The 72,089-nt window shown below is 45.1% G+C and overlaps 1 long non-coding RNA gene across 1 annotated transcript; it reads left to right on the top strand.

The window, feature by feature from the left end:
• The first annotated feature begins 33,300 nt into the window (after nucleotides 1-33,300).
• On the top strand, nucleotides 33,301-66,825 carry LOC142851142 (uncharacterized). The gene is made up of 3 exons (XR_012910738.1): nucleotides 33,301-33,385; nucleotides 54,576-54,617; nucleotides 66,443-66,825. It is a non-coding gene; the product is annotated as an uncharacterized LOC142851142 (long non-coding RNA).
• Nucleotides 66,826-72,089: the final 5,264 nt, after the last annotated feature.

Here is a 72,089-nt window from a genome sequence, read left to right as displayed (position 1 = left end):
AGGATAACTGGGTTATATGGGAGGCTAAAGGAAGAAGGTGGGGACTCAGGATCTGTTTGTGTACAATCGTCTTGGCTGTGGAGACCATAAAAGAGTGTTTCTTTTCCCGTTCCTAGGGCAGACATCTTCCACATGGGTACTGTAGCCTTCTCTTTTGAGGAAGAAGGGGGGAGATGGGATGACATTTATTTTTGTTTGGTGCTTTTCAAGTGCTACGGATGGACCCAAGGCCTTGCAGATGCCGGGAAAGTGCCCTAGGACCCAGTTGTACTCCAGCCCTAGAATGCTCTTCCTGCAGCTGCATCTTTAAAAAGTGCCTCCACAGTCCTGTCTTCAGACTGGTGGCCTCTGTAACACTCAGTCCATTTGGAGAGGGCTTTTGGTGATAGCTTGTCCTCTAGGTTAGAGGACATTGTGGCTGGAAACCCCAGGTTCCACATCCAGCATTTGTAAGATCGGCTTGCTGGTCCGCATACTACATTTCTGTATATGTTTGGAGAAATCAATTGCGTGGGTCTCTTTCCTTTTTCTCCCCTAGAGATGTTACAGGCAGTAAAAGTGTCCAAATTTGTGAGAAATTGTAATAATCAAGACTTACCTGTATGGAATGCTATTAACGACAGCGATTCACGCCAGAATGCCTTTCGTCGGAGACACTCGGGGTCTGTTAACAGATTAAAAGTAGTAAAAGACACCGGCCTAGAGATTTTCATTATCTTGTGCTCTGAAGACTCAGATTTCATTGGTTTGATGGGTCTGAAAACACATTTTTATTGCTAGGGGCATAGAAGCCTCGAGCAGTGTTGTTAATAAAGCAAGGTGAGTTATACGCACTTGTCTCATGGAGGGTAAATGTACCATACTCCATTTTAAGAAAAATATAATATAAAAGTCTTACCATGGAAGAAAATCTTTATATGATCTTTTAAGAAAACTTTAAGAAAAATAAAGACGTGACACTATATTAAATTTAAAGCCAGTGACTTATAAGCAGAGAAAAGCAAAGACAGTCTGATTAAGGCTGTCGCAGTGTTCTGACAGGCTTTTATGTCTTGCCTGTTCTCTGGCCTCCTTAGCTCATAAGCTTTTAGGACGCGCAGGAAACTCCATTCCGATGCAGTACAGAGAACACGCGCACCAAGAGGTTCTCAATAAACAGGCATTAAATCCTGAGTCTGGAAGGGACCTTGAGACGCCCTCTCTCCAGTCCGCCTCCTCCTGGGAGTGCTGCGCTTTCACCAGCTCAGAAAAACAGAACTTTCCCTCTCAATCACGAAAGTCCAAAACTTCAAAACATGAGTTCACTTCTCCCATTTGCCTGGTGTTTTTCTTTCTTGGTTTTGTTTTTTAAACGGGTTAACTGTTTTAAGGCATACAGGACAGAGGGACGGCTGGATGCGCACTGCTGCGCAGAGATCCCAGTACTTTTCCACGTTGTTAAACTCACGGTCTGCACCCATTCGGCAACTGCCACCTTCTCACTCTCTTCCTGTCTGAGTTTAGTGGCTTCAGATAAGTGGAGTCACATAGACGTGGTTATTGTGTGACTGGCTCCTTTCCTTTACCACCCTTGTTTTAGCATGTGGCATATGTTTTTCCTTAAGAGTGAGCAATATTGCATCGTATGCATAGCCCATATTCCATGTGTGGATCCTTTCATTCTTCCACAGATGTCTGGTCAAATCTATCTGAGAATAGAGTGGCTACCAGCATGCCTCTTTGAGACTGCTTCCAATTCTTTTGATACACCAGATGTAGGGTTGTGGATGTGGCGGCTAATCACGTGGATGTTTCCTTGACTTACCCAGGATGACCTCCCTCAGGTGGGCCTATGTACAGGCACACCTGTGCTTCATAGTCTTTTTTTTTAATTTATTTATTTATTAAAGATTTCTGTCTCTTCCCCGCCACCGCCTCCCATTTCCCTCCCCCTCTCCCAATTAAGTCCCCCCCCCAGCCCGAAAGGCAATCAGGGTTCCCTGTCCTATGGGAAGTCCAAGGAACTCCCACCACCATCCAGGTCTAGTAAGTTGAGCATCCAAACTGCTTAGGCTCCCACAAAGCCAGTGCGTGCAGTAGGATCAGAAACCCATTGCCATTGTTCTTGAGTTGTCAGTAGTCCTCATTGTCCGCTATGTTCAGAGAGTCCGGTTTTATCCCAGGCTTTTCCAGACCCAGGCCAGCTGGTCTTGGTGAGTTCCCAGTAGAACATCCCCATTGTCTCAGTGTGTGGGTGCACCCCTCGCGGTCCTGAGTTCCTTGCTCATGCTCTCTCTCCTTATGCTCCTGATTTGGACCTTGAGATTTCAGTCCTGTGCTCCAATTTGGGTCTCTGATGCATGAAGGCCCAGCCCACTGTAGGCGGTGCTGTCCACAGCAGGTAGGCCTGGGTTGTGTAAGGAATCTATCTCATGGTGAGTCTGGAAGTGAGTTGGCAGACAATCTTCCTCTGCTGGAACAGCTTCTCTTCCTGAGGGAGTGTGACCTGGAACTGGAAGTCAGAGAAATCCTTTCCTAAGTTGCTTTAGGCTGCATTTATCCAAGTCACAGAAATTGAGCTTGAACAGTAGATCTGATGCTAAGACTGTTTTTAATTCTCGTGAGCAGGCCATTTTGTTTTCCATGGAGCCTACAGGACAGTTTTACATTTCACTGTTTGTGCATGAGTATTCCAGTTTTACCCCGTCCTCTCTGAACTGTGCTATTGATTTGAGTTTCCCTGGCTATGGGCGGCACTGGGCACCTTTCCATACACTGCTTGTTTGTTTGCCTTTTCTGAAATACCCATTTGAGATGTTTGCCAATGTGTTTTGTAATGTTATGTTGCACAGGCTGGGCGGGGGGACTACATGTTGAACTCGTGGGATCAAGCGACTCTCCCTAAGAAACTGGGACTGTAGCACTGGCCCTGTCTAGTACAACTTTGATTGTGGTTTTAGAGGGATTGGATGGAGGTGGGAAAGTGGATCTCTCTGTACAGCCCAGACTGGCTTCCAACTCTCAGTCTGCCTTAGCATGCCTAGTGCTGGGATTACAGGCATGCCAGCAGACCCAGCTCCGTGTAGATTTATGTCGGTTTGTTTATTCTTTTGTTGAATTGTAGGCGTTCTCTGCTCATTGTTTCCTTCAAGGGTTGAAGCTGAGTTGTGGTAATCTCACGTACCTGCTTTTTGCTTTTGTTGCTTGTGCTTTTATTGTCGCAGTGAGCAACAATGGCCAAACGCTTCACCCATGTTCTCTTTTAGGAATATCGTGGCTTTAGGGCTGGATTTTCTCTGCCCTTTGGAGACTGTTTCTTATTTCATAGCCTGGCCTCAACGTATTATCCTCATGAGTGCAGAGGCTACTGGCATGCCATCAGACCTGACTATAATTGACTTAATTTTTGTATCTGGGCTAGGGAGAGGTTAGGTCTCCTTCCCCGGTGGGTTTCCACCACAGGAAGTGCTGGGTGATCTCCTCCGTGTCTAAGCTCATTGGGTGATATGTGTCAAGTTTAGTTTGGGATCGCTGTTCTGCCTCATTGGCCTGTCTGTCTTCAGACTAGTGTCTAACTATTCTGATCCTCGTAGCTTTGTATTGGTCACATGATCTTTTGTCTAAACTCATATGACTGTTTTAGCTTTGTTGTATGTTTTGAAATCGGAAAGTGTGAGGCTCCAGTTTTGAGTCCCTCAAGATCAGGGCTAGGCATTGTGATGCCTGTCTGCAGTCCCAGTGGAGGTAGAGGATTTGTGAGCTTGAGGCCATCCTGGGCAACAGAGAGAGTTCCAGTTCAGCATAGGCGAAATGGATGGTCCTGATTCAAAAAACCAAACAGAATTGTTTTTTTTTTTTTGGGCGGGGGGTTATCTGAGATTACATTTAAGGATTTTCTTTTATTTTTGTGAAAAAGTACCATTGAGTTTTTGGTGGGGGTTACATTGGTCCTGTAGATGCCTTTATATGCCCAGTTTAGCAATCTTTTCTGAGGTTGATGAATATGGAGTATTCATGTACAAGTCTTGTGAGTCTTTGTTCAGTTAATTCTGGTATTCTGAGATGGGTGTGGTTGCATATGTCTGTAATCCCAGCACTTGGGAGAGTGAGCAGGAGGGTTTCCACGTGAAAGCCAACATAGGTTGTTCCTATCTCAAAAACTGTCTATATTTAAGTATGTTTGTATAATTAGATTTTTCTTGATTTCCCCACATTCAGAATGTTAATTGTTAGTGTGTACACAAATGACTAACTTTGTTTCTTGAGACAGGGTTCCTGGACCAGCAGGAACTAGTACCGCTCCCTCCTCTGACTGCCCAGTGCTGGGTTACAGGTATACCACAGCACCAGCTGCTACGTTTTGTGTGTGTTAACTTTGTGTCCTGCAACTTGACTGAATTTAGTGTGTTTTTTTGTTTGTTTCAGTTTTTTTTGGCAGAATTTGTATTAGTCTTAGTAACATTTTTTGAGGAAGTCTTAGATTTTTCCTCTTATAAAGATTCATCATCTGGGAACTAAGATTATTTCTCTTGTCACTCTCTAGTGTGACTGCCTTAAGCTTTGTCAGGCCCAACTGCTCTGTCTAGGGCTTTGACTACTGTCTTAACTGAGTGAGTACTGTGTTAACTGAGTGAGTACTGGGTTAACTGAGTGAGTGCTGTGTTAACTGAGTGAGCGCTGTGTTAATTGAGTACTCTGTTAACCGAGTACCATGCTGAGTACTCCGCTAACTGAGTGCTGTGTTAGCTGAGTAATGTGTTAAGAGCAGTGAAGAGATTGGGTGTCCCAGACTTGTTTCTGACCTCAGGGGAAGCTTTACATTGTCAGAGTGGCTCCTGTGTGTGTCCGTCAGAGGATGAGCTATCTGGAGACCCTGGTCCACACTCCTGGCTTGCAGTCCTGGCTGTGTACTCACAGCCTTCCTGGGAAATGCTCTAGGTCAGAATGCAACCTTGTGGTGCTGTGCTCTGGGAACTCAATGCTTGGCCATGCTGAAGTGCTGTGTCTGTAGGTTTGGTGAGGATCTGTGCATTAAGGGTAAGGCAGGACCTGTGCCCCATGAAACCCTGCTTCCTTTTCATGGTTGAGTCAAGTTGACATCGAAAGACCTAAAGGCCTTTTGTCTTAGTTAGGGTTTCTATTGTGGGAAGAGACACAGAGTAGAACCTGGTCCTTCCTAAACTCAGCTCCAAATGTAAGTCAGGAAGCTTGTAGTCTGATGGTTCTGCTACTCTCGGGTCCCTTCAGTATTTTCGAAGTTAGCTAAGCAGAAAGGAATGGCCAAAGGTAGGGCAGATTAGCACTGGTCAAGCAGGCTGCTGTGTATGGGTGGATAGCCTGCACTGCACAAAGGGGTGGAATGTTCTCTCTTTATTATTGTTGTTGTTGTTATTATTATTTGGCTTTTCAAAACAGGGTCTCTCTGTGTAACAGCTCTGGCTGTCCTATAACCTTAGCTTTGTAGACTAGGCTGGCCTCCAACTCATAGAGATCTGCCTGCCCCTGCCTCCTGAGTGCTGCGATTAAAGGTTTGTGCCACCACCACCCAGCCCAGGAATGCTCTTCTAATGCATATCATAGACATGGAAAATTTTCTAGTGTTGTAACCATCTTACACATGGGTAGGGTAGAGAAGTCCCTTTCCACAGAAGTAATTGTTTTGCCTAGGAGTATATGGCAAGTTCTGGAGACATTTCTACGGTCACAAGTAGGCAGTGTGTGGCTTGAACTATGTGTATGCCTGGCAGCCAGCCCAGTGAAGAAGAAGTCAGCTCAGAGTAGTGCTGGTGTGGAGGCTGGAAAGCCCTTCTAGAGGAGGAAGGATGTCCCCCTGCCCCATTGCCATCTTCTCTGCCTGTCCTTGAGAAATCACTGTTTGCCAATGATTTCTGATTTTGCTAGTAACACTGTAGGTGCCCATAGAGCAGGCCTTCCAGAGTAACCCAGGCTGCCTGCCAGCAGACCCATGCTCTGGCTGGGTTGGGGAGCAGGTGGCACCATGCTGGGTTATGCCTGCTTCCTCTGGGTCCTCATCTTATCAAGCCAAGTGTCTCAGCACCTATAGGCCTCCAGGTGACGCCAGCTTTCCCGGGCCCACAACCCCCCAAATTCCTAGTCCTTGCCTCCCTGGACCCCCTGGACTCCCTGTGGCAGTTGAAAAGAGTCTATTAGGCAACAGGCTAAAGGTTTGCATCTGGGCTGATTGATGACCTGATGACCCCAAACACCCCTCTGGAAAAGCTGAAAGGTATTTAAGGCCATAGAAATTCTAGCTGGGGACAAAGACTCCTTAGGCCTATCTAAATGCCTCTATGCAGCAGCCTCGGCTGGCCTTGTGATCGGCTGCAGACATGGGCAAGAGTTCTGAGATCGAGTAGAGAGCTTAGGCTGGTGACTGGCGCTAGTCCCAGCCTTCCCAAATGCCGGGAGGCAAGCCTTGGAAGTCCCTAAGCCTTACCTGTGACACGCTGTGACATCTGCAGTGCTGCCTTACTGAGGTGACGGTTAAGGCTCCCCCAAAGCGGGCAGTGTGTTCAGGGTAGCTCTCGGCAGGAAGCAGCACCCTGTTGGTGTTGCCTACTGAAGGACTTGTTCCACATTTGTTATCTGGGAGTCAGACAGCTGTGGATTCCCATCCTAAGCCAGGAGAGCCTATATATATATGTGTGTGTGTGTGTGTGTGTGTGTGTGTGTGTGTGTGTGTGTATGTTTCTCTTGTCGTTTTGTTTGCTTGTTTTTACAGTAAATCCCTTTGATAATACAAAGCCAAATCAGGGTCAGGAGCCTGGTGCAGTGTGGTCCTCGCGGGGTGGTGCCGTGGCAGTTGAAAAGAAGCTAGTAGGCAACAGGCCAAAGGTTTGCATCTGGGCTGACCAATGACCTGATGCTTTGGAGTGTAGCACCTCAAAGACCCCTCTGGAAAAGCCAAAAGGTATTCAAGGTCATAGAAACTTCTACCTGGAGACAGCACCGCCTATCCTTGGGAAGTGTCCCTTGCCGTTATACATCTACCTGTCCGCTCCTAGCACATCCATTACCTGATGCTTTCTGGACTTCTGGAGGTTGGAAGCTGGGACCCAGGTGGGTGGGGCCCTCTCATAGGGTCTCTGAGGCCGGCAGATGATGCCCTCTTCAGGAATTTACGTATGGTCTGTCCACTGTGGCCATGAATTTTTGACATCTCCTCCTCTAAGGACACCAATCAGATTGGCTGAGGAGGATCCTAAGGGTCTCTTTTTACCTCAACCAAAAATTCTTCAAAAGCCCCATTTCCAGTCAGTTCCATTCTGAGGCCCCAGGGGTTACGGCTTCCACATAGATTATTTTAGGGGATGACGTTCAGTCCATATACCTGGCAAGGACCTGCTAAGAACATAGTTCTAAGGGTTTATCTGTGATGAGAAATAGAAGTAAAGCCACATCCCAGGTAAGCCCTCCAGCCTCAGGCCATACCTTACACCTGTCTTCATTGTATTTTGCTGCACACACCAGGTTTGACCCTCTCACAGGCTTTTGTTGGCCAATGGGGGATTTGTTAGAACCACGTGTGGTGTGATCAAATCCTAGTGTTTGGTTTTTGTTTTTTTCTGGACAACCCTGATATCAAAAATTTGTCTTGTTGAGAACACTTAAATCTTTGTCTATGTGTGTGTGTGTTTCGAGACAGGGTTTCTCTATGTTACCCTGGCTGTACTGGAACTCATTCTGTAGACCAGGCTGGTCTTGAACTCATGTAGATTCACCTGCCTTTGCCTTTCAAGTGCTGGAATTAAAGGTGTGTTCCACCACACACAGGTTCCAGTGTTGGCTTATACTAACTTATACTAATTATAGCTATTGTGCCTACCATTCTTAACATGGTAAACTGGAGAAGCAGGTAGGGGCAAGATCAACAAGTAGAAGCAGGAGCCTCATCCATGACAAGGACATATCCCTAGGCAGGGATTGCTCAAGTACCATCCTCTAGATGTCAGGAATACCCACCCCCTAGAGTGTGTCAGTCAAGGCACGAACCCCGAGTTTCCTAGCACTACCATGGAACTTTTGCTCCCCGCTGGTCATATTTGAAGACTCTTGCAGGAAGTAATGCTAAATTCAATAAAGTCCTCTATAAATGTGCTCAGGGAGCTTGGAACCCTTCTTCAGCTCGGCCACTCTTTGGGTCTCTCAGGTGGTGGTGAGCATGAGTCTTGGAAGCATGGAACGATGCCCTGTACATGGAGACTGTGTGAGTGCAACCCATGGTGCTGGAGAGGTTCACACTGGCACTTAGTACAGCAGCTGTGGGGAAAAAAAAATAAAAACTGCAGATTGCTGAGGGCATTTTTTTTTAAAAGCAGCCTGCAGACCCTCGTCCATAGGAGCAGTGAGCCTGTTGGCTGGGAGAGATGTAAAACTCAACATCTATGAACAAGGCATTCTCAATGGGGCAGGCTGATGAGACTGTGGCTTGTATTCTGGACAATAAACTCTATTTATGATAGTCTCCGGTCATTAAGTTGCTCTGTTGTAAGAGAAAACTGAGACTATTAACTCCTCTAGACAGAACCAGAGGGGAGAACGCTCATTTCGTTTGTAAGCAGAAGGGAAGGTTCTGCTCAATAAAGATCAATTAGACATCTCCGTTAAAAGGCTGTTTGGGAGCAGGGCCAATCAGAATTCCAGTACGTTCTACCCTTGTGCTGGTGTTCCCTCTGCCTCCTCTTGTCCATCCCTCACTCTGAGGAAGATTTTAAGGGACTCTGGATAGCCTAAGTGCTGGAAGGTGATGGTGGCTCTCCAATCTGTGACTGTATGGCACTTGATGGAGGTGCCTGCCTGCAGTTGGCAAGGCCACTGTTAGGGACAGCACACAATTCATGCACCACTCTGGGTGCAAATGAATAGCACTGTCTTCAAGCAGGGCACAAAGAATGAGCACAGCCACCCCAACAGCGAGCTTGGCGGTGTGAGCTATGATTTCCCAGGATGCAGGAAGGTCCTGCACGATGCACTGGATTCCCCAGGGGTGTGGTAGGATAGAGACCACAGCCCCAAGCCCAGTACACCATCAGCAGCTCTTGCCACTGGAAGGCTTTTCTAGTTCTAAGCACTGTGCTTCTGTTCCTGGCTTACCCTGTGTCCTTCATGTGCAGTTCCATCCTTTCTTGATGCAGAGTCGCTCTGCTTTCCAAGCCCTTGGTGCAGTCTTCTTAGAACTTGTGCTCCATGACTGGGTTTCAAATGTTGGTCTCTCATGACGGGCACTCCTTATTTATCTTTCCTGAGCGAATCCAGGTAGAGTGAGTGTCTGTGACTCTAATCTGTTTGCGTTTAAAACGAGATATTGTTGGATTCCACCCTTCCCAGTAGTTAGTCAGACATCAGAGCCCAAGACTTCTCCGCATCATTTTCTACTTCCATGTCCTGGGTCATCACATACTTAGCAGTTGATCAGATGTTAATTTATTATTTCTATGGCATCGTGGGTAAAAACTGGGCATACCATAGATATGGGTATGGTCCCTGTTGTGCATGTGTGGTGTTGGCCAAGGCTGTGGCTCTCAATGGAAGCTGTGTCTTCTAACCAATATACTCACTCACTCACTCACTCACTCACACACTCATTCACTCCGTCACACAGTCAGTCAGTCATTCACACGTTCAGTCACGCACAGACACTCACTGCTGGAAGAACCCATTCCTGATGGATGCAGAGAAAGGACCCCTTACCTTGACAATGTCCCCTGAGAGTGCTCAGCTCTGAGTCCTTTCAAATTCTGTATTTCATGGCCTCTTTGCTTTAAAACCGGTCATGGATTCTTCCAGTTACTGGAGTTATTAGGGTCAGAGCTTGAGCACCCTGGAAGCTCTGATTAGCAAGGCTTGGCCATCTGTCCTCAAATGAACAGTTAAACAAGTCATATCGAAAAGCAGAGCAAGGGGATTTATTTGCTACAGCAACTCTGAGAAGGAGATTCCCCAGCCCCTTCTTCAGGGCCCTGGCATGAAGCATAGGCTTGACTAGAAGGAGAGAGGAGCGTGTATGGTGGAGCAGTCCTGGTCAAGGTGTGGTCCTGCCTGTCACTGATTGTCACCGGCTCAGCTCCAGTCTCTCCCGGGAGACGATCTGATGAACCGTCAGGACTATGTGGAAACTTCCTGAGAGACAAACCCCTCCTCTGGTTGGCACTAAGCTCCAGCCTTTTCCTTCTCCCAATGTGAGATTCCAGGAGAGAGTCCAAGTTGTTGGGGATTGCTGTTTTAAGAGTTTGACCAGCAAATACAGAGGCCCAACTGTCTATTTGGGATACCTTCATTCCTGCTAGCCCGGTTACTCCCATGTCATCTTTCTTATACTGAGATTCTCTCTCATTGGCCTGTCTCTGACCGCTAGACCAGATTGAAAGAGCCCATCTCATCGAATCACACCTATGTGACTGGATGATTGGGAAGAGGGTGTGACACTGGAGAGGACAGTCTTAGAGCCATCTTGAAATTCTGCTGCCACAGTCAATGTGCTGGGCTTGAAGCTTCGCTTCTGTCTGTGCTTGACCCGCCGGTATCCTCTTCTTCATCATTCGGTGCTGTAATCAGGGGATGCTACAAACCTGGATCTGGCTTTGGAGGTGCTGCTCCCTGTGAAGGGGAGGGTAAAGTCTAACACTGACTTTGTTTCCTGCTGGGAGGGAGGCTTCATGGTGTTTGGGAGAATCTCCTGTAGGTCAGCTGCCTGACAGACACCACCTCCACAGGGTGACAGCAAGCAGCCGTGTCTTTTTTCAAATGGCATTCTCGGTGTTCAGGTAGGAAACCCCAGATGACGGCCAGTCACACCTCTTTATGACTAAAGCATCGGATGGCAGTTTCTCTCACTTGCCCACAAGATGGCTTGGCTGCATGTGAATCATCTGGACGGTGACCTTATGGTCAGCAGCCCAAAGTGCCGTCTGTCTCTCCACCCTGCTGTCACTGGGCTAATGCTTTTCTCCTCTTCTCAGGCAATAAAATCGCCTGGAGGCCTGGGGTTGTAGATCAGTGGCAAAGTTAGCATGCAGCCCTAAGGTCAATCCCTCAAACTGGAAGAAAAATATCACTTGAGTCATTTGTTAAAAAGACAACGTCTGGGGCTAGCAAGATGGCTCAGCAGGTAAAACCGCCCACAGCCAAGTCCAACACCCTGATTTCTATCCCTTTACTCACAGAGTGGAAGGAGAGGGCCAGTTTTCGTCCTCTGACCTCCACATGTGTGTATTGTGGCACAATCATGCCTCTGCCCCCTCATGCCTCCGCCCCCCTCATGCCTCCGCCCCCCTCATGCCTCCGCCCCCCTCATGCCTCCGCCCCCCTCATGCCTCCGGCCCCCTCATGCCTCCGCCCCCCTCATGCCTCCGCCCCCCTCATGCCTCCGGCCCCCTCATGCCTCTGCCCCCTCATGCCTCCGGCCCCCTCATGCCTCTGCCCCCTCATGCCTCTGCCCTCTCATGCCTTCGCCCCCTAACCCAAATATAAAGAAAGACAACTTCTGGTCTGGCCTAGGTCTGAATTCCGGGGAGGGGAGTCTGGTTGTGTGGAGAAGCTTTCCGGGCTCTTCTCAGTTCCACAGAAGCTCGGCTCTCAGGTGTACCTTCCTCCACAGGCGAAAGGGGGAGTCCCTAAGGGAGCCTTGGCTGTCAGGCGTGGACCTTACTCTTAAAGCATCCCCCCATCCCCCGCCCCCTGTTTGTTTCTTTGACCTTGGCTGAGGCTATCTAGACACGGAGCCCTCTTAGGACAGCTGCATGCTCGAGTGGGAACACGCATTGAAGAGGGGCCCTCATGTACGCTAGGGACTCAGCCGTTCAGTGAGATGGGCCTGGTAGGGCTTTGCTGCTGTCTGTAGTACGCAGGCGTCTTCCTCGGGAGGAGAGACTTCCTGTAAACAGCTTTCCATTCTGTGGCATTGAGGACAAAATCTAGCTCTTTTAGAAACCCAGATTTTCCCACAGATCACCAACCATCGCAAGAGGTCATAGCTGATTATCATACAGCCAAGTTTGCAAGGGAATATTTAATTTTATGATTGAGAACCCTGGTACTTAGCAGCAAACCTCCATTCTCCCCCCCATGTCTGAGGTTAATGCTTTTAAAAATCATTGCCTGATGAGCTCATGCAAATTCAACCATCTGTATAGCTGTCGAAGGCAAGTTTTCAGACAAATGGCTATGCCTTTGCCACATAAATCCTCATAAGATACAGGACCCCAGTAATACTTACAGTTTCCAGGGAGTTTCATATTTTACTAAAAGGGGAAAAAATCAATCTTGAATCTTTTAGTCCAGTGACCAAAGAATCACTTGATTGATTTTGTTCCGCTACACAGGTGAGCATGCCATCTATCCCGATCTGATGTTACTGGGTTTGGAGGTGAATTCTTCTGAGAAGTATTAGTTCAAGTGTTCCGTGGACAGTGCTGTAATACTAACCCTCTCTACTGCCACTTCACACACTTACACAAATGCTCTGAGGTAGAGTTTCCTTGGAATGTTTTCTCCAATGTAAATTTTGTTTTTGCTACAATTCTTCTTCTCAACAGCAGAGGGAGGCAAAGCTTTATCTAATAATGCCTAGGATCCAGGCTGTAGGAAGGGCCTCTAATAACGGAATAAATTCCGACAAGTGTGATATAGATCTGTTCGCGTGTGTGCACGCGCGCGCACACACGCACAAACACAAAATCACAATTTGAAAATGAGTTCATTATACTTCCAGTTCTCAAATGTACCAGTTGAGAAACAAGAAAAAGAAATGTGTACAGGCTACGGGGAAGGATTTTCATTTTGATGAAATTTGTTGTTGGGGTTTTGGTGGTACCTTAGATAGACAAGGTGTGTCATGGCCTGGTTGAATTAACATCCAAATCAGACTTTCAGCCCCCTTGACTGAGCTCCAGGCAATGGCCCCACACCTGATGGGATTTTTTCTTCTTCAGTAAGAGAAAGGCCAGAGACACTGAAAGCCAGGGGCAGCATGGATCCTAGCTGGGACTGACTCCAAGACCTTCTGGGCAAGTGTCTTCCCTAACTGCCCATCCTCACAGCTGGAAACAGAGGACTAAGGACTAAAACTTGTGGCCTTTGTGGGAGGTTGCAGAGAGTGGAAGATTCAGAGGCATTCATTCTAAGTAGCCAGCAGCTTTAGCTAGACTCTAGCTGATCTGTACTGTGTGGATTTGAGGTGGGGGCAAAGGAAGAGACACGGAACCTCCGGATGGAAGATGCAACGCCAATGTTTTTGGAGCAGCCACTGGGTGACTGAACTGGGTGGAGCTTGCCTGCCACTGACCTTGGACAAAATTTCTGACCTTCCCCATTCTCTACAGAATGGGGGGCAATGCTTATGTTTCCCCAGAGACTGTTATGAGCACCCAGTGAAATATATTTTTGAAATGGCCAAGAACTCTAAACCATGTATGCGGCAAATAGTGTCTGCACGTGAGTTGAAATGCATTTTGACTGAGACAGGAAGAACCAAGGCAGGCCAGGACTGGAGTGAAGCAGGCGGGGTGCCTGGGGCACAGAAGCAGGCTGCCCCTGCTTTGCCAGCCTTCTCTCCCATGGTCCAAGCCTGGAGGCATTTGTTGCAAACTCCGTTTCTTTTAAAAACTAGAGTTTTGGTTTTTCCCATTTCTGGTCTGCCTGTCTATGTTTATCTATGATTTCTTGTTTCATTTAGTAAGGCAGTTTGGACACTAACCCCCCTCTCTTAGAATCTCCCAGTGCAAGGCTGGTGTGTAGCTAAGGAGCAGAGTGCTTGTCTGGTGTGCACAGTACTCCCGGTTCCATCCCTGGCCCGGGGTGGGGACTGGGGGCGGGGCACAGCCAGCATGCACACCTACCTCTAGTTAGTTCCGTGAAAAGACTGAGTGCTGGTGAGAAAGCTGTCTTCATTAGGGATGGGAGCGGGAGGCTATCAACACCCCAGGGGGCTTCACTTTGAATATATGCGTACCCATATGGTTAACTCACGCCTTCTACTTCTAAGAAGGGAGCACGATATAGCTGATGTATGTTAACTGGCGAATTTGACTTATCAGTGTGCCCCAGGGATCCAGTAACAAAATCGGGATGCTAACCTCACTGCTTTTAATGCCTGCCTATCGTCTGTAATGAATGTGATGGGCTATTTCTTCACTAGTCTTTTCCCCATTTGCTCTTGCAGAACGTCTACAGGTCTCGTCTCTCTACACTTTGCATTATTTCTTCATGTACTTAAAAGCTTAATTGCTGGTCAAACAGAATCGTGCGTGAGCGGGAATTTTGGGTACCGGGTAGGAGGAAATACGTCTCTGCTATTCTTGAACGACCAATGTATGAATACTACTTTGTCCACTTAAAGTTTAAGAGCTGTTAAGTAAAAACTGGAAAAGCTATTTAGAAAACAATCTTCAGTAGAACATAACGGCAGAAGCATTACTGTTGGGGAATAATGAGGTGTCTGCCCCTCACTGTGCCTTGTAACCAACAGGCATTTTTTGTTCTGCTCCTGAGCGACCACACCACGGTGATGTCAGGACTATGCGGGTGTGGCGCCACCCAGTGGCTCTCTAGGGAGGATGGGTTTGTTTCCAGGAAGGTCTGCAAAATCTTTAGGAATCCTGGAGGGGGCAGTTTACTGCAGGCAGAATCCCTGTGCAGGGGAAATCCGAGTCAGTGACATTTCAGTTATTGTTAAAGTGACTCTGTGTGTCGCCACAGGCTGATGCCTGGGGCGACTCAGGTTACTGTTAAACTTTCGAACGAATTTGCATTTTATGTCTTACAGCACCTCCACATATTAGGACAAAATAGTGGCAATATACTGGGAGCAAGCCATTCGCTGTTCTCTGGGCAGTGCTTATATGACTTTGGGGACCTCTGCCATAACTCTGTGGTCCATAAGTTGGGAACCACTGAGATGGGATATTGGAAAGCTGAGTGCAAATGAAATCATTAACTCAATGTCAGGGAGAGCGTGCTCTTTAGCGGAATCCTGGGGTGAATTCTTGCCACACTGAAGACACTTCTGCCATTCCCACTCATGAGCCAGAATGACTCCTCTATGTAAAAGATGGACTTCTCAGACCGCTTATTACCCCTGTTCCCCAGGAAGTCCCACCCTGTAATGAGCCCTGTGTCCAAAGGCGCTCTCATCCCTAGCAGCAAACACTATGCTTATTTCTGCCTCTAAATCTCTGTCTGTTTTCTCATCTCTAGGAAATTCAGCATCTGTTCCTATTTCTGTGCCCTTCCTCAAGCTCCCAGAGTCCTTTCAGCCAACTGGAGGCCCCCAAGGTGACCTTTCCTTCTGTAGACTTTTGGCATCTGCCTCTTGGAGGTCACAAAGCTGTCCAGTTCCTTGTTTGGGGTTTGTTACTGTCTTCTAAGGTAAAACCTAAATTTTCTGACATGGGTCATGCTTAGAACTCCTTAGAGAAAGGTGCCAGATGAGCTGCAGTGTAACCGCATAATACTGGCTGCATAATAGGAAAAAAAAAAAGAGAGGCAGCTTAGTTATGTATGCATCGCCAGGGGTGGTCGTAGTAACTTTCATATACTGGATATTCTACAAGTAATTTCAAAGATTCTCTTATCTATCAGCTCAGTCATCCCTATATATTCGGCTCTCACGTCTATCCACAAACTATGATTTAAAGTGATCTGAAAAATGCCTGAACTGAATATGTACAGTCTTTTCTTGTCAATATTCTTAAATAGGACAGTTCAGGGGCTGTTTGCATAGCATTTGCATGGGGCTGGACATTGAGAATCATCTAGAAGGTTAAGGTAGATGGGAGAGTGTTTGGGAGGTCTGTGTAGACACTACAACTTTTTAATAAGGGATGTAAGCACCCTTTAGATTTTGCTCTTCCTGTGGGTCCTGGAATCAATCCTTTGCGTCGCAAAGGATGGCTGTGTATGATATGTACCACGCACATTCCTACTTGGCAAAGGGAAGAAAAACTTTAGTTCTTAGGCAGTGACAAATAGGCCCATTCTCTGGAGAAATGACCCTCATGTTTGCCGGCAATAGATTTAAAGATGCTGGATTGTGTTTGTTCTCTGTGCTCTTGTCCCCAGAGTTTGCCCTCTCTGTTTCTGCATGCGCCCTATGGACCACCATCCTGTGTTTACAGGAGGTAGACAAGGATTTGGAGAGGGATTTTCCTAATAATGGATAGCATTCCTGCAAGAAGCTTACTAACCAATATGGAAATCAAGCCAGTTGCTCAGACAACCGAGCTAGTGTGTCTGCAGCAGGGGTAGAGGTCCAGGTCTTGCTGATGATGTAGTCCTGTGTTTTTAGCTCTGGGGCGTGTCCTGGGATGTCTGTTAGCTGACTTCTCTTGATGGTGCCCGTACTTGCATTCTGTGTTGGGCTGGCTTTTTCTACGTGAACTTTGTTTCCCCCCGTGGCCTCTGGGTTAAAGGCAGTTATTTAATGTATACAGGCCACTGGGCAAGTAGTAAATAGTAGAAGTTTAGGAGATTTAATATCTTGGGAGGATTTATGCCAATTACTTAACTGCCTGAGTACCGAGTTCTTCATATTAGCTTTATAATAAGATGTGCTGGGTTCCACATTTATCCCAAGAAGACAGGCTTACCCAAATCATCTATATTTCAGCAGGCAGTGCCAAACTTCAGGCCTCAGAAACACATTTTAGATAATTTTTGCCATGCCATATATTTTAAGTATCATTAAAAAGCCATTTTCTTACTTTAAAAATATGTGTGCAATATATTTTATGAAACCTATAACAAGTCTATGAAAAATTGATTATTTTTTCCACAGGAATCCGTTCAAATGATTTTCATTCTGCTCACCCAGTGAAAAATCCACCGAGCATTATGTCTTTTATCTTATTTACTCCCTCTCGTGTGTATAATCACCGTGTTCCCAAGGAAGAGAAACGGGCTTCTCTGTTTGGGTAGCCAAATAATTTCCTGTTGTCGGCAGAGGAGCTGATGCAGATCTAAGCTAGGAAGCCTGGCTTTCCCTTTCAAATGCCTTATTTCCCTATTCTACCTTCTTTCCATCAACTTCATGTGAACTGGGTCAGGGGGACCGAAGTGAGTGACGGGCAGTACCGGTGTGGGTGGAACGTCTGTGTGATGGCTGGCTGGGAGGAGATCACTTGAGGAGCCGAGGTCGACGTGAGCAGCCTCACAGGCCAAGACACTCATGGCTCTGTCCTAGTGAGGGATTAATAGTGAAGGGTGCAAATGACTCCAATTTACTTTCTTTCTGCAGCTCTCTGGTATGTGGGCTGCAAGCTGAACCATGGCCAGGCGTTTGACTTGATGACAGAGGTAGGCCACACGCCTTCTGAGGGAGATTTGAGAGTGTGACTTGTGTCGAAGCTTTTCCCGGAGTCATTCTAGACTCTGGAGGTCAGGCGTTAAGGGAAAGCCCTTGGCAGCCACTGGGGAGAGGGTGGGCATGGAAGAGTCTGGAATTTTGGGCCAACTCCCAACTGGAGTATTTACTTGGAGAGCTGCTACATAAGCTCTCCTCTTTCTTGTAAAAATCATAAGATGTAATCTTTACCATCTTAGTAATTTGAATCGTGTAGTTCCATAAAGCATGTTTACGTCGTGTGGGAAACAGGCTAAGACCTAAGCATACTGACTTCCCATCCCTTTCCACCCTTTGCCGGTCCCCAACCACCTCGATAATTCCCGCTATTCAGAAAGACTTATTTTGAGGGGGGAAATAGGTTTACCAACAAGATGGCTGGGAAAGCCACCCGTCTGTCACCTTCCCTCACCATCCCCGCTGTGACACACTGGGGACTGAGGTGCTGGAAAGCAAAGTAGTGTGGTAGTCTACACACACACGCGCACACACACACACACACACACACACACACACACACACACACATGCGCAAGCAAGGTGGCGGGGCTCGCAATGCGAAAGCTCCTGGCTGTGTGAGGCACTGGTTTAATTCAGGGCCTCGGTTTCCTTGTTCATGAGGGAGATCAGGTATTAATATCTTCTGGGTTATGACCTTGTAAGGACTGTGTGAAGATGGATGGATAAATAGCTTGAACAGGGCTACCACTTACATAAACCCCATTGCTGTTACCATTAACCCTTACAACAAGCAAGCTCCCTAAAGGGAAATTTCCCCTGTCTGCCTGGACCCAGCGCCCTACTGCTGGACCCGTAGGGGTTTCTCACATAAGACTTTAACTTGGGCTGTCTTCTTCCTGATCTTCCTCACCTGGGGCACGCCACTGTTCTGGAGATATTTGAGACCTTGCTGCTCAAGGGAAAAATGGATTACAGTGCGTGTTATGTAACACAAGAAAAATGGTGCCTGTGACACTGAGTCTCCAAAGACCGGCCACTTCTAGGAGGACGTGCTGCATGGTGAGGGCCAACCAAGCCAGGGTCCTGGGGCCGGGGAGCCTGTGTTGTAGCAGCACACGCCTTGACATGAAGACCAAATGATTTTTTTTTTTATTGGCCTCGGTACAGCCCGGGAGGATACAAAGTTTTTCTAAAAGTGCTCAGGTTTGGAAATGGAACACTCTAGACTTAATGCTGGCAGTACCTTTGAAAAATGGGTTATAAAGATAGTTGCTAAAAATGGTGTAGAAATATTGGTGTTCTCAGGTAGAATAAATATATCTTGAAACTCGGAATCTGAAAACTTATCTCCGGTTCTTATTGAAGGAGCTTGCATTTGGCGCATGCGCTCAGAGCTTGCTGAGGATGGTGTAAAGCTTTTTTACACAAGCTTCAGTTAGATGTCTGGAGGAAGGTGGGATCTCACCAGCTGCCACTTGCCTTGGACTTTCTATTCCCGTTCAGTATGAGCAGGTGACATATAGACATGACAAAGTGTCTATAATGGCGTGGGGATGGTTTTGTTGGAGAAGAAAATGGGATGCACCGTTAGACTCAGATGCGCTGAAGCACACCCCTCACAGGTTGGGGTTAGGTTTTCACTGTTCTGGAGAAACATCTGAGCAAAACAAGAGGTGGGGATGGTGGAAGTTAGTTTTTAGTTTCTGGTAATCGCGGTGGGGAGGGCATAGCAGTCATAGTGGCTCTCTGAAGGGCATCCAGGAAGGACAGAGAAGGTCTGCACTGCCGACTTCCTCCTCCTGATTCTGTTTTCCAAGGTCCCAGACTACTGGATGGTACCACTTACAATTGGTTGATTTTCCTTGCAGAAAATGCCTTCACTGATGTAAGCTGTGTTTTTTTTAATATCCTGGGTGATTCTAATCCAAATGAACAAGATTTACCATCATAAGGATTGTGAAAGTCAGAAAAGAATCTAAGTCAGGGCTCTGGTACCATCTCCTCCCTCTCCATGTCATATGTTGCAGCCATTACTATAAAGCATAGCCCCTTTTTCATTGACCCAACAAGCTCATTATTCATAGACAGTCCCTAGTATGGCACTTGTGGATACCATAGCCAGCGAGCCATGGCTGACAGATGATCTCCTGTGCCATCCAGAACTTTGATGGCCTTTAAAGATGCTAGGAGGCTGTAGCCAAATGACTGTTGCTAATGCTGTCTACCATTATTCCCGCCTCTTTGGCACTGAGACCCTTATTTTGTTCAGGTACGTGTAGAAAGCACTTAATCTGAGCGAATCAGAGGCTCTGGCCCTCAGAAATGGATTGTGAAGGCCTGGGCCAATTTTAACAACCACCCTGCTATCCTTTCAAACCTTTCCTACAGCTCTATGCAGTTTGATAATTTCTAGGCAAGAAATTCCCAGATAAGACAGAATCACATGAGAAAGCTTCCCTGCTTGCCCTTCCTTCAGCGCTGAGGCAGTAGGCTGTCTATGATGAGAGCCATTAGTGTATAGCTTTGAGTTTAAAAAAGAAAATCGGTTGTCACCAAAACAAAACTACCTGCTCTAAGAATTCCTGTAGGTGTCTTCATCACATTGCCTGTTAGCTGTGAAAGCTGAAGTGTGTATGGAACGATCGTATGTGTTCTGTGGCAATGTCAGCCTGAGCCTTGGCTTGGCCATAATGAGGCTGAAACACAGATAGTCACCAGATACAACATGCTTGGTGCAGTTGGGTCGGGAGGAGAGAAGGGTGAGGACTGAGTTCTGAGATGCCCTCAAACCTACAGGTCAGGAAGGAGGAGAACCTGGGAGGGAGGGAGTAGCTGAAGGTTAGAGGAAGGATAGGAAGCACTAGCTGGTGAAGGTTTCCCAGGAAGACGGAACATCTCACCATGCCGTGTGTTTCAGATTGCAAAGGCAGCGTTGTGAGATAAGCCGGCCAGAGACAACCATACAGATAGTCTTAGCACTGAAAGAAAAGGCTTTATTGCCAGTCACAAGTGCATGGGGAACTCGCCCAAATCATCCAGCCCCAAGCCTTGCAGCTCTTTGCCTTTTATGGAAACAAGACAAAACAAAGCAAAACCAAAAAACCAAACCATATCCTGGTTGGCACACTTCAGTTAGTATGAAGCAGAACTACAAAAACAAACAAACAAACAAACAAACAAACAAAAAAGCCCCCCCCCCACAACAACAAGGTTAGTCATTTATGGACTTTCCTGGAAGTATTGACTAAGCCCTTGTTTCTGTTTTGGCAGGTTTTGGTGCCTATTTGATAGGATTTAGCATGGTATGAATGTGGTAAGGTCTGGGGGCCTGTTAAAATAGACTCTCCGAGTTTGCTATTGGGAGATCATTTATGAGGTTTGGAAGCCGTTTTTGTAGAGTGGTGGGGGCAGAAGTTGGAGTGAAACAAAGAAGAAATCCATCTGCACAGCCTTTGGTAGTAACACAGGCCATGGACATCATCACAGACCTCCGCTGCAGTTGGACCATGGATCCAGACATGGCCCTTGGTTGCAACTCGGTTTCAGACATCACTGTGGCCTCAGGTGATGCCACTCAAATTAGTATGTCCCTAGCAGCAGCATAAGCCTCAGACATCAAAATAGCCTCAGGTAATTTTTTTTATTTCGAGACAGGGTTTCTCTGAGGTGATTTTATTTTTAATGGCTTTAATTTAGAGTATAAATAAATGTACCACCTAGTCTTTATGCATTCATCCATTGACAGATACTAGGTTGTTTCCAGTTTCTGGCTAGTATGCATAGAGCAATACTGAGGGCCATACTGAGTGGCCTGCGCTGCTACCCAAGGCCATAATGACATCTGGGCTTGAGTTGCAGCAGAGGGCCATGTCTTGGTCCGTGATCCTACGACAGCTGGGATCTGTGTTGATGTCTGTGAGTTTTATTACCAGGGGCCATGGCAGAGCTGACTCCAGTAGCCTGGGCACCATAGAATCCTTGCAGGCTACTGCACTGGGAGAGCTACCTCCATCCCAGGAGAACATGTTTGAGCAATGGACATGCTTGAGCAAGTGTCTCTGGGGTAGGCACAATTTAATGGGATGGGAAAGAGGTTTTCTTGGGCAATTTCTCTAAGTATGAAGCAAAATCAGGAGGCCGGGTGGAAAGAAACTTGTTCAGAGTCGAGTCCAGCAGGATACAGTGCGCTGGCCATCTTGATCAAGTTCCGAAAGCGACGTGGCAGTGCTGTGGCTTGAACATGGAATGTCTCTTCGCATACTCACGGATTTGAACGTTTGGTCCCCAACTGGTGGCATGGTTTGTGTAACCCCTAGGAATTGGGGCCTGGCTTCAGGAGGTGAGTTATTGGGGATCAGGAGATGTGCCCAGCCTTGGTCCTGTCTTGGTTGTCCGCCAAGCTAGATGCAAACAAACTGCATATATTCCCCACCATGGAGCTGCCAGGAAACGTGTCTTTTCTGCCATGATGGACTGGATTCTCTCACTCTGGAGCCCAAATGGATCAGTCCCTTTAAGCTGCTTCCTGCCAGAGATGAGAAAATCAACGCAGATGCCAACATAACAATAGACTCCTTTCTCTGCCTGCCTTCTCCCCCTCCCCCGACCCCAGGTCCACCGTTGGCTATGTGATGCTGCTTGCGAGGGTGCTGCAGCATGCGTTCCCAGTGCTTCCCTTTTCCCAGCTGACCCTTCAGGCTCCTCCACCATCTGGGAACGCCTCTCTCCTCAGCTCTTTCCTGTCTCCTCTGTGGGACTCACCCTGACAGTGACCTCCAGGAGAATCTGTGGATGCCTCTCCTGTGAACTCTTCGAGATCAAGTTTCTTTTATGTCACCGTCTCAGATTTTATGACCTCAGTTGATCCCTCAGTTCCTCACGAGCAGGAGCACATCTTGCTCACCTCTGCCATCCATTTGAAGAGTGATGCTCGGCTGCTTGTGATCATGTGGGGGGTGGGTCCCCTGTGCAACCTTGGTAACTCAGCTGATCTGCCATTCCAGCCTCCTACAACACAGATCTCAGTGAGGGGGAAAAAAGAGCACTTTACTTATCCAATTTAGCAAGATATATATATGTATATATTAGTCTTTATACGGAGCATGTGTCTCACAGCAGTGTCTACTGTCTGAGAAGCATGTGTGTTATACAAATGGGGTAACTGTCTTTGTCTGTTGAACAACAAGGATTTAATTCTGAGCGTGTAAGTTCTTCAAGGAATAGGTCCCACAAAGAGGCTACAAGTTGGCATCTCACAGGACCTGCCCCAGGGCTGTTGAGCAGAGGTTCACCATCTTCCTAGTTGGGATGATGTGGAGATAACATCTGGAGAGGCTCAGTCAGTGCCAGCTTCGGCTTTCCAGCTGCACAACATGAGGAGTGGAGTGTGGCACTCGGCAATTACAGATTGACAAGTTGGTTTAATATCAACTTCCGTGAGGACTTCAGATACAGAGTTGCGGGATTGATTAAGTAATACAGCATTACAGGCCCTCATGGGGTTTGGTCGGGAGGAAGGTTTCACAGGCCATGGGACTTTAGGGTTCAACTTTGGAGCCCATTGAAAAGAGCTGATATTTTTACCTGTAATTGGGCCGGAGGTAGGGCACCTCTGATTATAGCTTCAGACCTTTGAATGTGGCTGGAGATCGGGGAAAAAGCTTTAGAATTAGCAGAAGAGAATGAACACGAAGACAAAAGCCAATAAGTGGTCACGGAGCTGCCAAGAGTGAAGGCACTAACGAGACAGAATTAGTTCTTACTGACAACTCGAAATTGCCTGGGACATTATAAAAATCAATCAGCCTGTTCAAGGCCAGCTCACAGTGACCACTGGATAGCGTGATGGCTGCAATTTGTCTGGACGCAAATTTAGAGAAGCCAGGAGAGACTTACCCTAATATGTAGCTTTTGGCTCGTACTAAGTTTTGAAGAGACGGCTCAAAATGAGCTTCAACACCAGTTAAATTTTCCCAGAAATCTTAAAGCCAGAAGAACCAAAATTAGTTGATTGCTCATTTCTCTAACCCAACCTACTGTCATTTTGCTGTCTTTGCCAAGAATAATATATACATTTTAATGTTTTCTCCTCAGATTTTTTTGTGCCTTATGATTTTATTATCTCCCCAGTGACTTTTAATGCTATCATTATAGCCCTCAGCATTTTGAATTCAAATAAGTATAAGAAAATATTAGCCTACGAAATTTATTATTTAACAGACATGATGGGCACAGAAGGGATTTGAATCTTTTGGGAGAGGCAGATGAGTAAATCTATAATTGAAACAGGGTGAAGATGTAGCAAGCAGGGTGTCTGATTACACACAGTGGCAGCCGACTTGACAAGGCTGTTTTGATTATTAATTGTGTTGTAGTTTTTAAAATCTGGAGGGTCCCCAGAAGGCCAATGCACCAAGGACTAGGTTTCGAGCCTGTGATGTTTTTGGGAGTAAGAGAATCTTGGAGATGTGTGGCTTATTAGGAAGGAGTCAGGTTACTGGAACAGCGCCTTTGGGATGTTTATCTTCTCTCTAACTACTAGGGAGAGAATAGCCTCCACTCTGCCATGATAATCCATGCTATCGTGAATTCAAAACAACACAGACACAGAAAGCGAGCTCAAACTGGTCATTAGGACTTAGCACATGGACAGATCTTTTGGTAATAAAAGGTTCCCATGTGCACACACACAGACACACACACACACACACACACACACACACACAGAGGCAGTCAGACAAATAGACACACCAATGACACGTGCACGCACATAGAAGGGGAGGATAGGAGGGAGAGGGAGCATTCCTAAGTAGAATTGACGGAAGGGCTAAGCAGGGCAAGTCCCAGTGACATGAGCAACCTGCTGTCTAAGAGGTCACAGTGCTGAGCTGAGTCTCGCCATCAAGACCTTGGGTCCTGGGAGCCCTGCGAAGTCTGGGGAAGTTCTCACTTAAATGTTGATCACATGACTGACTGAATGAATGAGTGGAATACTTCAGCATAGGAGGTCTCTGGTTAGATGTGTAGCTTAGATTTCTCTGCCATTTATGGAAAGGATCCAGTATGGACCACGCTTCTCAGATGATTACTTGGCTCACCAAAGGGCATTTGGCACCTGGTACAGTGTGGGGTTTGTTACCTGCATTCCATTGTAGAGGTGTTGCTTTGCCATTTATGGGGTTCAGAGCAACCTTGATTCCCATGGTGAGGAGAAAGACCTTAGAAGCATGTGAGGTGGCCAGCTGACTTAAATGACAAGGCAATATGGGGAGAAAAATGCAGTTTCACTACTGTGCCTGGGTCTCAGCGGATACTCCATAAGAACCCTAATTTACTAGCCAGCAGGAAAAAAAAACAATATTTAGTTTAGTGCAGTTTAGAACTTGCTTGTATTAATGATTATAAAATATCCCTTTAGATCAGTGGTTCTCAAATTGTGGGTCACCTCCCTTTGGTGGGGGTCAAATGGCCTTTCACAGAAGCCACATATCAGGCATTCTGCATATTAGATATTTACATGAAGATTCAGAACATAGCAAAATTACAGTTATGAAGTAGCAACAAAAATAATTTTATGGTTGGTATAGTGTGGTGACACTATGAGGAACTGTATTAGAGGGTCCCAGCAGCAGGAAGGTCGAGAACCACCATCTGGAGAGTAACCGTTCTTCAAGCGGTAATCTCATGATCTTCCGTAGTAGCATCTTGATGCCTGAGCTTGCGGCTGGAGGGGGATCTGGGGACCTTATATAACTTCATGGCATATGCAGATTTCTTGGAAATACTCTGGGGCCACTGCAGGAAGATGAAATCACCGTCTCCTCCCCCTCCCCCATTTTTTTTAAAACCCAGTGTGGCTCAGCAATTATTTTCTTGATATATTTAGGTGCCATGTAAGATTTTAAGAAAGGAGTCGTTTATTAAGACGCCTAAACGAATGATCAGAAACACTACAAAGCCCTTTACCTTGGAACATGACTTAAGGGCGTGGCTGGTGTCCTGCCACACATCAGGCATTTTCAGAGCATCGTGACACCTGTTGCTAGGATTTGTCGCAAGAACTGGGCTGCCCAGTCTTTTAGTCGTGTTCAATTTCCTCATCATTGTGTAGATGTGGAAAAAATCTTCCCAGCATGGCGAATATGTTCTGTACAAATGTATCAATTTCTCCTTAAACTGCCCTCTGAGGGGAACATAATAAATTTCATGGCTTTAATGGCGAGGGAAGGTGCTAACTAGCCACATGGCTCAGAGAACATCATTATAGTAACTGCCTCCTTTGAGGAATAAAGAACTGACCTCGGGGCCTCGAAATTCCCTTTTTATACCAACAAAAAGAGACTTTCATACTTGTTCTGTGAATCAAGCATCCTCAGTAATTCTTTCCTGTATTGCTTAAGTTTCTTGGATAATTTCCCCCTCATCTCCCATTTTACACGATAGTTTAGAGGACTGTTTAATAAGAGAAGGGTTAAACGGGTTTGAAAAATCGTGAGAATTATTAATAATAATCAGTATAAGTAGAGTAATAGTATTTATTAAAACTTAAGATCTAAGTATTGCTTGGAACATTTCTCATTTATTAACTCTAATCCTTGCTACCTTATGAATATATGGAAAGCGGGGGCCGAGGAGGTTAAGTGCCTGCTCTAGATCATACTCGACTGAGTTTGCATCCAACCCAGGGCATCTGCTCCCACAGTCCCAACTCCTAACGAGTACGCTTCATAAGAATTGTCTTTCTTTACTCCAGGCTGTTTTCTGGCCTCTAGCCTGATTGTTCTCTCTGCTTTAATGCTTTCTATGTGATGATCATCCATCTGCTTGCATTAAAAAAAACATCTTGTCATCAGTGTCCCAAAGCAAAGATTTGGAACATGTAGTTCTTTAAAAGCAAGGATTAGGCTGGGATGTAGCTCAGTTGGTGAGTACTTGCCTCTCAACCACCAAGCCCTGAATTTGACATTTTAAACAAATAAACTGGGTGCAATAGCATATTCCTTAATCCAAGGATTTTGGAGGGAGAAGGAGGATCGTGAATTCAAAGTCATCCTTGGCTATATAGTGAGTTTGAGGGCCAGCCTGGGCTGTGTGTTTCAAAATGAAAAGAAAAAAGTAAGGCATTTTATAGCCGCAATGATTTTCAGTTCAGTCTTCTTTTTTTTTAAATTTATTTATTTATTAAGGATTTCTGCCTCCTCCCTGCAACCGCTTCCCATTTCCCTCCCCCTCCCCCGATCAAGTCCCCCTCCCTCATCTGCTCGAAGAGCAATCAGGGTTCCCTGACCTGTGGGAAGCCCAAGGACCGCCCACCTCTATCCAGGTCTCCTAAGGTGAGCATCCAAACTGCCTAGGCTCCCACAAAGCCAGTACGTGCAGTAGGATCAAAAAACCCACTGCGATTGTTCTTGAGATCTCAGTATTCCTCATTGTCTGCTATGTTCAGCTAGTCCGGGTTTATCCCATGCTTTTTCAGACCTAGGCCAGCTGGCCTTGGTGAGTTCCCGATAGAACATCCCCATTGTCTCAGTGTGTGGGTGCACCCGAGCACGAGCACGAGCAAGGAACTCAGTTCAGTCTTCTATTTGTGGTCATTTCTGCTCATTACGTTGTCATGGACTGTTCACCCTAGATTTGTGTGGCTGAGATGGGAGTTAAAGGGGACATTCATTCAGTCATACATTGTTGCAGGAGGTCCTTCCGTTCCTCCAGCCTATAGCCGCTGAGATACCAGCCCATTGGGGCGTGGTCTCTCTCCCTTTAAAAGAGCAGCTACTTCCCTTTTCGTTCTCTTCGCTTCCTGCTCCGTTTCCGGCGACTAGACTCCTTCCTGATTGCGCAGAGGGCTGTTGTCTGGGATGGTTATCTGTAAGTTTTTTCCCCTTTAAATAAATACCACCCTATTAATCATAATTCCAAACTGGTGTGGCATTGTTTGTGACTTACACCTTCAATACATTTTTCAAATATTGAAAGTCTCTGATTGCTATGGTACCACACTAACATTTTGCCAACCAGAAAGACGTTTACCTACCTGTCTGTGATTGTTTTGAATATATTTAGTAAAGAGAGGATGTTTAGTTGTGAAGCACCAGCTGTGTACCATGCAGTATGCTTGGCATTTCACGTGGTATAATTGAGTCTTCTCATTCGGCCAGGAAGCTGTTGTAGCTGCCTCTATTTGGGAGACGGATACTGAACTTCAGAGGAACTCACGGTTGGTTCCTCAGCCAACCCCGAAGGCAGAACTAGCTGTCAAATCCTTGAGTATGTGACAGAGGAGAAAAGTCAATTTTGGTGAGACTTGTTTATTATGATAGATCTCACAGAGTTCACAGGAATGAAGAACTGTGAGCTTTTAATTACTTTCCACAGTTATGTTCTAGAGGGCATTGTTTGAAGGGATGGGAGGCTGGATGCATAGTTCTCTCAATGTCTATAGAAGGGTTGGTTCTAGAGTCCTTTCTATATGCAAAATGCTCAAATGGCTTATATAAGATGACATAGACCTGTGTCTATCAGCCTATATATGTCATTTCACCTGTAGCCTATTTATAATACCCAATGCAATACAAACATCCTATAGCTATCACAATGCATACACGTTGTGCAGTTGTTGTGATTTCAATTGGCAGTTTGTTGAACACTCAGACATACTGGTATAACCGTAGTTGATTATACTTGAGAAGTTAGCCTCCTATTTTTTCTTAGCAATTCACAACTCTGTGGCCTGAGACCCCGGAATGCTACAGAAAGTTTTCTGCCCGTCTCTCTCTTTTTTTAATTTGCTGAGTTCACTTTTTATATTATATTATATTATATTATATTATATTATATTATAATTTATTAAAGATTTCTGCCTCCTCCCCGCCACCGCCTCCCATTTCCCTCCCCCTCCCCTAATCAACGCCCGTCTCTTGATCCTGCTAGAAGTTTCCAAATTCCCTGAGGACTGGAAAGCAACAGAATACTGGCTAAAGAACAAAACTTGAAAAGTTGGAGTAACCTGCCTCTTAACAAACATTCATGGAGCTTGAACTTCCATGGGCTCACTTGGCAGATAAACTCCTTGGAGACCTGATTCCATCGGGAACAGAGCTTCTCAACCTTCCTAATGCTGCAACCCTTTAATACAGTTCCTCACGTTGTGGTGACCCCACTCCCCAACTATAAAATTACTGTAGGGGCTACTTCATGACTATGATTTTGCTACTGTTATGAATCATAATATAAATATCTGATATATAATATATCTGATATGAGACCCCTGTAAAAGGATCATTCGATCCCCAAAGAAGTCTCGACCCCTAGGTTGAGAACCACTTATCTAGAAGGTCATTTGCTGTCTTGAAAAAAATTACTATAATTTTTAATTCACAGACTATAATATTCATCCCTCTAAAGTACATGCTAGTGACCTCAAGTACATTCATGCTAGAGCAGAGCATTTTCCCACCCCCAGAGAAGCCTCACACTTAAAATCTTTCCTATTCTCTTTACCTTGCCATGTTGGCAACCACCAGTCTCTTTTATTTGTTTGTTTCTGGATTTGTCTGCTTGGTTTTTTCATTTAATACAACGAATTGGCAGTTTATTGGTGTTTCGGTATCATCAGCGTTTCACTTTCATGGCTTAGTAATGTTCCATTGTATGATATATCACATCTCATTTAGGGCTTGGGGAAGATATGCAGACAGCTGTTGTCTTTGTGTGTCCTTTGCTTTGCTTGGATGCCAGGTGATTTTGTGTTTGTGTGAGTGTGTGTGTGTGTGTGTGTGTGTGTGTAAAACTTGATTCTCAGGTAGAGCAAGTGGGCCTGGTACAACCCTTCAGAAGATTGGTTCTAGTTCAGGCGTGTGACCAAAACTTCTAATTTCTGGCTGGGGTGCTGGGGTCTTGGGATGCTGGGGTGCCTGCTTTCAGAAAACCTACCTGTGAGCTGGCATGGCATAAAGGAACAGAGGTCTTAGCAGTTCTGCCCAGGACACCCCAGTCCTGTCACATCAGTTGATCTCTCCGTGGTCCTCCCAGCCAGCAGGGGCACTGGTGGTCTTTGGGAAGTGCTGGTGTAGAGATCCCTGCAGAGCGTAGTGACATCTGTCAGTGGTTCCTACAGTTCTGGGCACAGTGATATAAGGAAAGAACATGCCCAGGAATTGATTCCCAGCTCGGTGCCAGGTAAGCGGTCTGAGAGTGAGTGTGCTCCAAGGGAGGGCCTCGTTTGCCCGAGCTGCAGGATGGAATCCACGGAAAATCCAACCCAGGATCTCACCCCGTGAATGAACCACAGTAACACACAGGGAAGACCCGGACTAGCAGCGCTTTCTGTTACAGCACGTATGCTATGTGAGGTCATAGGATCCTGTAGGTGGGATGGGCTTTAGGGAGACACTGATAAAGTTGGGGCATAGTTTCCTTCCCAGCAGCCACTGGGAGACAGTAACCTTCCCAGCAGCCACTTCTTACCTGTGATCACCTTGTGGGATCAACCTGTTTACCTGGAAAAGCTCTTAGGTCTCAAATCTTAAACAAATGGCTAAGGTGCCCATTAACCTATCAGCGTGGACACTGTCCACCAGTCTCTCAGCATCTAGTGCCTGGCATACCCTGCCCCCTACCCTGAACTCTCCAGTGCAAGGACTCGCTTGGGCTTTCCCTTCCTCCACCCTTTCTCTTCTGTATAACACAGCCATTTTGGCTACACTGAATGAATCTCTTGGTCTCCTGGCTCACTCCAGGCCTCTTGGCTCCTGGCTCTCTCCTTCTCTTTCCACCTCTCCTCAGAAGGCCCAGTCCAGTCTGCCAGTCATGTTTAGCCTGGAACATTCCAGCTGCCTCTGCCTGTGCACATTCCTTGTATCTATAATAAAAATCTCAACCCCTTAGGAGCGATCGTGTCCTCCTTTTATTTCTTTCCTTTATTCAAACGAACGGCAGGTGATCTTCAGGAAAGCGCAGATTCTCAAGACCCTCCTTCTCTACCTCCCTGCTTCTAGACTCCTAACTAGATTTAAATCCCCTGCAGTGCCTTAAAGATGAGATCCGCGTGACCTCTGAGGAGCGTGTGGAGCCCCAGGATAATCGCTGAGTTGTCTGGTTTATCCAGAGTTTAGGGAAACACGTGGGATAGCAGCGGGAGGAACGTAAAGGTGGACCAGGACACATTTGCCGGTATGAGCTTGCTGCACTTTGCATAACACCGTCTTCAGTGAAATGTTTGAAAGTTCGGGGTCTCGAAATGTCTGGCCTCTATAGAGAACCCAGATTTTACTTTAAGAAATATTAAATACGATTCTTTTCTAGCAGACACTATAAAACTTGTGTTTATGACGAGGAATTAAAGTCTTTTTATCTCCTGCCTTGTAAGACTTTTATCAAATATTTTAAGATTCACCCCCCAACACGCTAAAACCCTTTGTTCACACAAAGGCCCCATTGATGTCCAGAAGCAGTGACCCCTCCCCCAACTTCCTCCTTCATTTTTTTTTTTTGTGCTGATTCTTTTAAATCTAACCAGTCTCAAAAGACAGTGGGGAAAAGACAGTACATGTGTTGGAATGAAAACCCAGTAAGCTTCCTGTCTCTGAGCGCTTGCCCCTTGGAGCTGGCCTTCTTGATCAAAAGTAAAGCTTCACCTTGTTGAGACACTTTCATTGGAGCGATGGCTTTTTTTTTCGTGTCCCCTAAACTTAATTCTAACAACCCCATATTTGATGTGCTGCTTCTGGGCTATCGGTTATGAGCCAACCAGTTCCTTTTATTTCCACTAAAGGTAGTATCAAACTTGGCAGGCCCCTCCTATGCTATTTCTGAACAAAAAGAGCTGGAAATACAGAGGGGAGGGCCAGCAGGCCCTCTTCCCCCTTTACCCCATGAGTCATGTGTTTTAAGGAAAATGGCGTGACTGCCTTTGGCCTGTTAATCTAGCCTTAGCCTTTCCTGCTAGGAAATGAGAACCACATGGGCTGCTAGTAAGGGTTGCTCTAAAGTTCTCTGTGCCTCCGTGAAATGCTGTTCCAGCTTTCTTCAGGTTTATATCAGAATTTATTGTGCATCAGAAAACCCAAGAGTGCTCTGTGAAGGATATCACAGTGCAGAAACTGCATACAGAAAACCCAAGAGTGCTCTGTGAAGGATATCACAGTGCAGAAACTGCATCAGAAAACCCGAGAGTGCTCTGTGAAGGATATCACAGTGCAGAAACTGCATGCAGAAAACCCGAGAGTGCTCTGTGAAGGATATCACAGTGCAGAAACTGCATACAGAAAACCCGAGAGTGCTCTGTGAAGGATATCACAGTGCAGAAACTGCATCAGAAAACCCGAGAGTGCTCTGTAAAGGATATCACAGTGCAGAAACTGCATCAGAAAACCCGAGAGTGCTCTGTGAAGGATATCACAGTGCAGAAACTGCATACAGTTTTGCACAAATCACTTATTTTTTTCCTTGTATTTAATTTTTTTCAAACAATATATTTTGATCTTACACAATGTCTGGTGACCAAAGTGGGAGGCTTTAGCCTCAAAACATATGCTACCAGTCCAGCAGGTGTGAGAACCAAAGTTACATTTTAAGTTTTAATTACTATACCATAGAGATCCATGAACCCAGTATTGGAAATACAGACTCTCAAGGCCTTACTCCACAAGTGTTGAAACATCCTGCTTTTTAAACAAGGTCTTTCGTCGGGTGGTGGTGGTGCACGCCTTTAATCCCGCCACTCGGGAGGCAATGGCAGGCGGATCTCTGTGACTTCGAGGCCAGCATGGTCTACAAGAGTTAGTTCCAGGACAGGCTCCAAAGCTACAGAAAAACCCTAATTCGAAAACCCAAAACAAACAAACAAACAAAACAAGGGGATGTAGTTCAGCTGGGAGAGTGCTGACTTAGCATATCTGAATCCTTGGGCTTGATGCCAAGCACCACAGAAGACTGGACATGGGGGCCTATGTCTTTAATCCCAGCACTAAGGAGGTGGAGGTAGAAGGGTGAGGAGTTTGAGGCAGAAGCTAGCCTGGGCTACATGAGATTGTCAAAACAAGCAAAGAAGAACAAACGAACAAACAAGCTGCCCTATGGAATTAGGTCATAGATTACTGGGCAAGATGTGGGATGTCAGACGATGCCTCCCTCAAACAGGAAGATTGTGGAGCCAGAGGCAATTAGGAAGCAGTGCAGGAGAACTTTGCCTTCTCTGCACTTTTACAAGCCGGACTTGCAAAGAGCAAAGGTTTCCTGTCTCCATCTCTTCCAGGGACAACACAGGCTAGCCATTGAAGAGAGCTCTAGACCCTCACTGGCATGGAGAGGATGCCAGAGGAACTACTTTTAGCAAACTTAAATAATTACTCTTCATATTGCACTCGCGTCTTTCCAAGTTGACCATGAGACTTGATGTCTTTTGTAAAAACCGTGTCTCTTTTTAAAAATTACCATTCTTTTTGAAGATGTTACATAAAAACTGCTACTCAAATCTCTCTATTCTCTCCTCCCTCCCCCCAAGACAAGGTTTCTCTGAGTAGGCCTGACTGTCCTGAAGCTTGCTCTATAGGTCAGGCTGACCTTGAACTCAGAGTTCCACCTGCCTCTGCCTCCCCAGTGCTGGGATTAAAGGTGTGTACCACTGACGCCTGGCCAAGGCTCCTTTTTTAAGAACTGCCATGCTCAGGGTGTCAGAATACAGAGAATGCATATCTAAAGTATACACATCAGTGGACTTCTGCGTGCTGTTGCACACAGACACACTAAACCTCGATAGTGTGTCCATAGCTCTGTACCCGTGCGGCTCATTGGTCCGACAGCTGTCAAGTGCAGAAATGCTATACACACTTGATTTGGGTCATTCCCGTTTTGTTTAGGAAACTGAAACAGAACCCCAGAGTCAGTCCTGTAGTCATTGGGTCCTCATTCCTCATGGGATGAGAATCTGGAACTCAGGCCTGTTTGTGATTACATTCCCCCCCCCCCCCCAGTTTCCAGAAGGTTCTTAAGAAGAGTTGCCTGGAAAATTGGGAGAAGGAAGCACGCGAGGCAGGAAGGCCTAGCAGAGGAACACTGTCCTGTAGATGCTGAAGCTGACAAGGCTGCCCAGGTAACTCTATGGGTGAGTTCCCTCCTCAGCAGCAGTCAGGGATTCCTGAGAGCTAGCCTGCTTCCTCCCTCTCTGCACAAGACAGGCATTTTCAAGGTCAGGGGTGAGGCCATCGCTGGGGAGCGGTGCTGACCCAGCTTCGAGATAATTGTCCTGAAAGAGTGGTTAGCACAAGCATTGGGGGAAGGAAGATGGCTGGCTTCTGCTATTAGCTATTGTCACAGCCTCCTTGGCAGGCCTGGTTTCTTGCTCATAAATATATGCAGACTTTCTGAAAGGGCTGGAGTACTTTCAAGGCAAGGAGAAAACATGGTTCGGTTGGTTGTTAGCTCTTCAGTTGCTCCCGATTTTAAGAATCAGGGAGGGCAGATGGGAGACGAAACAGCTGTTGCCAGGGGCTCCGCGGGAAGAGTCTATTAGTTTCCACAACTGTTGTGGAAAAGGTAACTTCATAGCAACAACCACAACAAAGGTGTCAGAATGTGAATCTGTGAAGATGCTGCTCCAGGTGCGGGGAGGGAGATCGGCTTGCGTGGCCTCCGACCTTAGCTTCCAGTGTATATATACCCTGAGGAATCCAGGTCCTCTTCTGAGGAGGTCATTAGGTCTGAAGTCCTGTGTGCATGACAACGGTCAGCTGCTCAGGAAGTCTCACAAACTTCTGCTCTTGTAAGGTAGTAAAAACACAAAAGAGAGAAGACAAAACAATGGGCTGGTTCCTACATACCTGCTTAACAACCTGGACTTAACACCCCCACCAGCTGCAATTGAGTGTGTTAAGTCATAAATCTCAAAGGAGGTGAAAGTTCCGTGGCAGATAATGAGTTGTCTCCATTTTCTCCTCATTCATGACTTCGGTGGGGGGCCTGGTAGAGCAGTTGTGCTGTCTTTGACAAGCAGCTGCAGAGAGGTGTGTGGGGGGAGCCTATTTCAGGCAGTCTTTGCAGTGGCCTGTCCTGGTTTTGATGGGGCACTTTGGAAGCTCTCATGGGAAAGTGGTTACTTGGTACTCGCACTGGGCAGCATGAGATCTTTGCGTCTTCAAAGACAGAGACTTGTTAAATAAAAAAAAAAAAAACAAATGAAGGAAATTCCCCAAAGAATCTTCCCAGGGAGCAACAAAAACATCCGCTGTAAACAGCAGGTTCATCTTCTGACAGGTTTTGTTTGCAAATGATAACAATTACAGGTAATTTTTCATTTCAATTGGAGGAGCAGGTATTAAGGAGGGGGGAGGGGCAGAGAAAAGATGAGCGCACAAGCTCTCCCAAGTGCCTCATTCACTCCCAGGTCTACAACCTGAGCTGCGTGGAGGACCAGGTAGTGGCTCCCCGTTCCATTAAGAGACCTAATTGTGGCTGTTCCGTCTGTTGGCAGATGCAGTTTCCACATAACAACGGCCCGGAGACAGAGCTGCGTGATTAATGCCTCCAGCTGTCATATGCCCCATTATCTGTGCATTTGCATAACTTAATGGTTTAGGACAGGGGAGAGAGGATGCTTAATTTAATGTTTAGCAGGCCCTTGATAGCTGAATAATTTAAGAACTGTCAAGGGGGGTCAGTCCTACACCAATTCAGCAAGACAGCTATGATTTCTGCATATCGTTAAAATTCTTACTGGGGAGATTTTTTTTTTTTAAGGGAAAAAGAACAACAATGCCTGAAAGGAAGCATTGATTTTTCTGTTAACCATTTCCTAGCTGTGGCAAGTGGAAGTTTGTTTTTTGACAGCGGCTGCTTGTCTGAAGACTACTGGGAAAGCAGGGTTCTCTCCTCTTCCCCTCCTCTCTAGACACCCCCCCCACCAACCCTAAGCCCAGCTCCTACCCTCTCTTTCTGATCTCGCCTCCTTTTGTTCCCCTCAACCAGCTCACCCTTTATGCCCTATTTTATGACCCACTTACAATCCTCTCTCGCTCTTTACCTCCAGCCTCTCCTTTAGCTGAAAGGCAGATGGGGGATGAGGGAGGAGGGAGGTGTTGAGGGAGGAGGGAGGTGGAGAGGGAGCATGGACAGGGAGGAGCATAATTTGCTTAAAATCAACTAACAGCCCAGCCTGCTTTCAATAGGAAACACTGACAGTTTCATTAGTTGCTAATGAATATTATTAAACTAATCTGTCATTTGTTTTCTAATTATGTGTCACCAGGCATCACGGTGGCAGCTGAGGTGACTCACTAGTGAATAATGTGTAGCGCTCCCCCTATTCTTTTTTTTCTTTTTCCAGAGTAAAAACAGCAAGTGATTAGCGATCATTTCACCCGACATAGTAGGTCACCCCAGCCCTCGGTCGTCATTTTTCTCCCACACGTTCTTAGCCCTGCGAGGCTTTTCATTCCTCAGTCTTGGCAGCCCATTCCCAGGTGATAGATCTGGGCCACCTCAAACCTCAGAAAACCTTGCTTCTCAATTCTCTGCTGGTGTGAGACTATGTCAGATCACTTCCCTCCCCACCTCAAAATCTTGTGGGCCTGGATTTTGGGCAACTCGGTTGCCCAGTATGTTATAGACTAGGCTCTGATGCTTGGCTGGTCATGAAGGTTCGAAGTGGTTCTGCTCAAATGCCTGGTACTTTGATGGCCCGGCTGGACTTCCAGGTCCAGGTCCGTCTCTGTGTGCAGCCTTGCTAGTAGGATGCGGGAGCTTACTTGGGGGCTTCAAGAATTCTGAAAGCCGGAAGCAGAAATTGTCTGTGGCCGTGGATACATGCGGGAGATCTCATTTTCATCACATCTGAAACAGTGCTGAGACAAAGACTGAGGAGGTGATGGGGGTGGAGGGTGCCTCTCTGTGACAGGTGGAAGGATGTAGGTGGGAGTGTGAGTCCAGTTAAGAGACTAGTGCTGCTCTCGCAGAGAACTGGACTTCATGAATGCCTTCCTTCAACTGCATCCTTCATTTCCACTCTTCTCAAGAACTGGTCCTTACTGATTACTCCATCTCTGGACCCATTCTCCCAGTCTCTAAACCTGCTTGGTCTCAATGCAAACATAATAGTACAGCATTTTTTTTCCCTCCTGAGATAGGGTCTCACTATGCAACCCTCGCTGGCCTGGAACTCACTATGTAGATCAGGTTGGCTCCAATCTCACAGAGATCCATTTGCCTCTGCCTCCCGAGTCCTGGAATTAAATGTGTGGACCACTACACCCAACTTTGGGACAGATTTTTAAAAACACTGTCTACACTTAAGGAGTCTGTGGTCTCCCTGTCTGTCTGCTCCCTTGCCATTGTAGCTGGATTCTTGGACCCACTGATATTACCCAGGAGGGGCAGCCAGGTTCCCATAAGGCCTTTCAAAAAGGCCTTGACCTGTGAATTTAGGGGGAACGCAAGCATTTAGATCATGGCAGCTTATTTCTACTGGCTCTTTCAAGAATCATTTAAAAACTTTTCTTCTTTCTTGACCTTCTCTTCCCTCAAGATTAAGTGTCCTCTGAAGTCTGCCCTGAGGTCTTTCCTATTCTCCTTCCACAATGGCTGTGGTTTCTTGTGGAAACCCAGACATCCAGCACAAACAGTTCTTGAGTAACAAGTATCCATGTGCATGCAGAATGCATACTTATACCACATGCACTTACGGTTGCTCACAGGACATCGTGACATCCTTGACTCATGTACAATTCACCTTTCCATGTTTGAGAAGGACCTAGTTTTCACCTTCTTTATCCATCCCTAGCTTCAAGCCTTTATCCTGCAGGTTCCTTCATCCCTCTTCATCATCCGTCATCACACAAACATCCTGTTGGGTTCCACTCCTTCAGAATGCCTTTTTTTTTGCCTTTATGTTGCTTGTTATCTGGTCAGAATATGGCAACCATGCAGGAAAGCTGTTTTCCCTTCTAACCTCCTCTGCTTTTATCCCATTACCCATCCAGTCGCCAGAGAAACGCGGCCAAAATGCAAACAGAGATAAGCCACTATCCTACTCAACATCCCGCAGCGGCCTTCCACCTCTTAGTTATGTCAAACCTTCAGTTCAGCACGTGAACTACTTTCTGCTGCCTGGATTCACACCCCTCCATTCTCTGTGCCACATTTCCTGCTGCTTTGCACCTTTAGGTCTTTGCACATGATTTATCTACTGAGATTAATCTCTCTCTCTGCTTCCATTAGGCAGCTCTTTTATTCATGTCAACTCAGCTCAAGTTACAGATAGCTTCCTGGGAGATATTTGGCAATGTCTGGAGGATGCTTTGTTTATTTTAGGTTGGGGAGCTCCTGCTTAAGGATGCTGCCAAGCATGGCACATCCTACAGAGCACAGTAACAGTCCTCTTCTACGTGAGGCTGGAGGACCCAAGTGCTGAGCTTCGGACACTCTGCTTTCTATTAGTTTCCATGCTATTGTATATTTTTTTGGGGGGGGGTTCTTCTTTTTATTTTCTTCTGCATGTTTTTGAATTTGACTGTATTGATTTGCTTATATTGTTTGAACCAGAGGGCAGGCTTTTCTGTCCTGACTGTACAGCATCTTAAGAATCAGTTACTTGAAAACTATAGTTGATATGACTCCTTAATTACTCTTGTCTGTACTCTATTGGATGTTCATGAAACTATTATCAGTCATTTACAATTTAGAGTGGATGAGTTCTTGTCCTTGATATTAGAAAGAGATGGGGTGCAAAAGAGGTTCTCATGTTGTCCCCCATCATTTCTGGGATGTTTTAATTCTGCCCCACCCCTTTAACTGCAAACATTTTTGAGAACACATCTATTGTTTATTTTGGTTTCCCAAGATTTATAACAGTAGAAATTTGAGGGGAAGAGTGTTTTACTTGGCTCTTGGCTTCAACGATGCCCTTCTGTATATTCCTGGGAAGGGGGTGTGTAGAAGCCTATAAACAACATTCTGAAATCCTCTTGCCAGATAGCTTCTACATACGTTCTGCAAATGGGCGGACCTGGCAGGACATTAGGGGATGGAAAGATAGAGGAGAACACTCCTATGCCCCTGGAAATGCAGCGGCAGTAGGGTAGAAGGCCATCCAGACTCTTGTTGCCCTGACATCTTCATCAGTCAGGAAAGTGCCCATAGATCTCAGATCTGAGAGCAGTGATGATTACTTAGACGTCTCTAGGCTCTAACTAAGCATGACTTGCTTAAATAGCACCAGCAGTGAGAGCTCTGAGGGCCTCAGGGGTGTAGCAGAATAAAATGGAAACTGTTATGCTAGTTGACAGGCTTCTCTTGTTGGCTGTGCCTTTTCCAGTTCCATGCCCCCGCCATCCATCTTCCTACCCAGTCACTGTATCATGCCGGTTGCTTTCTCTATGGCGAGCACCAAGAACGTGTGTCTAAATACAGGTTTTCCTACTTCCTGTCCTTGATTTGCTGGGAGTTGGCAAAGTTGTGAGGATTTAGCATCACGATCCTGACCCTTTGAGTTGCTTTCTGCCCCAAGCCAGTTTTCTTTGATGTGTAATAGTTCATATGGCCATCTAAGTTGGGATACACTTGTTGTTGTTAGCTGGCTGGTTGGTTATCTGTGTCTCGTTGGTCAGAATGAACTTTGTCAAGGCACAGATTTTCTTTTCATCACACACTATCTCCTAAATTCAAGATTTTTCTGGAAATGTAATAGGAACCTTAGTGAGTGACTTAACTCATGTGTTCAGGGTGCTTTTGGGCCAGTTCGGAAAGTGTTCCATGTATGTGTTCTTTGTTCTGGCACTGTGATAAGGCTTCTCAGGAGAACAAAATATTTCTCTCATCATTTTAGGACTTAAATATTAATAACCCAGTTTCCACCAAGAAAACAAATTCAGAGTGTTAGTAACTACCATATAGTCATATCAGTAAAAATTTTCCGAGCCAGCACTGGCCTCAGGTTGAAGTCTAAAGCTACATTCCTGACCTCAGTTACGCAGGTATTTTCTTAAGCAGAAGAACAGGTTCTAATGTCCACAGCCCAGTGCGTGAAAAGAGCTCACTGTGACCTGTTTTCTATTTGTGAAGAATTGTAAAGGGGAGCTTGAAAGCTCCAAACATCAGGAAGTGTGTCTTATTCAATGTTCTATTGCTGTGAAGACACAGCATGGTCATGACAGCTCTCATAAAAGAAAGCGTTTAATTGGGGCTGGCTTACAGTTTCAGAGGTTTAGTCCATTATCAGCACGGCAGGAGGCACAGCAGCACACAGGCAGACACAGTGCAGGAGAAGGCACTAGGAGTTCTATGTCTTGATCGTTAGGCAGCAGGAAGAGAGAGAGTAGAACCACTGGGCCTGGCTTGGGTTTTTGAAGCCTCAAAACCCACCCCCAGTGACACACTTCCTCCAAGACTACACTTACTTATCCTTTCAAATAGTGCCACTAAGCAATTAAATATAGTAAGCTATGGGGCCATTCTTACTCAAACCACAGCATAGTGGGAAGACTGATTCCTCTGATTGCATGTGTTCTGCTGTAGACATGCGCTGAGATACCATTCCACACCCCACCAAGAAGTGCGAGTATTACTAGTATAGAAGAAGCATGTTGAAAATGGAAAGACCAGTCAGAACTAAAATCTCAGGGAGCTCCTACAAGATCTATGAATAGTTTTAGAATAAGTTTTCTTTTTAAAAAAAGAGTTATGTATTTCTTTGTGTATCCCTGTGTGGGGTGTAGGCACAGAATACTTTGGATAGGCACGTTCACAGACTTGTGCACAAAGGCTAGAGGAGGGTATTAGTTGGCCTCTTCTATCATTCTATTACTCTCTGACTATTCTTTTGAGGCAGAGTGTCTCCCTGAACCTAGGCCTCATATTTTCTTGGCTAGGCTGGAAGCTAGCAAGCCCGTCATCTTCCTGTCTCCATCCTTTCAGAACTGGGTTACAGGAATGTGCTGGATGCCTGGATTATCTTGTATGCATTCTGGCAGCTGACCTCTGGTCCTCATGAGTATGCAGCAAAGGGTTTTAATCACTGATCCATTTCTCTAGTCCCATTTCAGTAAGTTTTTAAATGCAATTGTTAATTCCACAAACACTAGAGGCCCAAGAAGTATAATGCTTTCTGTTATTGTGTACATGCATGCATGTGTGCATGTGTGCAGGGCTAGAGATCAACATTGGCTGTCATTCTCCAGGATCCATCCACCTTGGTTTTTGAGACAGTTTCTCACGGGAACCTGGGATTTTTGGATTTGGCTGAGGTAGCAGGTTAGTAAGTCCTAGTGATGGTGGTCCTCCTGTTTCTTCATTCCCAGAACTGTGCTTCATTACAACCACATGCCACCATGTGCAAACATTTTTTTTTTGAGATAGGGTTTCTATATAGCTTTGGAACTTGTCCTGGAACTAGCTCTTGTAGATCAGGCTGGCTTTGAACTCATAGAGATCTGCCTGCCTCTGCCTCCCGAGTGCTGGAATTAAAGGTGTGCACCACCACTGCCCGGCTCCATGTGCAGACTTTTACATGTGTGTGGGGATCAAATTCGGGTCCTCATGCTTGCACGGCCAACCCTTTCCCAGTGAGTTACCTCCATGGTCTGCTTCCTAATCTTCCATGTAAAGTCCCATCTTACTGTAGTAAAGTCAACATCTAGAGACCCTGGTGTGAAATGGGGCAAATATCCATAGTGTATTAAATTGAAATTTTACGCAACGTTACTGGGATGGTTAGCTTTAATTGTCATCTTGACACAACGGAAAAATCACCTGGGAAGGGGACCTCAATAAGGGGTTGTCACAGGTGATGTCCCCTGAGCTAAACTGCTACTGTCTTCATTGGATGAGATAAAGACTACAGCAGAACCTGTTGTCTATTGGCATTCTCTCCCTGAAGGAACGGGTAGGGTCATTGACCCCCGTCACCCAAGGGTTCAGTCACTTCTCTGACATTTGTGTGTAATACTGTCCTAAATACGGTTGTCCTCCAGTAGTGTATGGGTTGGGGAAGATGAGGAGAAGGGACCTCTATCTATGCAGCTAAGGGGAAGTTTCGTGAGGGCTTTCCAGAGTGGCTGCTTTGAAGTCATCTGTACTCCTGCCGGTAACCCCGAAACCGTGCTTTATAAGCAAGCCTAATGAAGTCGTTGGTTTCTCAGCGTGAACTCTGGTCTGTTAAGCCTTGGAAGGGGGTTAGAGGGGTGGGTGTATTTCATATCTCTCACAGAGAAGGAATTTTAGAAACAGGGATTGTTTAGATTGGGTTGGCCTGTGGCCAGCGATGGAAAGTAACCTAGGATTATGAACTAACATAAACCTTTCCTTTTCTAAGTCGCTCTTTCCAGGCCTTTTTTTTTTCTGTCTCAGCAACAGATACTGACTAAACTTCTACGGTAAGCCACATACTATTTCATTATGTCCAGTGAACATTTTGTGCAGCGACTTGGGGGAGATGACTCGATTCTTAATGGTCCTTCCTCAGTTTCAAAGAAAGGTAGATCAGGGAAGAGACTTGTTAGCTCCATGGTAAAGACTCCTCTAAAGCTTTGTGGATGTCATTGCCAATGAGAACTTCCTCTAGCTCCTCTAGATTGTCCGAGGAGCCAATGGTCACGGAAATGAGGGGTGAGTGGGGTGCTTACAGGAGGTGAGGCGATCTGATTAAGATTTGAAACCAGTCTAAAATGTGTCTCTTTCCTATGATGCCTAGAAAGGGTCCCTCCTATTCCAGTAAGGAATTCATTCTCCATACTGGCGATCCACAGTGACTAGAAAGCTCACTCTATATGGCCTTCAGTCAGTCACACTTGAACCTAGCCCATCTTTCTATATAGTCAGTATCTGAGAAGCTGGAGTGTGTGCGTGCGTGCATGTGTGTATGTGTGCGTATGTATGTGTGGGCATGTGAAAAACAACCAGCAACAACTTATATTGCTTGATAGGCAAGCCCAATTGAACAGCCATCAAGTTTCTTCAGAAGAGACCTTTGTAGAAATTGGGGAAAATACTGCCTTTTTGTTTGCTGTTTTAGAACTAGAGATGGATTCAAATTAAAGGCTGGGGTGAAATCTTTCATTCTGTATCTAGCAGAGACTCAGCAAGGTGAAACTACTTGGCTAGTTGCTTTGTTTTTAGAGCTGCAGGGTAGTTTATCTGTATAATGAGGCAAGTACAGATCGCTCCGGGACCTGGCAATATAAGAATGGGGCTCACAGACACCCAAGATAAATGGTCTTCCAAGCTCAGAACGGGAGGGGTGACTGAGGCCTATACGGTACGTGGTGGCATCTTCTAATATCTTTTATCTGTTTGTGCCAGGATTGTCCAATCTTTTCCTTACACATGACTCCCCCTTCGATTATGCTACTGGTAAATTACCTTTTGATTGGGGGAGGCGTCGGGTTCTTAAATTATTCTAGTGAGATGCTATTTGCCATCTTTTTGATTTTCCTAATTTTTCTCGACAAGACCAGACAAATCCTGACAGTTACTGCTGGGGCAAAGATGGAGTGGAGACCAGCAGGGTGGCTCACGGAAGCCCCGAACTAACCACGCACCGTTCCTTACAATGGCTATTTTGCCATGGTTCTGGGACTGGGGGTAAAGTTCAGGGTAAATGTGTTCTTATTTTGGGGGCAAAGGCAGAAGAAGCTGCTAGTTCCCACTGAGTTTTTATTTTTGTTGGAAACAGACCCACCTCACCCACTGGAAACGATCAGCTTTGAACAAGCAATCTTTAGGAAGCTTCTTTGTAATGGCAGAATAAATCTACCCTTACGTTTCTCTTGAAATAACAAGGAGATGAAATACAAAGGAAACGCCTGTGCTCACCGCCATAAATCAGGCCTGTTGCTGCGAACGGCACATATGGTAGGGTAACGTGGCCCACCGCTCTGAGACCTGCTAATGGAAGGCCATATGCGCTCCTGTAAGATCAAAACACAACAGGCCTGGTTTAAGACTCCGCAGTGGCCCAGACACGCAACTCACTTGCATTTATTGGTTTGTGCTCCTGCTTTAGCGCTACTCATTCCTACTGCCATAGTCTCGCCCTTCCCTCCCTGTTTCTTTGTATCTACTGCCATAGTCTCGCCCTTCCCTCCCCGTTTCTTTGTATCTACTGCCATAGTCTCGCCCTTCCCTCCCCGTTTCTTTGTATCTACTGCCATAGTCTCGCCCTTCCCTCCCTGTTTCTTTGTATCTACTGCCATAGTCTCGCCCTTCCCTCCCTGTTTCTTTGTATCTATCAGGAATTGAGGGGGCTGAGTAATTTAAGGCTTGTGTTTGAGCTTCACGGAGTTCTTTGAGTGGGCAGAGGCCGCTGGAGTGCACAGGTGTCTGGAATGGAAGGCATTACTTGGTGCCTCAGGACACAGCGCTCTGGGTTTGCAGACTCAGCTTTGCGATGCGCTAATTAGAAGAGGCTGGGGCTTGGTGATTAAGTAGGCACGGGAAGAGGTGTTATGGCGTTTTCTTTTCTCTTCTTTAAATAGGGGAGTATGGATTGAAAAAAAATTGAAAGGGCCTAGTGTTTACAAAATGAGTGAATGAAGCTGACTGCACAGCTCTTAGTGCAGCATGGGTAAGTAGCCCAGGGAGTTAGCACCACGGGGTGCATGGCACATGTTTCTTGTCGGGACCTCAGAACACCTTGTGAAACATACGTGCATTCGTTTTGATGATACCCCTCAGAGTGGTATCGAGAGAACATATTGCCCTCTGATTTGTTATGTTCCATTCTTAGCTCCTTTCCTACTTAGAGGGAATATCACACAGCTTTGAAGAGACCCACGGTGAATGCCAGAGAAAGGCATCTAAAAGGGAAGAAATAAAGAACTCAAAACGACGCATGCTTGCTATTAACATAGAATGGATTTGTACACTCCTTTTGGTTATCAACATCCGACTGTCTGAGTCAGGGTCTCACTCTGCAGCCCAGGTTGGCGTGAGACTGCCAGCAGTTCTGCCTTGACCTTCTTCAAGGCTAGGATTACAGGCGGGTGATACCAGGTGGGGATTAATTACAATCATTAAAAAAAACCTATCCTACAATATTAATGAAGATCCAACTTTTGAATTATTTCCTGAATCCTTGTTCATAGCATTTGTCATTATGCTTCTTTGTACACCTTTTGGTGTGTCATTGTTGGTCTGAAGAACAAAACTTTGTCATGCAGGACTGTGGATCTATTTCTTTGATTATGTATCCTGTACCACCAGTGTTATGGATTTGGTTCAAAAGCCAGCACTGGGGTTGGAGAGATGGCTCAGCAGTTAAGAGCACTGGCAGCTCTTCCAGAGGACCCCGGATTGATTCAAAGCACCCACGTGGTAGCTTACAACCATCTATAACTCCCAGGGGATCCAACATCCTTTTCAGGCCTTTGTGGGTACTGTGTGCATGTGGTACAAAGGCATACACATACCCATACAGATTAAATATAAATAAATTAAAAATAAACATGTCAATATTTAACCACGAAATCCAAGTCAGATTAAAACTCGCGATAACTTTTGTAGGGAGGTTGTCAACCCACGTGATATAACATCAAACTGTCTGGGGCTACTAAACGCATATTAGGAGAACATACTGCTGCCACTTTACCTGACTGGCATAATTCCTAGCCAAATTGGGGAAACTTGTACCCACGGCTAAGTGTAGCTCCCACCCATCATTGAAGAGGCTTCTCTTTGCAGTAGAGATTGCTATAGAGAAACACCATTGATCATAATGCAGAGATCAACTGGCAATGGAAAGCCAGTCCCAGTGGACACATCTATAACACATCCCCTGCACCTAAGGCTCAGGAACATCAAGGAAAGGGAGGTGGAAAGATTGTGGAGTCAGAGGAACAAGAAGTCTGCCGTGAGATTGTTTCTCCTAGACATGACAGGGAAGCCATACCTCTGATACCAGAACAATATGGCTGCCAAGATAAGAGCTGAAGAATGACAATATTAATAGACATGTTTAGTGGAAGGGGGAATCCTGCAAGGTTCTATCCCTAGATAAAGAGCTACAGTTAACTAATGACTGCTGAGAAAGAGAAAGAATTAGCCTATCCCAGGGATGAATCCTCTAACTGTTGCTCAGGGGTGCAGAATTTGCCTATGATATGCAAGGCCCTGGGTTTGAGTCTTAGCAATGCAAAATGAGCAGGGATTGGGGATCATTGTGATCTATAGTTACATGACATTCTGGAATAAATGCTGACTGCTGAAGGTGCATTAGAGATTACTTTTGCATAGCTGTGACTGAATTGCCCGAGAGAACAACTTTAGACAGGATGGCTTCTTTGATCATGGTTCCCGAAGCTTCAATCCACGGATACTTGTGTAGAGTGTCAGAGAATGAGGAGGAGTACCACTTCTTAGTAGACAGGGAACAAAGAGCCGCAGAGGGACTGGGGACCAGAGCAGCCTTTGCTGTTAATGCCGCCAGCGATTTACTTCTTCTCTAACTAGTCCCACCTCTTAAAGTTTCCAGAGCTTTCCAAAGTAGCACTGTGTGGTGCTAAGTTCTTTACACTGCAGAATACTTGACAAGCCCAGGCCCGTGGGGTTACATTTCCTGGTTGGACATAGCAGGAGTCTAGAGGTGGTTGTTAATGCTCAGTGCAATGGTCCCTCAACCTGGGTGACTATCAGAATGAACTGGGGAAACTGACACTACCTGCTTCTCATGTCTTAGGATCCTGACTCAGGGCATAGGATGGAGTACAAGGGATTTGCCTGAGGCTCCTTTGATGATGCCCCTTAGGGTAAGGAAACACCACTTATAAAGTCTTTCCCCTGTGTTTTAGTTCAAATTTTGCTATATATTTATTTTCATCTCATAAACCTGAGAATGGAATACATCCTGGGATACAGGATGCTGAGTGCTGAGATACAGGGTGCTGAGCGCTGGGATACAGGGTGCTGAGGGCTGGGATATAGGATGCTGAGTGCTGAGATACAGGGTGCTGAGGGCTGAAATACAGGATGCTCATTCCTGAGATAGAGGGTGCTGAGTGTTGGGATACAGGGTGCTGAGTGCTGGGATATAAAGTACTCAGTGCTGGGATAGAGGGTGCTGAGTGCTGGGGTACAGCAAGATCAACAGGGCAGACATGCTGGTCAAATCATATGGACTCTGGGTTCCATGTCTTCACAACAGAGCAGAGCTGACGCTCAGCTTCAACAACCAGCCATCTTTATGAGACTGAGTTGGTGACATCCCAACGTGTCTTTCAATTTCTTGTTGGTTCTTCCTGCCAAGTTGGCATCCTCCCCTTCAAGTCTTCCTCACCTTTGACTTGTCCCCAGAGTAACACTCTTCAGTGCTCACGGTCACCTGATGGGAACATTAAGCACAAGATTCCCCACTCCCTTCAGAGGCTGCTGGAGTAAGTCGATAAGGTTTTATCCAGTTTTTGCCATGCTTCTGTGTTAGTTCAAGATGAAACTGCCTGCAAGCGACAGTGGTCCCTCATCTGCCTTCCTATTTAGTCCTGTCAGAGGCCCAAGTGGAACTAGCCATAAACTCTGAAGGCAGGTGGATATGGGCAAATTGGTATTCTAAACCAGATGGCCTAGCCAAGAGAATGTGTTGCCCTCCCCTCTTCGACATCCCTTTGGATCAGGGTAAAGAGAGAAGAATGTTGTCAGAGATCCAGTCTGATGTTAGAATAGAGTAAAACAAAATATACCTCCCTCAAATTAGAGTTTTCATGAGATGATTCTGAATTTGGAGAATGGATTTTATTTTAACACTGATTTATTTATATGTGTGTGTATGCTGTTGGTGTGTATAGAGAGGTCAGAAGACAGCATCTGGGAGTTGGTTCTTCACTTCTACTTGTGAGTCTTGGGGGTTGAACTCTGGCTATCCTCAGGCTTTCTGGCAAGTGCTCTTATCCACTAAGCCTTCCCCCTGGTCTGAAAAAGAATGTAAAACTCAATTTTCTTTGACATCATATTAGGATCCAGGAAGGTTGTTATTCATCAAGATATTAGCAAAGTGTACACCATTTTTTACAGCCAAGAAATTATCCTCTGGGCAGGTGAATTCATTTATTTTCATTGTTCATCAGAATGAGACTTCAAGGTCCCTAAAATGACAAAGCATCCTGAATTCTTCTCCAGGAATGGAGACGATGTGAGTCAAGGACCCCATTTCTTTTGGGTCTTCAGATACTTCCAGAACCCAACGTTTAGTGTATGTTACCAAGGTATACAATAGGCCTAATGCTAAGACTTACGTCAACAAAAGTTGAAGATGAGGATCTTTAGATTGTCCATCAATTCAAATCACACATGTAGCCACACTCTAAGCAGACACTGTTGCAGGTAGCCAGGTTTCAGTGTTCATTATATTCAGAGGAGCTCATGGTTAGGAGCTAAGGCAGCACATACAGAGCCCCTGAAGAAGGAGTCTGTTCTCCATGATCATTGGTGGAAGATGACCAACTACAGAAGCTTTGGGTTCAAAACAGATGAGTGTATCTGGTGTGAATGTCACTCTAATGTATGGTTGGGGCTGTCGGATCTGAATGCATAAGCCTTCTGCATGGCTGTGCCTATGGCCTTGGCTGAGTATCTCAGTGTTGGAAGCTCCTTGGGCTCATGCCATGGAAACAGTGTAGAAAAACATCACCTGTGGCCTTATCACTGGGCAGTAATTTTAACATTATTTTTTTTTATCTTGAAGGAGGTCTAAAAATTTAATTGGGTGTCTCAAAGACTTGATAGCTTTTTGCTAGTCACTTGAGACATATCTCCCCATTACTGCAAAACTTTTAGATCTTCTTTTGCTAAGAAAGTATCTATTCCTTTATATCTCAAGTTGTATTATAAAGTCAGCTGAGTCCCATGCTCGCAGCAGTTAAGGTTAGGCAACATCAACAGTGACATCATAATTGAATACTTTTTAATGACCTAAAACGGATTATTTACACAGATGTGGAGAAGTATTAACAGTATGCTAGGGCTAGAAACAGTGGGGGCATATGTCGAGTGTGAAGTGTGGCTGGTAGAGATGGGGTTCCTGGAACCTGGAGGTCAGACAGGCTGTATAGAGAAAAGGATGAATGAAAGGAGGCAGCCAGTTTATGGAGACTGTCCAGTGGGGAAGCCAAGGCAACAAGTATCCCAATTTCATTGTCTTCTCCCTTGTCTATTATCTGGCCTGTCTATTGGCTAAGGCCACATGGCTGCCTGTCAGTATAGTCATGTTGGTAGTAGGGTGGAGAATGGGTGTGTCTGATGTACACAGAAACCACCTAGCATGATGTTTTTAACATTCAGTGACAAGCTGGGCATGTGATGGACATGGGGAGCCTAAAGAAGGAAGAATGTATGCAAATTTGGGCTCTACCTGAGCTATGTTGTAAGACTCTGGATAATATTTTTGTGGTTTACAGACAATCAAACATAAACCAAACCAAATGCATGCATACACACCAACACCCTCACAAAAACATCCCCCCAACAAACAACGTCAGATACAGTTATGAGATGTTAGCTTGATCTATGTTGTTCAGTCAAGTATATTCCTGTACCAGAATGTTCAAACTGAATTTTCAACAGAAGCATTTGGATAAACATTATTCGGAAAATGAAATATATTTCAAAGGATTAACTTCATGGCTGTTCATAAAATTCAACAAATATTTATTGAATTCTTCTTGTGTTCCCGGTGTTGTGGTTACTTCTGAGTTGTAATAGAAGTTAAAAGTAACTGATACTTATGCCGAGTTCAGATATGGATATGTTTTGTTTGTAAACTTGTTTGAACAGAGTGCCCATTTTCCCTTCAGATGTTGTATACAGTGACTCTTTTATACCCATAACCTTTACGCATTCTCTAGGAAGAAGATTCTAGAAACAGGTCAAGTATCCTTTAAAAGCAGTTCAGTTTTTGTTGACGCAGTTTTATTTATTTATTTTTAGTGGAATAAGCATTAAGACTACACTTATAGTTTCCCCTTCTAAATGGAAATTACGTGAGACCGCACACGCTGGGCACGTGCCTCCATGGGCATTCCTAATGGAGACAATCCAATCGTTTTCTTATTTGACGACTTTATCCTTGTGCAGATATGATTTCTACAAGCCAAGAGGTTGTGTTTGCAAGTGAAAGAGACCAGGTGTGACATCATTAGAGGATCGTTTTCATTTCCTTGGGCACTCTGCCCTGGTCCAGAGGGTTCTACATTCAGGATGACTTTATTCAATGCCTGTTCTCATCCCAGTTGTCACAGACACGTCAGGCTGCCATAACAACCAACCAAAGGCTGGGAGCCTTAAAAAGCAGCAGTTTCTTTCTGATAGTTCTCTGACTGGAAGTGCACGATCAGGATGCCAGTGCCAGCTCTGTTAGAGTAGCAACCGTGTGTCTTCATATGGCCCTCCCATTACATATGGTCCTTCCGTTATACCTGTGCATAGTAGGAAGAGGGGGGGGAGATAAAGGGGGAGGCTAAGCACCTTGATGTTCTTTTATGTAAAGATACAAATGTTATTCTTTGGGCTGCACTCTGATGACCTCATGCAAAATTAGCTGTCTCTGGTTCCAAACAACTCTATCATGTGGAGAGTTAGACCTGCACATGTGACCTTGTGGTTGGGGGTAGGGTGGAGCACACACAAGTTAGTTTATAGCTCTGACTTTGGGAACAGGGATTTTCTTCTTAGTTATGAAGCAAATGTTCTGCTTTCTTTAAAGGACTAATTTAAACCCATACTTATATCTAGAGGATGCCATAGACTCACTTCCCCCCATAATGAATAGAACGATCGCCTCAGGTGTGTGGATGGAGATAACATTATGCAGATTGGCTTGTACGGGGGGTCTGGATTTTGACCTAGGCAGCTTGCTAGGCAGAGAGGAAGGGGAAGAAAGGCAATGTGCGAGTCTGCTGGGTGAGTGTTGTTTATTCCTTTACGGTTGGCTATCCAGCCTCTCCGGTGTTTGATTCTTGTCTAATAACACAGCTAAATTGGATTTGAAACTTTTCAATGAAAGTGTGTTAATGTCAGATTCTCAGAATTTTTTTGTCTGACATGCCCAGCTGTAGATGCTGCTAAATGGACAAAAGCTAGTACTACTGAAACTGAGTGTTCTAGAAAATCAATATTACTACAGCACCAGAGCCCTGTTTCCACACAAGTCTCCCTACAAGGAAATTCAGCCTCAGCCTGACCTTTGAGCTGCTTTCTGTAGTACACGCTGATCTGCAGAGTGAGTTAGTAGATCTCTTTAAAAACCCAAGGCTGTAACCTTCTGACCCCCCTGAAGAAGTGATGGATAGCTTCAGATTATTTATTTATAGGTTCCTACATTGACTAATCAGGTCATTGGGGCTGGGTTTACCACAATTAAGATTGATTGCCACTTATATTGAGGATGCTGGACTCTAATCTTTGAGTTACTGCTTTTGCTGTTCTCTTTCCAGTCCTTCATTATTTACAATGCTTATCCAAATCCGACCTCTCAGTGGAACTCTAGCTCCACTGAATGTGATGAACATCCCACTGGCTATGCAGGGAAAAGACTGGCTAAGATGTGGCTGTGTTCTGTAGGTGAAGGACTAAACACCTGTAGGTGCTTACAAAATAACTTCATGTGAAGCATGTGATGAAAGAAGAGTGGACAGGCACAAGACAGACAGCAAAGAGCTGAGTTTTCTGTGGGTCTTATCGGAGAGGCATCATTTGGACTGGGCCCTAATGGGTAGGAGGGATCTGCACAGGAAACAGATCAGAGAAGAAAAGCAGCGAGTGAGTGGAGAGAGGAAGTGAGGGAGCTGGCTGTCTGAAAAAGAATGCACACAGAATTGTGCTGTGTAGAAGCATGTGTAGTGGGGATTGCCCAAAGGCAGAGCCAGCCGGTCTAGGGCAGGTAAGTCCTAGGGTGTTTGGAGCCCATGTGCCCATGGAGTTTGTTGCAGAGGCTGTAATGACAACAGAAAAAAAAAATCCAAACTCGCTTAGAGGCTTAGGGAAAAACAGAGAAGAACCTAACCAGCTGGGTGGCTATTCCAGTGGGAGCCATGTATGCAACTCTGGCAGGAGCCTTGCATGCAACTCCAGCCTATGCCGAAGGCTGCAATGCCATAGGCTTTTTTGAAAATTTGTGCCCCATGTTAGGCGCCAACATGTAGCACGAGTTCTAATAGGTCTTCGTAATAAATGTCCAGCGTCAAATATAGCAAACCACAGTCACCTTACCTACTCAACTTTTTCCAGCTGAAAAGAAACCGAGCGTCTCTCTCCTCCCGTCTTATCACTTCCTCTCTCTGCTAAGCCATATCACTTCCTGTCTATCTGTACAGACCTCCAGACCTCTATGGTTGCCTTTGATCTTCAGGCAAGCTTTATTTGTACAAATAAGATATCACCACATTGGAATAAGTGTCGCTATGATGTGTGCTAGGGTACTTAGGAAATGCAAGGAACAACAGGCATGCCTCTGCATGAAGGGTGGGCGAGGAGTTACTACTGATAGGCTCCATTCTGACCTTTATACTTCTGCTTAAAAATGTTTATCTATTTACTTATTTGTGTGAGTGTATGTGTGTCAAGGCATGCATGTGGAGGTCAGAGACCAGTCTGAGGACTCGGTTATCTCCTTCCACCATGCAGGACCCACAGATGGAGCTCATCGTTGTCAGATTTGGTGGCAAGCGCTTTCACTTGCTGAACCATCCTGACAGGCTCCTTTGTTTGCTCTAGGTATTTTGTTTTTTTTTTTTTATTTTTTTTAAAAGGTGGCATATGTATTGGTGGGCTACTACGGAGTTTGAAACCATTTTATAGCACGTACACAGTGGCTACATTAAAATCTCCTAAAAACAAAAACAAAACAAAAGAAAAATCCAGAAAGCAGTTTATTAAATTATAATGCACACTCATAGTTTTGAACCATAATTAAGTGTTTTTATGGACAATATTCCAGAGGGATCAAACTTTGGAAATACTAAGATGTGGTGTATTTATTTTTATTTTTTTCCAGTTGAATTTATGAGAGCACAGTAAAGCATTATATACATAAAAGTGTACATGCATCAAAATTTTTTGTCATTATTAGGAAGTTTTAATTTTTACTTTCTGTGTATGAATATAGTGACATCATGTGTCTGCGCCAAGTGCATGCATTGACTAGGGAGGCTAGAAAAGGGTTACCCAGGGATTGGAGTTACAAGAAGCTGTGAGTCATTATGTGGGTGCTGGGAATCGAACTAGAGACTCTGAAAGAGCAGCCAGTGTTCTTAACCACTGAACTCCCTTCTCTATGGTGCTTTCTATTTGCAAGTTTTTATAATAAACTAAATAAAATAAATAAATAAAATCTATATAGAGAGATTAAAAAAAAGATCCAACACCAATTATTTCTAAAGCATCCTACAAAATAAACAGGGGAGGAGAACCAACAAGCTCTTGTTAGAAAGCCAGTATTTCTGATACTGCAGCTGGTTCTGGACATGCTCAGACACAGCTAATAGAACAACATCCCAGAGGAACACAAATGCAAAATACAACACTCACAGACCAAATTTAAGAACACATTAAGAAATTATACAGTGTGACATGTTGATTTCATTCCAGGGATGCAAATTTGTCTCAACATATGCTTATCAGCAAGTGGAATATAGCACATAAACACACATGTGTTCATCTTGATTTCAGAAAAGGCCTTTGACCAGGCTCCATATCCTTTCGTGATAAAATACCCGAGGAGGCTAGAAATAGAAGGAACAAGCCTCAGAATACTCAAGTCCGTGCCTGAAAATTCTACAGGCAGCACTATGCTGTGGGTTAAACCTGAGGCCAGTCACTCTAAAATTCGGAATGAGGTAAAGATACCAAAATTTTTCTACCCTTAATTGCTATGGTGTTTCTTGTCTTAGCTAGACAATAAGACAAGAGAAATGAAAGGGATACAAATGGGAAAGAGAGACATCAAGCTATTTTCTAATTGTAGAATCATGATTTGAAACCCAAAGACCCTTGAAAAACCACCAGAAAATTATAGACTCGGTGATCACTTCTTTTTTTTTTTCAAATATTTATTTATTTATTTATTTATTTATTTATTTATTATGTATACAATATTCTGTCTGTATGCCCGAAGGCCAGAAGAGGGCGCCAGACCTCTTTACAGATGGTTGTGAGCCACCATGTGGTTGCTGGGAATTGAACTCAGAACCTTTGGAAGAGCAGGCAATGCTCTTAACCACTGAGCCATCTCTCCAGCCCCCGGTGATCACTTCTATCAAGTAGCAGGATATAAAATTCAACACACAAAATTAGTAGTTTTTTTTTTAATAAAACAATAACAAGTATGCTAAGAATGCTTTTTCTGCTCATTTCTTTCACATTTGTTTCAAACAAACAAACAAACAAACAAACCCCACAGACAATCCAGAAAAAAAACCAAGCCAGGAAGGTGGAATGAGCCTCTTCAGAGAAAACCTGAAGGAAGTAGCTGAACCCCAAATAATCATTATACTTCCTGTGATCCCAGGGTAGCAGAAAAAAATGAAATGGCTGCAGAGTCAACACAATCCTCATGAAAACTCCAATGACATATACTACCTGGCCACAAATCATGTTAAAGAGCTATAGTTATGAAACCAGCATGGCACTAGCCCCCAGACAGACATGTAGAACACTGGGATATAAGATAGGAGCCAGAAGTAAACCGCTCAGTTACACTGTTTTGTTTTGTTTTTTTGGACAAGATTTGCTACGTAGTTTTGGCTGTCCTGGAACTCTTTATGTAGAGTTTGAGGCCATGCTGGCCTCAGACTTACAGAACTCCACCTACCTCTGTCTCCAAGTCGTAGGATTAAAGCTGTGCTCCACCATGCCTGGCTCTTTGCTTTGTATTTTGACAAGCTGACTATAATGTGCCACAGAGATGTTCTTCTCTGGTCATTTTTGCATGGGGTTTCATTTGCTTCCTGTGTTTGAGGTTGGATTGTTTCTACGGGTTTGGGGACTTTCTACTGTACGCTCACGCTGAGCTTCTCGACCTGCGAAGGCTCAGGCTTGGTCTCTTGGCCATATCCTAGGATTCTCGGACATGTGGCCATTTATTCTCCTGGTTGCTATTTGAATACAGCCTTCCTTTACACTGATGTCCTTTTGTGAATCTGCTGGATTCCCATTGTGTTGTTTTTTATTGAATTAGTCGAAATTTTCATCTACAGCATTTCTATTTCGTTTTTTTTTGTCTCAAAATTCAGTTTCCTTGATGAACTTTTCTTGAATGTTGCTAGTTTTTTTCTTTTGCTGACTTTTTCCTTAATATCACTGCTTTTCTCTTCCAGGTTCAGGATGGGATTCACCTGCTCATCTGAATCTTCTTTGAGGTAAGTGATTATTTTTATTGGTAAACATTGAGATCTTTTTCCAAGGCTGCCCTTATTTTAGCCTTTTTGAACTGAGTTTTTAAAGAGTAAAGATCTTGGTGGAGTCATGTTGATTTGCTTTTCATGTTCCTGGGATTTCTGTGTTGTGATTTGCTTAGCTGCTTGGAAGCTTCCGGTTTTATGTGAGGATCACAGCAGCAGCAGCTTCTCTGAGGGGCTTAGGTCTCAGTCCCCAAAATAGTAATCCATTCAAAAGTTAAAGTTAAATAAAACCAAATAAAACCCAGCGATGAATCACTAATTACTGCAAAAACATGTTATAGCAACAGCAGAGAGTGCTGCGAAGTTAATAATCATCTAGGGTAAACGGAAAATGTGTGAATACCAGAAAGGAGGGAGCAGCACAGGGAGTTCGAGGCCAGCTTGGGTTACATTAGCCTCAAAAAAGAATCAAACAAAAAGCCAAAGAAATCATCAAAAAGTGAAAAAAAGAAGAGACAGAAGAATGTTACAAAGTAGACAAGATAATAGCAAACAATTAGAAAACTTTAAAAACACGGAGCTGAAGAGAGATGGCTCAGGGGCTCAGAGCATTGACTGCTCTTGCTGAGGACCCAGATTTCAGCTCCCACACGGCATCTTACAACATCTGTAACCCCAAGTTCAGGAGATCTGATGCCTTTTCTGCTTCTGCACACATGCGGTGTAAAGACATGCATGCAGGCAAAACATTCATACACATAAAGCAAACCTTAAAAAATAAGAATATGACAAAATAATCTAAACATATATCCCAATAATTAGAAAAATTGTAACAAAATTTAGATAAGTGTAAGGGGAAAAAAGTGTGAAAGCCCCAGTAAGATGAAGTCAGAATGTCACTGAAACTATGATGAAAAAAAGAGTAAACTTGGAGGAAGAGGAGGAAGAGGAGGAGGAGGGGGAGGAGGAGGAGGAGGAAGAGGAGGAGGAGGAGGAGGAGGAGGAGGAAGAGAAGGAGGAGGAGGAAGAGAAGGAGGAGGGAGAGAGAGGGATATATATGAATTCATGTCTTCCAGCCTCAATATCCAGATCACAAGTGTGCCCTCCATCTCTGGATTCTAGTTCCCTCCCAATAAAGTCAAGCTGTCAACCAAGAACAGCCGTCACACAGACCATTGCCTAAAGGTCATGTGGACCAAGCAAAGGACTGTGGTGCATCAAGGAGGGAAGTTAAAGTGAAAATAGCTCGGACAGACCTCAGACATGTATTTGATAGAGCACTAGCATAAAACATATAAAATACAAGAGTCCCACAAAAAGTCCTGGGATGGGGTGTGGTTCAGTTGGTAGAGAGCTTACCAAGCATTTGTGATATCTTAGGGTTTGATCCCCAGCACAGCTATAAACTGAACATGGTGGTAAGTGTCTGTAGTCCCAACACTCAAGAAGTAGAGGCGGGAGATCAAGAGTTCACTGTCATCCTCAGCCATAAGTTCTGTGACTCTAGAGAACCCTGACTAATAGAGACTGGGCAGGTTTTCCTACCCTATGATAACCTCCTGACTTGTATCCCCTGTGGGTGGCTAGTGTTCTCACAAGGTGGAGGTGGGGCAAGTGACCACCATACAGAGATTTATACAGGCTGACCCATCTTGGTACTTTTGGAAACGTACTCAACATTAACTACTATGCTGAGTGGATATGGTTGTGGATGACAAGTGGTCCCATGAAGCTTCAGAGTTCCTGGACTCTAGAGCAGCAAGCCTCATGCAAACAGCTGGCTCCAGAGGTTGCTCTACCAGCCCACCTGCAAGCTTTGGGTTATCAGAGGGTTGACTCTCTCTTGGCAAGTTCTGCAACAGGGTGCTGAGGTTAGGGTCCTATTCTTATACAATCCAGTGTCTGCTTGGGTCCTCCTGCTATCTGTGCTTTGCAGTTTGCTGGCCTCTGTCCTTCCTGTTCTCTACCCCTGAATGGATGCTTAAAAGAAATCCCACACTAGCTAGGAATTGAGAATAATAAAGGATTATTTATTTAGTGGTAGACTCACAAATCAATTTCCTCTGCTGGAACGGAGAACAGCAACCGAATCCCACAGCTGGAAAAGAGGCCAGACATGCGCTTTACATCGGCATAAATAGTATAAGAGGCCATGGCCAAGTGGGCAGGTAACTTAAAGGCTACTGGCTGTAGGAATTCCTACAGCATACCCCTGCCTCCCAAGGTTGCCTAATTCTAGGGCAGTGGCAGGTTGACTTGAGGTCCCCAGAATATTTCAACTTTAAACAACAGATTTTCTTCTAAGATGGCACCTGGCCACTGTCTGCAGAGCCTGGGTAACTCCTGTGTATTGCTGGTCTGTTAAAAAAAAACACAAAGCAAAACAGAACAAAAACACCCAACAAAACAAAAAACCAACCCCCCCCAAATCAACCAACCAACCAACCAAACAAAAAACCACCACCAACAAAAACCCACAGCTCACCAAAATGCAGGCACTCTAAAGATAACACACAAAATCATATTTAAGCTATGTGCATAAAGTATGTATGAAACACACAGGAAATTTCATGCTTAGACAGCAGTCCTATCCATAAGATGTTTTGTTAGTCTTGTTTGTCTTTATAGTGTGTCCCTACCTCCGCTGTTTTGTTAGCCATGTTTTCTATGTAGTGAACCCCCACCTCCACTGAAGAGACTTAGTGTACTAAGGCTTGATTCCTTGCTGGTGGTACTACTTTGGAAGTTTCTGGAAACTTGAGGGAGGGCTTAGCTGGAAGACATAGGTTACTAGGGAGGAGCTGTTTAGGGCTAGTTATTGTTCCATCCCCCTGTCTGTCCCTCTCAGCTTCCCAGGAAGCCTGGCTTGAACTGCTTGTCTTGTACTCCCACCATGAAGGGTTGAAAATGATCTGCAAGCTGAATAAATCCTCCCTTAAGTTGTTCACATCAAGGATTCTGTCACAGCAAGAGTGAAACTGACTAGCACAGTATGTATGCAAACACGCTCAAATCCCCAAGCAAACAGAATGCAACTATCTGGTTCGAAGTATTTTGGATAAGATACTTAACCTGCGGTACATTTGTTATGTACTTTTTAGAAGATGTGAAGAAGCACAAGAAAGTTTAGCATTAACCCCACAAAAGTCAAACAAAAGGCCTCCGGGAAGGGATTTCAGCTGCTAATGAGTTGGTATATGTGGCCTTCTAAGTTTTTTGGTTTTTTTTTGATTTTTTTTTTTTGAGACAGGGTTTCTCTGTAGTTTTTGGTGCCTGTCCTGGAACTAGCTCTTGTAGACCAGGCTGGCCTCAAACTCACAAAGATCCTCCTGCCTCTGCCTCCTAAGTGCTGGGATTAAAGGCGTGTGCCACCACTGCCCAGCCCCTTCTAAGTTTTATAATCTGTTGTTTGCATATAAAGTGCAAAGGAACATCCTTCACACTATGTGTTTCAGAGGACACATGCTGTTCTAATGAGTGATTATACTGTGACATAAAACAAACCCTCTGGGTTGGAGAGATCTTTCAGTAATTATGAGCACTTGCTGCTCTTGCAGAGGACTGGGGTCCAGTTCTCAGCACCCACAGATCAGCTCACGGGTGCTAGTAACTCTGGTTCCAGCAGATATGATGCCCTCTTCTGGCCCCCAGATGTACTTCACACACATGGTGTATATATGCACAGAGGCAAAATATTCATATACACACAAAAAAAGAACTAAATACCTATTTATGAATGTTTAGCCTATTTCCACTTTGCCTCATGTTGATGGATTTTTAACAATTCCTGTGTTTGTTGTCAAACATACGGGTTTGGGGGCATTTCACCTATCCAAATTAGTCTTCCTTGATTTAACCCAACTGATAAAGCCCTGTGTCAGGAGTTAGCAAGAAGAAATTCTGTTGGAATGAATTTCAGTTCTGTGTTCTGTAGTTGGGGAAAGAAATCTTTTTTCTTATAAGAGTTGTAGACATATACTCATGTATATAATCTAGCTAGCTAGCAAGATAGAGATAATACATAGGCACAAATAATGTTAGCATACAAAGTAGTTGATATCATTATGTCATTTTCACACACACTGCAGTCATATGGAGGCCAAGCCAAGGTCCAATTCAGAACAGAATAGAATATCTGGAGAGCTAGTCAGAGAAGCTGAGCCCAGATAAACTGATGGGGGAAAGTTGAACTACTCCTGAGCCTATGGAATGTGGCTTGACTTCTATTCACGAAATCCACTGTGATTTGTATTTTCTTCCCTTGAAATAAAGTACATCCTAAGAGTAGCATTTGTTTAAAATGGCACAGCAGCAAAGATATCCTTCACTTTTTTTGCTTTGAACATTTAATGGTGCCTACATCTATCAGACTATCACATTAGTATTTACGTTGTACTGCACTTTTTGATTGTATTCTTAACCCTCCCTCAACTCCTTCTAGATCCTCTGACTCCACTACCTACCCAACTTCATGTTTTCTTTTTCTCTTAGAAAAACTAAACTAAAATAAAAATGCAAAAACCCATGGAATATATCTGAGCATGGGGCCTATGCTGGAGTATAGTTGATACCCCCAGTGGCTCTGCATTGGAGAACACTGATTTTCTCTTCTCTCAGCAACTATCAATTACAAGCAGCTTCTTGGCAAGGGCTGGGACATTGTGCTCATTTCCCCTCCCTTGTGCTGGGGTTTTGCCCAGCTTGAACCTATGCAGGTCTTAGGCATGGTGTCACAGTCTGTGAGTCCACAGGTCCATCTGTCATGCTGTGTTTGGAAAACACTGCTTCCTTGGAGTCGCCCACCACCTCTGCTTCTTATGACATTTCTGCCTCCTCTTTGGCATGGATCAAAATTTCATTTATTTTTTATGCATATTGCCTACATGCATTCCTGATGTCTGAGGAGGCCAGAAGGCACAGTCAGAGCCCCTGGGATTGGAGTTCCAGATGGTTGTGAGATGGCAGGGGAATACTGGGAATCAAATCTGGGTCCTCCTGAGTAGCTGGTACCATTAGCTGCTGAGCCATCTCTCTATCTATGTGCCTCCCCCATAATTCTTTGAGTATACCCAACTGGACCCCCCCCGTCTTGCATGCCATTAGAATTACAGAGTGAGGACATATGAAACAGGGAATGCTTCCTGTATCTCCTTGAATAGTTTTCTATATTTTGTTTCCCGGTCTCCTTTTAGGAAAACTTTGCTGGGACACTGGCTTGGGACTTCAGTGACTGAACACTGAGGCACTGCCCTTAAGCCGTGGCAGGTTAAGGAAGGAGATGGAGGTGCCTTGCCTCAGCTCTGAGGCAGAGCTTTCCCTTCAGGGTGTCTCTGAGGAGTTGGAGTGAAGCTGCCTTCTGTGGTTCATCTGGCATGACTCGCTTAACTTGGCTTTCCTGTCTCGTGCCACTTCCCGTATTCTCTTGCCAATTGCCCTTAGGAACATGTGTTTAACAAACCACACGAACAAGTCACGGGCTGTTCTAGTTTCATTTGGTTGCTGTGATAAAGTGCTCTGACTGCAAGCAGCTCGGTGAGGAAAAGGCTTATTTGACTTACACTTTCAGGCCACAATCTGTCATTAAGGTAAGTCAGGCAGGGCAGGAACTTGAAGCAGAAACCATGGAAAAATGCTGCTTGATAGCCACCTCTCTGGCTTGGTCACAGGCTCAGGATCACTTGCTGGGCCCTCCCATACCAATTAATAATCAAACAGTACTCCAAACATGACTGCAGGCCATTTCTAGACGATTTCTCAATCAAGGCTTTCTCACAGAGTACTCTGGACCAGTGATTCTCTATCTGTGTGTCTCAACCTCTTTGGGCGTCAAATATCAGATATCCTGCATATCAGATATTTACATTATGATTCGTAACAGTAGCAACGAAATAATTTTATGGTTGGGGGTCACCACAACATGAGGAACTGTATTAAAGGTTGCAGCATTAGCAAGGTTGAAAATATTGCTTTAGACTGTATCTAGGTTAACTAGGGTAGGCCTCTGTTGACTGGTTTTATGTCAACGCAAGCTACAGTTGGGAGGACAGAACTTCAGTTGAAGTCCTCCTTCATGGCATGTGCTTCAGTTTGTGACTCCACATTCCTCTCCTGCTTGGGTTCTCGAAGGAGTGCTGCTTACTGGCTTGCTCATCATGGCTTGTTCATCCTTCTCTCTTTGATCCAGAAGTGGCCCTGCCCACAGTGAGCAGGAGCCTCTTCCATCAATTAAGAAGATGTACATCATCCTTGCCCACAGGCCAGTCTGGTGGGGACATGTTCTTAGTTGAGGTTCCCTCTTCTCCAATGATTCTAGCTTGGGTTGAGTTGACATAAAACTCGGTAGCACAACTGACCCCCTGACAACCTGATACACAAATGCATCATTATTCAACTATAACCTTTCCTTTCTCATTTCCCTCCAAGATGGTATATTGATATTAATATTACCATATAAACTACTTCAACTTCTAAAGTTTCGTAGTCTAAAAATTCAACCACCTTGAAAGTTCAGTCTCTCTAAAATACCAAAAGTTTTTTTTTTTAAATCCTAAGCCTCTCTACACTTTCTAAGCTTTAGTAACTGTGACTTCTTGTAAAATTGAAAGTACATTAAATACTTCCTTGCTCTAAGAAGAAAAAAAATATCAGGACACAGTCTACAATTAGATGAAACCAAAACCAAAGTTTAGTTTAAGGCTCAATGTCAGACTTCTGGAACTCACAGTCTTCTAGGCCCTAAAGTGTTTGTCCTAGAACACATAGGACATCTTGAAGGCTCAGGCTGGTTCCGCTTCACCCTTGTGATACTGACATCTCTGAAATGATGCGGTCGCCTGCTGTGACCAGGCTGCACTTGCTCACCAATAGCATTTCCTGGGCTCCCTCAGGGACTCTGATCCTGACACACAGTTCCAAGCCTCAACTTCACCCCAAGATCTCTTCAATCCTAAATTTTCAGATGCAGCTGTGGCTGCACCTTCACAAGTGACTTCTTCTATGTTTATCACACAGTGCTGACTTGTGTGCAGTGGAAGCCAGGGGCTTTTGCTAAGGTGAAGATTGCTTGGCCAGGGTCACCTGCCATTCAATTTTCACAGCCCAGGTTTTGGCTCTTCCTGGTACCGGTGTCTGTCATAGTTAGGGTTTCTACTGCTGTGATAAAACACTATGACAAAAAGCAGCTTGGAGAGAGGAGAGGGTTTATTTCTTTTTCCTTTGTAGTCCATCTTCCAGGGAAGTCAGGGCAAAAACTCAAGATGGGAACTTGGAGGCAGGGACTGATACAAAGGCCATGGAGGAGTGCTATTTACTGGCTTGTTTATCATGGCTTGTTCAGCCTGAATTCTATTTATTTATTTGTTTGTTTATTTATTTATTATGTATACAATATATGTATGCGTGTCTGCCTGTAGGCCAGAAGAGGGCACCAGACCTCATTACAGATGGTTGTGAGCCACCATGTGGTGGCTGGGAACTGAACCCAGGACCTTTGGAAGAGCAGGCAATGCTCTTAACCTCTGAGCCATCTCTCCAGCCCCCTCAGCCTGAATTCTTATAGCACCCAGGAACAGTGGTGCAGTAATGGAACCACCCACAGTGAGCAGGGTCTTTCCATATCAATCATCAATCAAGAAAAATGCACCACAAGCTTGCCTTGGTCACAGGCCAATCTGGTGGGGGCATGCTCTCAGTTGAAGTTCGTTCTTTCCAAATAACTATCTTGTGTTATTGACATAAACCTACCCAAAACTCAAGTCTATATTTCTCATAGGCTATTAGGGATGAGAAAATCTTAAATTATTACAAGTGGCAGTCGCTTATCACAGGAACTGTTTTTTCTCCTTATTCATAGCTCTTTGGAAGTGTTACTTTGATGAACTCATAAGTTCTTTTAGAAATGAGGGTGGAACATGCGCCAACAAGCCATCCATCACAGGTACTTCAGGGGGATGCTCAGGTGGAAGGGACAGTTTCTGAACGACAGTTACTTGAAACGTCTGTGAGTATTGACTCTTAACTTTTTGTGAAGTGTGTTATCATGGTGGCTCCCATGTCTTCATATAGCCTTCATAGAGCAGTGCTGTTCAAGAAGTCAGGAGGCTGATCGGTTACTCATGCAGAGCTGCTCCCTGGCTTATGGTTGGGTTATGACACTATAAACTCATGAGTTGAAAGTACATTTATATGCCCAACTTACTAAGCACTATAGCTCCACAATACTGCACTGTGGAACTCCCAAGTTTTCTCTTGTGAACTTGAAGCTGACTGGGGGCTGTGGCTTGCTGCCACTGTTCTGCATGGTAAGACTGTCACCTACCTGTCAGTACCCTGGGAAAAGACCAGAATTCAAAGTTTGATCAGGCGATGAAAGGAGACAGAGACAGAGACCCACATGGGAGCACCGGACAGAAATCTTAAGGTCCAAATCAGGAGCAGAATGAGACGGAGCACAAGCAAGGAACTCAGGACCGTGAGGGGTGCACCCACACACTGAGACAATGGGGATGTTCTATCGGGAACTCACCAAGGCCAGCTGGCCTAGGTCTGAAAAAGCATGGGATAAACCCGGACTAGCTGAACATAGCGGACAATGAGGAATACTGAGAACTCAAGAACAATCGCAGTGGGTTTTTTGATCCTACTGCACGTACTGGCTTTGTGGGAGCCTAGGCAGTTTGGATGCTCACCTTACGAGACCTGGATAGAGGTGGGCAGTCCTTGGGCTTCCCACAGGTCAGGGAACCCTGATTGCTCTTCGAGCAGAGGAGGGAGGGGGACATGATCGGGGGAGGGGGAGGGAAATGGGAAGCGGTTGCGGGGAGGAGGCAGAAATCCTTAATAAATAAATAAATTAAAAAAAACAAAGTTTGAGCAGCGTCTACTGAATGAATCACTCTGTATAGTTGTAAGGAGGATAAATTAGAATTGGACTTGTTATTTGTCAGGGATTGTATCTTTGTGTTTGATTCACAATGTCAGTACATGATATGAGGCCCTCTTTATTCCACATGTTGCTAAATTTTGCAGAGATGAAGACCCTATTATGCATGAGGGTAAGAAAAAGAAGGTCTAGATAGGCTTAAACTTGTTTAAAGTTTTCAGTTTAGTGTCAGAATCCTGGGGTTCTTCCATCCAAGGATGTATGGCCCTGAAATATAATGCCACTGAATCTCTCAGAATGGACATAGATTTGGTGACTTCTTGGCATGGTAGGCCCACATTGTAATGGAAAACAGTGCTTGTCTGTTATCAAGAAGTCCTGTGCAGTTAGAATGGAAAAATACAGCTGTTCAAACACGGAATTGCCGAGCTGGATGACGCCCATATCCTCTAGCTTAACTGGAGGAAAAGGGGAGAGGGGTCTCAGGTCGTAGGGCTGTGACTCTGTGCTTTCATTTATGCCGTAGATCTTTTGCTTTGTGCTCTCCATCTTCCATTTTCACAGAAGGGAACACTGACAATGTCGAGGCTAATGTTGGGAATGGATTTCACTTAGCCGTTTCTCCTTAATAATCAATTATGATATAATACTGGTACTCAAAGGAATAAATATTACAACCCCCCCCCCACAAAAGGTGGCATTTAATTTCTAGTATTTGCATATCTTAGAAGAGCAGTAGAGGCATGTGGGTCCACGAACATAGGCTTTTTGCTTCTATCGGGTTTGAACCTGATTAGGCAGGACATTTTCTCTGGTTAGAATTTACTTTTTTCCTTTTCTTCTGTTTTCTCTTCCTCTGTTTCCTTTCTGGTAGTGGGGATGTAACCCAGATTCTGATGCATGCCAGATAAGTGCTCTGCCACTGAGTCGTTTCCCCAGTGCTGCCGTGAGGAATTTGACCTTGTTCCTCTCTCCACACTAGGCAACCATCTCTCCAAGGGTCCGGGAGCTTGCGATACTAGAGGCATTGTTCCTGTTGTCCTTCACCATCAATATGCCATTTGACAGGAAGGAGGCAGACAGCGTTCTTGAGAGTCCTGTTACCTCAGCTGTGTATTGTAATTGGATTTTTTAAAAATATTTATTTATTATGTATACAATATTCTGTGTGTATGCCTGAAGGCCAGAAGAGGGCGCCAGACCTCTTTACAGATGGTTGTGAGCCACCATGTGGTTGCTGGGAATTGAACTCAGGACCTTTGGAAGAGCAGGCAATGCTCTTAACCACTGAGCCATCTCTCCAGCCCCTGTAATTGGATTTTTTAAAATATTTTTTTTTGGCTGCTACCTCACAAATAATGACACGAAGACTTATTATTCATTTTAAAAGCCCAGCCTTAGCTTAAGCTTGTCCCATTAGCTCTTGTAACTTAAACTAACTTGCTTTTATTAATCTATGTTTTTTAAAAAAATATTTATTTATTTATTATGTATACAATATTCTGTCTGTGTATATGCCTGCAGGTCACAAGAGGGCACCAGACCTCAATACAGAAGTTTGTGAGCCACCATGTGGTTGGTGGGAATTGAACTCAGGACCTTTGGAAGAGCAGGCAATGCTCTTAACCTGTGAGCCATCTCTCCAGCCCTTAATCTATGTTTTACTATGTGACTCTTTTCTTCTTTCATTCTGTATGTCCGACTCCCTCCTTGTCTTGTTGACATCTCCTCTGCACCTCGATCATCTCTTCCTACTTCCTCTCTCTGCCCAGAAGTCTTGCCTAGCTATTGGCCATTCGGCTATTTATTAAACCAATCACAGCACTACATCTTCACACAGGGCACACATATCCCACAGCAGTGTATCTAGGGACTCTTCGGAGAAGTAGATGGTGGGCATCAAGAACTTGGACTTGGGGGTTGCTGCTTGATGGGTATAGAGTTTCAGTTTTGCAAGATGAAAACGTTATAAAGATTACATGTACATTTAACAGTTCTGAATCTTATACTTAAAATAAATAAGATAGTAAATTTTATCTTTAGCTTATATGCCCAGTTTAAAAGAACAGGTTATGGTACCTAATTCTCAAGTGCCTTTACAGATCTAAGGGTATGGCATTTTAACAAAAGAGCTTCTAACACAGACATGCAGCTTCTGCAGCACCCTTTAGCTCCTCCAAGAAGACAAAAGACCTTCTGCCTCCAGGCCTTTCCTTTGGGTTTGGTAAACCTACCCACACAGCAAAAAGCGGCCTTTCTCCTCTTCACCTTCCTGGATGCCTTCTAGGGAATCGATCTTCTCATCCTGCCAAGACAGGTAGACTAAATCTTCCCCCCACAAGAAAAATCTTTGGGCCTCTTGTACTAATGGCAAGCACTGCTTCTAAGACTGGCATTCTCCAAGGACTAAGGAGAGGATTTGGGATTGCCTGCGTAGCTAAAAAGCTGTCTCGTTTTTGCTCATTTATCCCTCCCAGATCTGTCTAATGGCATTTGACAACTTCAGGTACTGTTAACTTACTACTTCATCCATGACATTTAATGAAGTTTCCTGCTAAAATACAGACAGGTGTGCCTAACAGGTTTCAGGTGTCTTAAAAAAATCCAGGGTTCCCGATTTCTTTAATTGTCTTAACCTAAAGCAATAGCCTTTTGCTATGACACCAAGATGTAAATCTGTTCCATTCTCTTACAGGTTCCGGGAAAAGTTCTGTTACATTAACCCCAGTCAGTTTCAAGCATATTTTACAGGTCACTCCTGTTGCCTGGGCCAAGACCAACTCACAAAGTACTCTTCAGACAATGCCAAACACCTGTACCAGCTCCTGGGATGTCACCATTGGTACCAACTCTCCTAAGTCAAGGACAGCTGCCAACTAAAATCTGGTTTTATCTGCTATTGTGTCCCATCACGTGGCTAGTCACATTTCATAGGGCCAGTAATAATATTTTTTTCTCCTAGCCACCTGTCTTCTCATATCCCTCAAAAAGCAGCTGCCTGAGGTCTCCAGGATGACAGCAAACCAGATGGTACTCCAGCCACACCTCTCGCTGAGTGTGAGCTCACCAACTCCTAGCTCTCCCCTCTCCCACATGGCCCCATGCCCACAGGAAGTAGCCAGACTGGGGTTGGTGCCCCTATATCCAAGGACTCTGGGATGTTTGATTGAAAGCGAGACCTCCAGCTCTCTGACATCTCTATATCCAAGAAGTCTGGGATGATTGGAAGCATCACCCAGCCCCTGGCCTGGGAGTTGCCTTGGTCCAGATTTCAACTTCCAGCCTGCCAACTGCTGACCCTTCTCAGGGAGGGTCAGAACCACTCCCACAGGGTAATTAGGCTCATGCTGGAAAAAGGAACACGTGGTTTCAGGTTTTACCTGTCACCCCCCCCCCCCCCCGCCCCAATCTCTTTCTCTCTCCTTGTCATGCTCTGTTGGCCACTTGGGATCGCAGCATTTATTAAACGTGGCATTTGGTCTGATCTGGTTTAATTGGAGTTATTTTGTGTCAGTGGAGAGGCTCATCTTAAGATTTTTTTCCTAACAAAACCTACCCTCCTAAAGGCCCATAAAAACCAAACCAAACCAAAACAATTTTTCTTTTATTTCAAGATGGTGAAAGCAAAGCCTAAGAGGAGGAAGAGGGGGAGGATCCCAGGAGAATGGAAGAATGTGAGGTAATAGACCCCAGAGTTATAGAGAAAGAGACCATTATAGCAAGGGCAGCTGTGAGAGATATGGAAGAGGAACCCGAGGAGTCAGTGGAGCAATGGAGGTCAACTACAGTTGGCCTGGCTTTGAGGGAAGATGAGGAACAGGATGAAAAGGAGATCAGGACCAGTGGGACTGTGAGCAGAGGGAGAATGTTCTAGGATAGAGAAGAGATGTACCACAAGAGGACAGAGTTCCTGAGAATGGAGAAGGAAGTAAGAAAGGCCTTGGTTGTTCCTTGAGGCCAGGATGTTATGGCTTAATGGGATTAGTCATTTTACAGAGAACAATCACTGTGTAGAGAGTGGGCAGAAGCCGGTGAAGGCAAAGTTGTGACTCAGCCTTAGAAGACACAGGAAAGGGGAGGCTCCTTCCCTCTTCACAGTCCTCCTGTGTCTGCATGCTGATTGACAGGGGCCTACTTTGGGTGTGTTCACCTTTTATTCTCAGGCTTTCTCCTTAGCTCCCTTCCCCACCCTTGGAGGCAGAGGTTAAGTGTATCCTCAGGTTCTCCCAGTGAGGTGATGGCTATGCTGATTCCTAGCCTCTTGGCTTTAATGAGCTTCCTGGAAGCTCCTGTCAAGGGTGTTAACTTCCCTCAGGAAGAGAATCATTATTCACCGGGGAGAAAATGAATATCTTGTGGCTGTAGGCTCTTAACCAGGTTAAAGCTGCAGGACAAATGATGACTGAACAGACCTCACGCAGGGAGGAATGAGCCATCTCAGAGAAGGGAGTGCAAGTCTTCAGAAGTCTGCATGGGGGAGGATGTGGAAGCCAGCCTTTTCCTCCCTTGGGCGTGCACCAGTCAGGGAAGGGGGGTTTGTGTCGTCCCTCCCGTTCAATCTGAGTGTGAGACCAAAACAGGAACCATGTGCCTTGCAGGTAAAGGTTTCTGTTTGCAGTTAGGATTGTTAAAGAACAAATCCTTGCTTGTCCTGGGCAGGTTCAGGTTTCTGTTTGCTGTTAAAGAATAAGTTTCTGTTTGTCCTGTGTTAAGCCTTTGCAAGTTAAAGTTTCTGTTTGTAATTAGGAGTAATTTCCAGTTTTACAAACATCAAGTCACATATTTCAACCCACACTAAACTCCAGACCCCTCCCGCCCCCACATTATGTTTATCCTGGTCCTTGCCTCTCCCCTTTCATTGTATTTTTATAACGGTGTAGGTCAGCCAACCCTCTTGTCCCTTGAACACCTTCTCTCTCCTGTAAAAAGGACCTCAGGAGGCCAGCAGGGGCTGCTCTTAGGGTGAGACAGCCTGCTGGCCAGTACCAGGTGAGCCCCCAAATACAGCTTGCTTTAATTGGACAATTACGGATTTGGTTTTTTCTCCTTGCAGGTTTTAGGTTTAACATAGTATACCAAGGGCAACACCCTTCTTTTTTGATTTGTAAAAATGCCCAGTAATGAAAGAGGAAGAAAATTCAAAGTATGGCCAGTCACGTGAATTATGGATATGGGGAAGAGAGGACGGAGCCTTGATCTACCCAAGCAGAGAAATTGCCTTTGTATAGATTGGGGCTTCTTGCGCTCACCATGGGCATCACTTTGAAGCAGAATTTCTTGTGCTGGCTGCTATTCTATGGATTACAGTCTATTTAGGAGAACCTCCAGCCTCTGCAGTTTCATCTCAGCGGCATCTTCTAGAGGTAACAACAGCAGCTCTGGGAGTGTGACGAAGTGGCTCCTGGTTGAGACTCACTGACCTAGTCTGGTAACTGGGGAAGTCAGGGTTTTACTTCACATCCTCTCTTGCTGGCTGCTTGTGTCAGCAGATTCAGAGCTGGGTGGGGGCTGTAGCTCAGTGGTAGGGCACTTGCCTAGCATGTGCCAGGCCGTGGGTTCTGCCCTCAGCAACCTAAAAATCAAACACAAATCAAAAAGCTAATAGTGTTTTTGTACTCCGGGCTTCTGGGCTAGCAGGTCCATTCCAAGACAAGAGTGACTGTGTCTTAGGTAACACTTCTGTGATTCTTACATTTTGGACATCCCAATATAAAAAGCAAGCCTGCCAGGCACGGACACCAAAGATAACGTACTTCCTGATTGCCAGGGAGGGAGCATGCTCTCCTTCCTCCTCTCCTGGATCCATGCAATAATTAGCCAAAGTAAAATGAATATTAGCCTTTGCTTAACTGCCTTCCTGTGCGTTTGCCAGCACTGACCCAGTAGTGCTAAACCAATTATTTTTTGAACTTTATGGCTTTAAATAATCCCTTGCTCTAAAATTCCCTGTACCCCTCAGCTACTTAACCACAGGCCCCTCTGCCCTAAATCCTTTTCTTATACTTTGTAGCTTTTTAAGCAAGGCCCCTCTTTAAGAAGACATAATCCCTTCTCTGTAGAAAACATGAAAGACCTTGAACAAATCAAGATTTCTCCATGGAGAATTCAGTTAATCCTGTGCTTAGAGCCTAACAAGGAAATCCATCTCTCCACCAAGCACGCCATTACCCGGACTAATGCCTGACTTGAATAACAAGCAAATTATTGTGCTTTTAATTGTACCCTGCCTGGTCACAAAGCACATCTGAGAGAGGAATGTGGCGGCTCTTCCCGAGAAGCAGGTCAAGCCTCTAATCCTCCTTTTCTTTTCGCCTTCCCCTCCCCCTCCAGTCCTTTCTCTTCCCAGCAGCACAAGGGGAAAAAAAAAGACAGCTAAATTATGTTTAAAATGGGAGAGTCTAAAGAAGAAAAAAGGTGGTAAATACTGACTTGGGAGAGGGCGAATTATCCCCCGTCTCTGTGGTGTGGCTCATTTGAGAACAATCAATGTTATCATAACCCCATTACCAGAGGGCGATCTTTTTTTCCCCCCTACACCAGGCTTCTTGAGCATCTGTGCTATTGACAGTTAGGGCTGGGTAACTCTTTGCTCTCTCTCTCTCTCTCTCTCTCTCTCTCTCTCTCTCTCTCTCCCCCCCCCCTCCCCCCTTCTCAACCCCCCCCCCCGTGTGTGTGTATGTGGTGGGTGTCTCCTGAATGCCTTCGGATGTTCCATACTTTGTCAAGTTGCATTAGTCCAGTATGTTCCAATATGGTACCAAAGTCTCTTGGATATGGGTGGCATTACCAGTCACCCTGATGGAGAACGAGAGATCAAACCCTCCGTGTTGGGGTATATTTACTGCACATGATCTTCCTCTACACAAACTCTATAAAATCAGATTTTTTGAAATGTAAACCAGGGAGACAAGTATGTCCCTTATGAATATAGAATAGCATCAAATAAAAAGACAGTAAAGCATGCATTGCCAAGAGTTGGGGAGTGGATGCCCCTGCATCAGAATTCAGGCTGCAAAGAGCCTAAAGTATTTGATCCTCAACCCATTAGCAACTGTCTCTGAGTTCAGAAAACTTTTGAATACCTTTACCTTGTGGTCTTCGAAACTGGGCTTGCTTTGGGTGAGAGAAGGGTGGTGGCAAGGTTTTTGAGATAAGAGCCTTTGCCCAGAAGTGCTGATGCCCAGGAGAGCTGAGATCGGGTGGAGAAGTGGTGGGCCTCACTCTCTTTCAGATAATGCCAGCCAACAGTCCTGTCTGAGGCCTGAAAATCAGCACCATGGAAAGCGTCCCACAGCCGCGCCATTTTACATTGCCCTGCACTTAGATTGCAGCCTAAGCAGCAAAGGTTGTCTCACTTGGAGGTACAAAGAACCAGCTTATTTTTAGAAACTTACTAGAAGCTTTGTTGTCTGCCCTTTTGTGGGGTGGGAAAGCGCTGCTGTTAAGCCCTATGCCCAATAGATGGCGGTGTACATCTTCCTGAGAAGCCAGAGTTGGCGGCAGCTGGTGAGGCCTCCTTCGGCTAAGGGAAGACAAGTGCCACTCCGTGTCCTTTGGAAGACAGGCATTGCCTCCCATTGTTGGCACAAACAGCTCCGAACAATTGTACTGACCACACAGCTTCAAGCCACATTCCAGGGGGCCTCTGACTGCTCTGGAGGCAAATGCTAGGAGAATGAACTAAGCTGCTAATTTGCTTGATTTGGGGAGGGGGGGTGAGTAGGGAGAGGAAGATCTTGAGTAACAATGGGCATGTTTTATTTTTCCAACACGAATAGGGGCGATGGTATTTTAGCCCCTCTTCCAACTGCTATAGGAAATGAAAGCAGACACCTAATTAGCCCGAATCACTAGCTGGCAGAAGAAAGATTCTGCCCACAATCAGGCTGGAGTGGGGGCATTTGGAGAACCAAGTGTGATTTTGAGGGAGGAGAATGGGTGGGAAGGGAAAAGAGGCCAGGCTGACAGGAGGCCTTTGTAGGGCTCAGATGCCCGCAGTGTGTGGGCTGAGCTGGTTCTGACCCTGAGAGAACAAGGGAGCAGCGTTTCCCCAGATTCATTTCCTGCAGGCCAATGACTGTCTACACTGAGGGGGCAAAGCATCTGCTAGAAGACAGGTCTCTGAGCTGCTTTAAAAAGTATTAAAGACGTAGATGAATTATCTTGGGAAAGAGAGCCCAGTCTGGGTGTGGCCCTGTGAGCTGCTGGTGGGCTGGGCTTGGATCCCACAGGAAGACTGTCTGGCACACAAGAGGGGTGTTACAGGTTGATCCAAGACACGTTTGACTGTTGGTCAGGAATGAAATAAATTCCTGATTATAGAGTGGCCCTGACTGATTGCCCTTCTCTAGCGGGGCATATGATCCCTTCCCACACCAGCAGCACCAGGAACTCCTGCAGAGCCATGGGCAGGTAGGCACCGCTAAAATCTTCCACTTCAAGGCTCCATGAACTGAAGTGCTAATTTATTTGTTCAGCGGTGACTTCTTGTTTTTTAGTTCGATATCTCTTTAATTGAAATACTTCACTAATGCGATTTATCACAACTGTAAACTGTCAGTTTTCACAGCTGTTGCCTTTTTCAAGCAATCTGGCAAATGTGTATGGGT

Source organism: Microtus pennsylvanicus, chromosome 5 (assembly GCF_037038515.1).
Source record: "Microtus pennsylvanicus isolate mMicPen1 chromosome 5, mMicPen1.hap1, whole genome shotgun sequence".
Lineage (NCBI taxonomy): Eukaryota > Metazoa > Chordata > Mammalia > Rodentia > Cricetidae > Microtus > Microtus pennsylvanicus.
The sequence above is the reverse complement of the archived record's forward strand: the minus strand, read 5'-3'. Positions and strand labels throughout refer to the sequence as shown.